General features: G+C 41.8%; 2 protein-coding genes across 2 annotated transcripts in view; one reads left to right on the top strand and one right to left on the bottom strand.

Moving 5' to 3' along the window:
- Positions 1–4,985, bottom strand: part of Ophn1 (oligophrenin 1) — a 347,400-nt gene extending 342,415 nt beyond the window's left edge. Inside the window, exons 1-2 of the mRNA XM_075958789.1 lie at positions 4,340–4,985; positions 4,046–4,218 (exon numbers count right to left, since the gene is read on the bottom strand). Coding sequence (XP_075814904.1) covers positions 4,046–4,199 — 154 coding nt within the window. The 5' untranslated portion in view covers positions 4,200–4,218; positions 4,340–4,985. The remainder of the gene's footprint in view (positions 1–4,045; positions 4,219–4,339) is intronic.
- A 39,660-nt stretch (positions 4,986–44,645) lies between these two features.
- On the top strand, positions 44,646–56,126 carry Yipf6 (Yip1 domain family member 6). Its single transcript, XM_075956673.1, has 7 exons — positions 44,646–44,999; positions 46,800–46,928; positions 47,151–47,229; positions 47,819–47,861; positions 49,889–50,014; positions 50,600–50,757; positions 51,981–56,126. The coding sequence occupies exons 1-7, from the start codon at positions 44,943–44,945 to the stop codon at positions 52,094–52,096; spliced, it is 708 nt and encodes a 235-aa protein (XP_075812788.1). The 5' UTR covers positions 44,646–44,942; the 3' UTR covers positions 52,097–56,126.
- The last annotated feature ends 15,963 nt before the right edge of the window (positions 56,127–72,089 follow it).

The raw sequence follows: 72,089 nt of genomic DNA, 5'->3' as shown, positions 1-72,089 counted from the left end.
AGAGGAAGGGAGGGAGGGAGAGAGGAAGCGAGCAAGGGAGGGGGAGAGGAAGAGAGCAAGGGAGGGGGAGAGGGAGAGAGAGTCAGCAAAGGACCACAGAAAAGCAGCCACAGTCTTTATATTTCAGAGGGATGGTGGTTTATTTTCTATTAGCTTAAGTTATAATCGTCATATGCTCCAAAAATTATAAATAAATCACATTTGTGGGGGATCAGGCATCCATCAGAGAAGGCAGCTATTGGAACATCAATTACCTCTGAGCAGCGAATTAAATAAACTTAAGTATTTGTGCCAGCTTGCTTTCTGTTGCTGGGATAAAAAACACTGGCCAGAGCAACTTGGGGAGGAAGCAATCTATTTCTGCTTATAATTCCCAGGTCACAGTACATCTCTGACGGCAGGAACCTGGAGGCAGGAAGCGAAGCAGAGGATAATGGAAATGACACTGCTTTCTGGCTTGCCTGTTTACATCACCCAGTCAGTACCAACTGCCCAGAGGTGGCACTGCCCACAGTGGGCTGGGACCTCCTATATAACAATCAAGAAAATCCCCCGACTGACTTGCTTTTGGACAATCTGATGGAGACAATCCCTCAAGTGAATTTCCCTCTTCCCAGACAACTCAGGCTGTGTCAAGTTGACAAAAACAAAAGAAAACAAAGAAAAAAAACTAATCAGCACACAATTCAAACAGGACCACATTTAACACACTAATAGTCACACATACATGTGGCTTAAAGTTTAGCCAAAGCTCTATGCAAAAATTACACAGTGAGATAAAGTACTGACATCAGGTTTCACCTGGGTTAACAACTAGAAGGAAAATTACAATTGAGTTTTGCAGCTCAGTGTGTCATGTTTCAAGGTTTGCAAGAAAGCTAGCCATTTGACTTAATATCCAAATTAGTTAAGTGTCAATCATTGTCCTGCCTTTTATTGCCTGGTTCCAGATGCTAAGATGGATCCATGCACATGAATACAAAACTAATCACTGAGCTGTGTCCAGATGAGTGAATTTTCCCATCAAGATAACAAGGAAAAAGTCTGTTTCCAACTACTTCTATTCATGTATTTTCTTTCTGAACTTTACTGAAAATTACACCACTCATCAACAGATGTATTAATAACCAAAAGATAGACTATCAACAATGTGCCTGTTTTAGTCATTCCATTTTACAAAACCTTTTAGAATTAATTCCCTTGAGCCCGGCGGTGGTGGTGCATGCCTTTAAGCTCAGCACTTGGAAGGCAGAGGCAAGCGGATCTCTGTGAGTTCGAGACCAGCCTGGTCTACAAACTGAGTTCTAGAACAGGCCCCAAAGCTACAGGGAAATCCTCTCTCTCAAAAAAAAAAGAATTAATTTCCTTGAGACTCACAACTACCCCGTGAGGTGGATATAATTACCACCATTATTATAGCATTTTTTAAAAAAATTTTCAGTACTATGGAAGGAATACAGGGTCTTGCACTTGACAGGTAAACATTCTAATACTGAGCTTCATGCCCAGCCCACCATCAATTTCATATTGTACAAATTTCCTGTTGTATATTACCATAAAGTTAACCAGTGTTTACTTAATTTGGGATAGTTTCACATTTTTTTCTCCTAACAGATTTTTTTCTTGATTTTTGAATTACATTTCACAATTGAAATGGTTTGTGCCAGATCCCAAAATGGGGAAGCCACAACTGTATCCGAGGTCTTCAAAATCTAATCCCAGTGGGATATTTTCCTCTTTCCTTCACTTAGGAGGAGCACACCCGTTTTGCATCCATCCTACGTACCAGGAAAAAGTGGCTGAGCAGTCACAGCCTGAAAAAGCAGAGTGTGGGGAACAAGGACTTCTATGATAAAGATGGTAGGAAACAATTCCATCTTTTCCTTTAGCTACTCAAGTATTTAAAAACTGTGGAGCTCAAAGAAAAGTAGTAAGGCACGAGTTAGTATCTGGGCTTTAATATCTCCCCATTCCATTTTGACTCTGAAATAGAAAAGCAGCACAAATAATAAAGAACCCCTATCCTAGAATAGCAAAGATTTGAGCCTGCATAGTTGCTATATCTTCCCACTCTTAGTCTCAGAAATAATAGAAAGGAGAAAACCCACTATTGCTTTTTAAGTTGCAAAACACTTGCATGCTTATAAACCAGCACTTGGGAAGCTAAGGCAGAAAGATGAGCAGTTAAAGGCAAGCCCAATCTACATTTTGAGAACCTATCCCCCCCAAACCAAGACCTACATATGAGCTAGTATATGCAAAGATCTGAATGCATTCCCCAGAACTGGAAAGAAAGAAAGAAAGAAAGAAAGAAAGAAAGGAAGGAAGGAAGGAAGGAAGGAAGGAAGGAAGGAAGGAAGGAAGGAAGGGACAAACATTTTGCCTTTCCCCGAAATGTTTTACTGAACTGATATTTTTTTTCTTACACAGCTTAATCACTTGGATATGACTTAGCTGTTCATTTTTAGCACAATTTCAGCTTGCCATACATGTCATTAAAAACTACCTCCTGCCTAGCACTTTTATATTGGGCTTTCTTTGATGGTGACTACTACACCAGGCAGTCCGCAATAAGAAGAAATCTGCAATCCAAACAGTCCCCTTTTCCTTTCACAGAGTCCTCCAGTTTCTATTTCTGTGGCACAACCTCCATACCCTCAACCTCTCAGTGAACTCTATTAAGAGGAGACACACCCAAAAAGCCTGGCCTACAAGTCTGCAAGGCTCAGCATTTCAAATATTCCATCTTTAAGGTGCTAACACAAGTTTGCTATTGGCCAGGTGACGCAACAACAAAACATTAAGTGATCAAACCCAATTAAGGAACTCGAAGGAACAGTTTACAGATTCTGACCAAGAGTGGCCAGACCACCACGAACCAGAACTGCTACAGAGAAATGCTGGCTTGCAACAGTTCTTGTGGCATCAAAGCTTCTAAGAGTCTCTCCATTGCTGCTTGGCTGTAACAGCTTGATACCAGGGTTCGCACAACCTTAACATGGGATGGGGTCGGGGTAAATCCACTCAAAACAAAGTTAAAGGCATAGAGGGACTCCTACGAAATGACTGTACCTTTCACAGTTATCTTTCAGCCAAGGAGAGAAAAAAATACTTAATCATCACTTCTTAATCATTACCCTCCATTCTTCTAGGTATATAATTTGACACAGAGGGTTGGCTTCCTTCGACTTTCTTTGGGGATGTTTATTATTCTTCCTTTTTCTCGGAGCCTCCTGACAACCAGCAGAAATAAAAGCCTACACAAAGAGGAGGAAAAAACAGTCCCACAGCTGAGGAAACTGTGACCACTGAAAAAGCAAAGCTAGGTAAGGTCCTTTCAATGTAGCAGCCCTACCCCCTACCCCTGTAGTTTACACCCAGGGGATCTGGGCCCCTTGGACCACGAACTTGACAGGGCTTTGTTCAACACTGAAGCAGAATTCAGTAGTATGTAAAGGCAACCAAGAATCCTGAACTTGGACTGACAATGACCTTAACAGTATATAAAAGAAGAAAATCTCGGGGGAGGGCAAAGGTGCTCTCCTTAGAAAATGATTTGGGAAGGGTAATTTCTTTAAAGCCCTACAATTTTCGGTAATAACTAGAGGCTAGAACAAAAGTCGTTATAACGGAGCTCTTAGCCTTAATTCCCAATTCTTTAGGGAGTGCTGGGGTAGTTCCTTGGTCAGCATGGAAGACACCTTGTACCAGACAGGGGTGCTGGGCATGTCTGACCGGCTGGCAGACTCTCATTTTCAATAAGGAGCTGGTAAGTAAGAGTAACTGCAAAATAAGAGGGTGCCTGTCCGGGCTGCATATTAAGTCTTAGAAGGTCGGGGCTACTAAAGGGAAAGGCCCAAAGTTCTGCTTGTCTTCACCACTTTCCACTTCTACTGACCCCACACCCAAAGGTTTGGAAACCCATCGGATTCAGAGACCTGGTTTGAGAGTCACTGCAGATCCTCCCATCCCCCTGTGGTATGGAAAGGTTTAAAGGCCAGAACCACCTACTCAGAGAAAAGGCTCATGGAAGCCTTCCACTTACTTCTCATAGCGCTGATAAGCGCGCTGCCGTCCTTGATCACGTCTTTGATGAATTTATTGGTCCTCTCCAGCTCCTGTTCATAACACTTGAGCCTCTCGCGGAAATCGGGGCTGTCGAGGTAGCAGTCGCTGAACTCCAGCGGGGGATGCCCCATGGTTACGGTAGCGGAGGGACTAGGGGTTAGAGACAAAGAGCGAGAGCATCAGTGGCACAATCAGCAGAATAGACCTAGTGGCTTACGTTCAGGCTCCACTTTTAGACGACTCAGCCCCACTCCCTTTGGAGGACAGGTACCTGTTCCAATGTAACTCTTGGGAGCGCCCGCTGGTGTGTAGCAGGAGCGCGTAGTCCGGTGGTGGCTGCGGGTGACCAGGAATGCTTACCAACGCCTTCTGACGCCGGCAGGGTGCAGCCTAGCGAGCAGCACGCCCCCTGGTCATCGCCTCCCCGAAGCAAAGCGCTGAGTCCTGGTCAGCCCAGGGTGGAGGCGGGGAGAGCGCGAATGCGGGGGGCCGCCTCTCTGCGCTCCCAAGCCAACCAGCCAAGGCTTCCTTCCCTGGCTCCCCGAGCGGCGGACCGCTCCTCCCCTCCCCCTTCTTAAAGCCAATGCCACTGCTTCACGCTGGCCGAGCCCCAAGCCCGAGACCGACCGGCAGCACAAGCTCCCTTCAGCTGTCTTCCTCAGGGTCTTCGGGGCTCGTCGCCCACAACTCGGCAACTGCAGAGACCGCCTACTCGTTCCTGGGAGCCGGCAGGCTGCCGGGTTTGGCGCTTAAAGGGTTAAACCCGGCGGCCAAGGAGACGTAGCTTTCCTCCAACAACAGGGCAGCAACAGCGGGAAGAGGAGGGCGACAGCGCTACGCACAATAGCTGTGGTAGCCTGGCGCTTCCCTACGGAAACTGGGGAGCAGTCAGCGCCCTAGGACTCCAGCTGGAAAGCGTGGCGGCCTGGGAGATGTAGTCTTTCCGTTTGCACGTCCCATGACTCCACCCTGCGGTCTCCCACCAACCCTCCAGGGTGGCCGCTCTCCCAGATCTGCTTCCCTAAGCCGGCTCCAGGCACAGAGATCCTAGAGGGGCAGGTGTACCGTCCCGGTCCCTGAGGGTGCATGCAAAGTTTCCCTAACTGCCACAAAAACTCAAAAGGATGATAGGAGGCAGTCTCTCTGCAGTATTTGGCTGGACTGTCCTGTCTTTTCGGTCCTCTTTCAACCTTCCTCTGATACACCAACTCTTTTCCTACTTTTCCTGTGTCTCATAGATCATACAGTACAGACACTAATTCTCATTGATGCCTACTGTAGGATCTGTGTTAGGCCCAGAACCCCTTGCTGAGGAGACAGAGGCCAACAAGTTTGGACTAAAGGGTATACTGTGTGACTCACTGAGCCACACTACAGCCTCCAAGCTGAGATTTTGTTTGTTTGTTTGTTTGTTTTTGTTGGTGGTGGTAGTGGTGGTTTGGTTTCTTGAGGTTTTTTGTTTTTGTTTTGTTTAGTTTTTAAATTTGGGGAGGTTTGCAAAGGCAGAGGGCAGAAGCAAGGGGACAGGGAGTCGAGTGCGTTCAGGATGCACGATGTGAAGTCCACCAAGAAAGTTAGCAAAAGGTAAAAAAAAAAAAAAAAAACAAAGGCCATAGCTAGTTTTGAACTTTTTCCTGAATAGGGCCTTAGAGACTGTTTTCTGTGACAAATCAATTCATAGGCTGATAATATCTGTTAATGGGGAACCTAAAAAGAGGTTACTATCAACTGTCTTGCAGTTTATCCAAAATGCCTTACATTTATTGTCTATTATAGGGAAAGCTGGGCTCTTTTTAAAGACAACTCTCTAAGAATAGCTACAATTAGGAAAACTGAGAAATAGTATGCACTAGGACAAAAAAAAGATCTATTTGATTTTGCAGCAGTGCTTACATTAAATTACATCAATAAAAGCCAGAATGCGGAGTTAAAAATACAGTAATAACAGCAAAGCTACCTGTATTAATGTCTGGCTGCTTCTGTAACAAATTACCACCAACTCGGTGGCTTCAATGAACATAAGTGTATTATTTTATAGTTATGGGAGTAAGAGTTGGAAATGAGCATCACTAAGCTAAAGTCCAAATGTCAGAATGGCTATGTTCTTCTGGACTCTAGGTCAGTATCCATTTATTTACCTTCTGCAGTTTCTAAAAATGGCCCTCAAACTGTCTGTCCTCAAAGCCAGCAATGGTTGCCAGAGTCTTTCTTTTCCTGTATTACTATGACCATTACTTTCTTGCCTTCTCTTTTCCTTTCCTTACACTAAGTTCATGGGATAAACCAGGATCATCATTTATCACATGATCCTTAGTTTAACCACATTTACACAGTCCTTTTTGTCATTTCAGATAACATATTCACAGGTTCTAAGGATTTCGAAATGGATATGCAGAAGGGCCATTTGTTGACACACCAATCAATTGGTTTATAATCCTATAAGCCACCTCGCAAGTGGTAGAAGGTGGTGGGGCACCCCTTTAATCCCAGCAGTCAAGAGGTAGAGGAGGTTGATCTTCAAGTTCAAAGTCAGCCTGCTCTACATATTGAGCTCTAGTCCAGCCAGGGATGCACAGCAAGACCCTGTCTCAAAGAAAAACGAAATGAAAGCAATGACAAAAAACATGCCACGAGTCTTCAAAACACCCCTGTGTGGTTGGCATTCAGTGGAAGGCTGTAGAAATTGCGTCAAAGAGCAGCTGATTTGCCCAAGGACAATGCTAATGGTAGGCAAGTGACCTACGAACTGATCTACACCCCCCAGCCCTATTTCCTACTCTTAATGTTTTGAAGGTTAATAAGTGCTGAGGGGTGGAACTTGGTTTGTAAAATCCCTCACCTCAAATGACCAAGACCCTGGTTTATTAGGTGTTTTGTTTTGTTGGATTCTTTTTTAGAGACTTAATGGCCTCAATCATAACAATCTTACTGCCTCTGTGTCCCTAGTGCTATATATTTGTGCCACCATGGCGTTTGATATCCAGTACAGCAGGGCAAAACAAAGCAAAGACAGAAAAGCAAAGGATTACATTTCATGAGAAAATACCCGAAGCAGACTTTAAATGCACTGTGGGTGGAGAAATGGAGGGATTAAAAGGTGTTCATTGAAGAGGGGTGATTTTTTTCACATTGTCACGTTTCTTTTGGGCAGTCATTCATTCATTCACTAAGCATTTTGATTGCATTTTGTTATGCTTCTTTGTTTTTTTGTTTGTTTTAAATAAATATTTTATTTTTATTTGTTTGCTAATTTGTTTGAGATCGGATTTAACCTCCAATGCTGTCCTAAGACGCATTTCACTTAGCCCAAGTTTGCCTTAAACTCCAAATCCTCCAGCCTTTGCCTCCTGAGTGCTGTGATTGCAGGTGTGCGCCAGCTATCCTATCCAAGTCTTACGATATGTGACACTGAGCTTCAAATATTCAAAGAACAACAAAATACAATTTCTCACCTAACCCTGGAAATGGTTACATTGCTCTGCCATATGATTTCCCTCTGACACTGTACATTGCATATTCCTCAAAGAATTTTGTCCTTTCAAAAAATATTTTTACCTAAAAGTCTGCTATTGATTACCATATTGAATTTCTTCCCAATAAAACCAAAAATAGAAATTAAATTATTTCCTTGTGATGGCTATAAGGCTCACATATATAAAAGTCTTTTGAATTGAGTTATGATTTGCAATTATGCATGTAAATTTCTAAAATATCATATTTTATTATTATTACTAAACAAAATGATCGGACATGTAAGTCGTATCAAAAGGATGGGGAAGGTATAGGCTACGGGACCTAGAGTTAAACAAGAGTCCTCTGAAAAGAAGGACAAAACAACACAAGGATTTCTCAACCTCAATGTTTTTAACCTCGGTATTTGGAATATTGATTAGTCTGTTTAACCCTAACACTTTTGCACATGGGCAATTTGTAAGACTTCTGACCTTTAGCCCAGCATGATGGCACATGCCTTTGATCCCAGCTGTTGGGAAGCAGAGGCAGGTGGATCTCTGTGAGTTCGAGGCCAGCCTGGTCTGCAGAGCAAGTTCCAGGACAGCCAGGACTGTTGCACAGAGAAACCCTGTCTTGAAAACAAAACAAACAAACAAACAAACAGAAAAGATTCCTGGCCTTTGAAGGCCATTCTTTCCATTAGAGGGACTGAGAAACGGGGGAGGGGAGAGAAGTTAAACTGGAGCAGTGATTTTTGTGAAGTCACTTCTAAAGGAATTCGAGAATTTGAAAATTGGTTCCCTTTCAGCTATGGTGACCCCATAGTCCTTGGAAAGTGTACGTTGCTGTGGAATGAGTAAGTGCAGCTCTCAACATTCAATTGTTAGCCACTAGATAAGTAAAATCACCTATATTTGTAAAATTAAAAGCTACTTCTCCTCTAATGATGAAACAGTCTGAAATTGTTTTCTGTTGCTAATAAGGCCCATCAGAGAAACTGGCCCAGAACCAGCCAAAATGGCTGGACTGACCTGCCCCTTCGCTCCTGGTTGTCTAGAGTAATTCTGTGTAGTTCATTTCAACATTAAGTCCAACCCCTAGGAGAGACACTTTCATCACCTTTCTCTAAAATGTGCCCTGTAGGAAGCATGAATTCAAACAGAGCATCGCAAGGATGTTCCCACCCCTACCTGTGACAACAAATATGGATAAACTTCTCTAACAAATGCCACTTGGATTTTTCAAACTCCTTTGAGACAAAGTCTAGTTATGCAGCCCATGCTGAACTTGAACTAGCAAAACTCCTGTCTTGGTGTCCCGCACGCTTCTCTTACTGGTGAGACTCCAGGCAATCTTCTTGCTTGGTTTGCTTCCAATGACACCGCTTTGATCGTTATCTCCAGTGCTCTTGTACTTGTTGCTGAAATAATAAACTGTTCTCCACTCAGTTACCTCCTGGTTTTCCTTATGCACTTTGCACTCACTAAGACATGAGCCCATGATGTTCCGTGATAATGTGTTGAAATGCTAACCTCCAAGTAGGGAGCCTGGGATATGAGTAGGTCATTAGACAAGATTCTTTATGAACAGGATGAATAAAGGTCCTTTTCCTTCCCACCATGTGAGAATACTGGGAGGGGAAAAAAACAAAAATAAGTAGTCTCTGAACCAGAAAGAAGGCCTACAGGAGAAATTATTTCTGCAATAATACTGGCTACTTGACCTCCACTACCACACAAAATACATTTCTGTTGGTTAGGAGTCACTCTGTACAGTGACATTTTATTTGTGTTTTAATAAACAAAGCTTGCCTGAAGATCAGTGTGCAAAGTAGTCACACTAGTCAGTCATACATGCCAGGCAGCAGTGGCACACACCCTTAATCCCAGCACCAGAGAGGAATATAAAATGGGAGGAGCCAGGAGCTCAGGGTCTCGGTCTGCAGTCTGAGGTTTGGTGGAGATCTTTGCAGTCTACAGTCATGTTGGGGACAGGATTGCCCCTTGGTTTGTCTGAGTCTTGGTAGAGTTAAGAAGTCTCTAATGGCTTGGCTGCTTTATTTCTCCCATCTTTCCGTTCGAATCCCAGTATCTGCCTCTGGGTTTTTATTATTCAGGCTACATCTCTGTCTATGATATTTTGTCATAGCCACCCACATGGACGGATACACATAGGCATACCCAGGATGAAGACAACACCCAAATAATTACATGAGGAACAGGATGCTCCAAAAGTCTCAACAATTGCTCAGTCTCTAGCAGCCAGTAAGGGCTTAACTAGCTCCACTAAGTCCAAGTGATATGAATCCGTGGCAACGCAATGAACACCAACGAGGACACACATAGGGAGAGGATTTGCCGCCATTTGACGAGGGACGCAAAATGAATCCTTCCCACCTTTTGTGGTTTGGAGTGTTTTGTTGTTTGTTTGATTTGATTTGATTTCTTGAGACAGGATCTCACTTTTGGTAGCCTCCAGCCTCCACTTGCCAAGGTGCCAAGTTTGTAGGTATATGCCACCAGGCACAGGTATGTTTTTACTTTAAAATGAATGAAAGATGTTAGAGAAATATATGAAGTAAAGTCTTTCAGTGTTGTTTATATGCCTACAATTTTTCATAATTAAACATTAGAGGAAAAAATTAACATGCACATCTACAATCCCAATCCCAATACTCAAAAGATGAGAGACCGAGGCAGGAGGCTGGATAATTTGACACTAGCCAGAGATGCATAGAGAAGCTAGTTTTAAAAAAAAATCTCATTTCCCCCATGTCAAGAAACACCATATGCATGGTCTTAATAGAAGTTAGTGTGTTTCCTAAGCCATTAGTCTATTGCAGCTGTGATAGTGCGGACAGAACACAGTTTGTAGCAATACAGACGTAAAATCAAGTGTGGCTCCAAACTTACATAGTTTTTTCACCTAATCACCTAATGATAGGGATCAATTCCTCCTTCATATTTTTTTCTATAGAATTTCATGCACAAAGCCCTCAATTTGATTCCTAGCACCATACAAAAAAAGATCTAAGAAAGACCTGAATAGATTGATCGGCATTTAAGAGCACATATTACTCTTGCACAGCACCAGACTGGCCCTCAGAACCCACATAGGGCAGTACACAACTGCCTGAAATGCCAAATTCTAGTGGGGGGGGTGATGCCTCTGGCCTCCTTGGGCACCTGTACTCATATATATATATATATATATATATATATATATATATATACTCACCCACACATATATACATAATTAAAAACAATAAAACTAAATTCTTTCTAATTCTAAAGATTAAATTACAGATAATATATACAGACATAGCCAGTACATAAACATTCCTTAATATGAGTTAAATCTAAGTATTCTTCCATGCTTCTGTTCTGATGAACAGTGCTAAAGGCAGAAATACATCAGATTAATCTCAATGGTAGTCTTAGGAAAACATTCCTAATAATTAAACATACGTGCACACGCACTCAAACAAACACACACACACACACACACACACACAAAGTGACACCTGTTCATTATCATTATAGCACAATTAAAAGTCATTCTTCTCCAGAAAGAAATTGATATTTTTACTCAAATAAATTCTAGCCTGGGAATAATTGATTACTGGTAGAGACTTGCTTGCCATGCCCTAGGAGATGGGTTCAACTCCCAGAAGGATTTGTGATCCCCTAACAAGTTTTCTACTGGATTTAATATGTTCTCTCCACTTCCTGGATGTTCTTCCTGGAGTGTGAAGTCACTATCCCCTCTGGGTTTCAAGAACCAGAACCTGAAACCCTGGAGTCATCCCTGGTAGCAGACCACTCGAATGTGGAATTGCAGGATGTCAGCAAGGCTTCATGGCCTTTGACCTGGTTTATCCAGCTGAGCCTTGATGTTTATCGGCTTGCTGTGTCCATCTGTGTGTCTGTCATTTATGCTGGAATCTGAACCAAGCCATTAGACTTAATGAAGCAGTCATCTGGGTCAGGACCAGCCTTTTGCCATTGCACAATACTGTGGCCACTTGAAACAGAGACAAGGAAAGCAGATGTTGAGCCTGCTATGCTGGCATATGAACATAAGCACACTTCTTTTTTCCTGTTAAAATTTTATATTATTGATTTTTCTTTCTTTTTTAGGGAAAACAGATTTTTTTTATATACAATGTATTCTGATCATGGATTCCAGTCCCTCATCTCCCAGGTCCTTTCCACTTCCCCGCCCATCTGACTCCACACCTTCCTTCTCTCTCTTTAGAAAACAAAACATAATAGAACAAAGCAAAGGAGGAAAAGAAAGGAAAACATCTGAACATGTAAGCACATACACACAGAGACAGAAAAATTGAGACAGGCAGAGAGAGAGAGAGTAAAAAAAAAAAACACAAAGTCAGAAGCCATAAGCCATAATATATAATTATGTAAGGTTTAAAAAAAATAAAAGCCCAGACAAGGCATTATGAGAAAAACATCTCCCAAAACACAACTGGGTTCATTTTTTTAATTGCCCATCTACAGATGGGCAAGAGGCCTGCCCTTAAATATGGTTTGTATAACTAATTAAACCCTGCTAAAGACAACTAATTTTTCCTTTGCTAGCGATTATCAATTGGTGATAGCTTGTGACTTAAGAATAGGCACTTGTGTCTACTTCTCAGAGCTGGGACCCCATCGGGCAGGCACAGACAAGAGCTGGCCCTGTTGTGTGTCCTGTGGTGTCTAGAAGGCCTTGTTTCCTTGGTGTCCTTCATCTCCACTGACTCTGACAATCTTCTGCCTCCTCTTTTGCAAAGTTCCCTGAACCCTGAGGGAAGAGGTTTAATGGAGACATTCCATTTAGAATTGGGTGTTCCAAGGCTTCTCACTCTCTGCATTGTTCCATTGTGGATCTCTGTATCTTTCACACTTACGGCAAGTGGAAGTTTCTCTGATGATGACTGAGCAATGCACTCATCTATGGGTATAGTAGAATGTTGTTCAGAGTCATTATATTGCTATATTTCTATAGCAGAATAATAGTTTTTATTTTTTGCCTAGGTCTTGGTCTATCTAGTCTCGGGTTCTTGGTCACCGAGCAGTGTCAGACATACTCCATCTCATGCAGTAGGCCTTAAATCCAATCAAACAGGGGTTGGCTTTTCCCATATGTTTTGTGCTACTATTGCACCAGCATATCATGAAGGCAGGTCACCATTGTAAATCAAAGGTATCATACTTGGTGTTTACCTTTCTCTTCCAGTTGTGTGCAGAGTATCTTCCCGTACGAAGAACACTAGCGAGTAGGGGAGAAGGCTCCAGTTAGGCACCAGCTCAGCTTCTCTGTGTTCAGTGAGTAGCGTACATGTTGCTTTTCAGCAATAGGGCCTTACATACCATTTCTGAAAAGCAATCAATGATCTTGGCAATATCCTGAGTTGTTTGGCGGTTCCCATGGGGCCCCTCTGGCCAACGACTTGATTAGATGTAACCTATTCCTAGCAATGGAAGTTTCATATGGTGGAGAGAGTTGTCTAGATGGGTTTCGTATCCCCCGTTATTTATTGATTGAATTTAGGTTTATTTCAATATATATACATAAATATGTGTATATATTTATATATATGTGTATATATATATATATATATATATAAAGAACCTTTTACAGTAGTAGGTTTCTATATGACCCCTCAGATGACCCTGAGTTTTAATTGTCCCTCCCTATACTCCCTCCCTTACTCCCCTCTTTCCTCCCCATCTCCTTTAATCCTCCTGTTCCAGCCTCCCCCCACCAACCTCCATCTCTCCATAACAATGCTCTTCTCTTTCCCCTTACTAAGGAAATCCTCCCCTTTCCTCCTTCACCTAGCCTTACTCCTCCTTACATGCACACTTCTAATCTCAGCACTCACTCAAGATGCTAAAGCAGGAAGGTCACAAACTCCAGGCCAGTTGAGTCTACCAAGACCATGTCTTTAAAAACACACAAACATGCTTATAGCAGCATTATTTGTCATAGCCAGAACCTGGAAAGAACCTAGAGGCCCCTCGACCGAAGAATGGATTAAAAAAAATGTGGTACATTTACACAATGGAGTACTGCTCAGTGGGAAAAAAGGCAATGGCATCTTGAAATTTGCATGCAAATGGATGGAGCTAGAAGAAACCATCCTGAGTGAGGTAACCCAGATCCAGAAATATGTGCATGGTAAGTACCCACTCATAGGTGAATACTAGCTGTAAAGCAAAGGATGAAGAGCCTTTGCTGTAGTCCACTACTGCAGAGAAGCTAAGTAACAAGGAGAATCCTAAGAGAAACATACATAGATCCCCTGGGGAAGTGGTAATAGACAAGATCTCCTGAGAAACTGGGAACATGGGGTGGGGGTGGGAGAAAAGAAGGCAGAAGTGGAGATGATGGGGAGGGGGGAGGAGAACTTGAGGGAACAGGATGGTCAAGATGGGGGAAGGACAGAGACAGAGAGCAAGGTAAGAGATACCTTGATTGAGGGAGCCATTATGGGGGTAGCAAGAAACCTGGCACTAGAGAAATTCCCAGAAATCCACAAGGATGATCCCAGCTAAGACCCTAAGCAATAGTGGAGAGGGGGCCTGAACTGACCTTGTCCTATAGTCAGATTGATGGCTATCTTAAATGTTACCATAAAACCTACATCCAGCAACTGATGGAAGAAGATGCAGAGAACCACAGCAGAGCATTGGGCTGAGCTCCCAAAGTCCAGTCGAAGAGGGGAGGAGTGAGAATATAAGCAAAGAGGTCAAGACCATGATGGGGACACTCACTGAAACAGTTTACCTGAGCTAATTTACCCACTGAAACAGTTTACGTTGCAACTCTGGCATGACAGCAAGGGAATCAGCATAAGACCAAACTAGGCCCTCTGAATGTGTGTGACAGTTGTATGGCTGGGGCAGACTGTGGGACCACTGGCAGTGAGACCAGGACTTATCCCTACTGCTTGTTCTGGCTTTTTGGAACCCATTCTCTCTGTAAGGATATCTTGCTCAATCTAGATATGGGGGGGGGGGGTCCTACCTCAAAGCAATGACCTTGACTTTGTTGAATTCCCACTGGAAGCCTTACCCTCTCTGAGAAGTGGAAGTCGGGGGTGATATGGAGGGTGAGAGGGGGGAATGTGGAGGGAGCAGGAGGAGGGGAGGGAGTGGGAAATGGATTTGGCATGTAAAATGAGAAAAGATAGCTTTTAAAAAATAAATTTTAAAAAAGAAAAAACAAACAACAAAAAAAAACAGATGCTATGGGCCTTACTAAGGAAATGCATTGTGCCTTACTAAGAAAGCCAAACCCTGTTAACTTACTATGTCAGCTTCTGTTTCTTTTCTCCATCTGCAACTGCAGTTAACTTCCCTAAATTTTTATTTACAACACTTGTTAGTTGTTTAGACTTCTCTGCATATAAAAAGTGGAAGGAACTTAAAAAAAAACTTTGCCTGGGACTCTGGGGAAAAAAAAGTAATTTTCCAAATCACATTTTTTCTGCTTCAGTAATAATGTTAGGTGTGGTTTTTTTGTTTCTTAAAAAATGTGTCCCGGACATATGAAATAATATTTTATAGTCTCTATACTTCAAGGATCTAAAGGTCTGTGTCCTGGAATCTTCAAGCCTTCCTTCACAAGCCAGTAAAGTAGCTAAGACTGTTATCTGGCCCGTGTCAAGTTTCTCTGTAGCACGAACTGGTGTGAAGATATCAGTGATGAGGGAAAAAAGAGGCCGACAAAGGCTGATGTCTCATGTCAAGTACTTTAGGAAAAATGTTCTAATTGTTTTTGCTCAACAATTCCACGAAGAAGGTCCTATTGTCAATTTCATTTTACATACAAACATCTGAAATTCCAGAGTTAAAGCAGTTGGCTCCAGTCACAGAGGATAATCTAGACTTGAATCTGAAGCCCTTTTCTTGCCATTGTAATGCAGGCTAATACATAAGCATCTAATCTCTATCCCTCCATGTTTGGGAGGATGGGCATAGGTGGAACTTTAACATGGAGAAGGGTAGGTTTTAGTCACGTGCTGGGAGCTATAGCAAATGATTCAAAACTATACAAGGTCGAGGATTAACAAAAGCCGAAGAACTGGCTGACAGACTGGCTCCCATGACCACGTGTTCAACTCTAGAATTTCCAGGCTTGCACACAGCAGACCATAAAACACTGTGCCTAACTGTTTGCAGCCCCACCACACTGCTAGCCTTGCCCTTGGTTCCAGCCTGGCCTAAAGCCTTTACTACCATTGGCGCCATTCCCAGTCTGGTCTTGGCGCTGGCCTCTTCTCTGCTTTGACTTGAGTTGGCCTAGTTTCTTTCCTTAGCTAAAGCCAAAACTTGAAAACCTTTAGGAGCCTAGGAACAGCAAATACTTCAAGGAGGGAAAACTTGTCTTCCACATTTTCTGCACATGTGAGTCTCCACTTACTACCTCACTTACCTCCACACTCCCCTCTGTGTTTCTTGGTGGAAAAAAAAGTCTCTACTTATAGCCTTTAAATGTATATAGTTTATAGGAGGCGGAGGCAGGAGAATCCCTTGAGCCCAGGCATTCAAGATCAACCTAGGCAGCATAATGAGACCCTGCATTTATTAATAACTACCAAAACTCTTGGGGATTTTTTCGTGTTGCTTTGTTCTTTGTGGTTTGAGGGACTAAACCTAGGCCCTTGCAAATGCCTATCACTGAACTACACCCTGGCCTTCTAGCAAATTTCTTTTTTATTTGTTGTTGTTGCTCTGCACATGCACACGCTCGCGGGCACGTGCACACACACACACAGCACACACACATGCATACACACACATACATGTGGCGGTCTGAGGATAACTTTGTGGAGTTGTTTCTTTCTTTCTGCCTTGATGTGGGTTCCAGAGACCAAACTCAGGTTGCCAAGCATGTGCAGCAAGCACCTTTACCCCTCTTCCCACCAAAACATTTTTTTAATTCTTTGGATTCCTCATTTTCTGTACCTTTCACTTCAGTGGGGCAGTGTCAAAACTACTTACTGGTAAAAACCTGGCTACTTTCTGTGTTCAATTTGATTCCCAGTTAGCAACAGTTGAGAGAGAGAGAGAGAGAGAGAGAGAGAGAGAGAGAGAGAGAGAGAGAGAGAGAGAGAGAGAACATAGGTTCTCAGGAGCTTATGGGGTAATAAAGGCACAGTTATATTACTTTTGAACTTTTTTTAACTTTCAAGAAAGTATCAACACGTTCCACTTCAACACAACCCAATGTGTCGCCCTGTTTATGCTATCTCAAAAGGTAGAGGCAGATGCAGGGCCACACGTCCACAAGTCCACTAGTAGGAAGGCTGAGACAAGAAAGTCAGAATTTTGAAGCTAGCCTGCGCTACACAGTAAGTCTCTCTCTCTCTCTCTCTCTCTCTCTCTCTCTCTCTCTCTCTCTCTCTCTCTCCCTCTCTCTCTAAATAGGAGTAGAGGGGGAGTGGAGAGATGACAGATCTATAGACTAACTACAAACTTTTCAACAGTTTCTAGGGGCTCCCACTGGGTAGTACAACCTACATTTTAATCTTCTACTAAAGGTCCTTGCACTCCACTTTGCGTCTGGTGTTTGCTGGAATACATACTGTGTGAGATATGGGCTTCGCTCTGAAAATAATGAAGAGCCATTAGTTACATGGGAGGCTACCGGAAGGTGGCTGGAACATCAAATTCTAGCTATGCCAAAGCACAACGCAGGAAGATCACAAATTACAGGCCAGTCTGGGCAATTTATAGAAGAGAGAGACAGAGAGAGAAGGAAGGGGAAGGGGAGGGGAGGAGAAATAGAGAAGCAAGCGCATGGACAGGGGGATTTCTGGGGAAAGCCTCCGAAAACCTAAATTGTTATTTCATTTACTTTTTTTTCTTGCAGTGCTAGGGATGAACGGATTCCAGAACTTCACACATGTCAAGCAAGTCCCCTACCACTGAGCTACATCCCCAAGCCCTAAACCACTATATTTTCACTAATTTCAAAAGATGCTTTTAGTAGAGGAACTCATGATACCAGCATCCAAGTTCATGTATTGATAGGCTTTTATCCACTAAAGACTTGTTGAGACATTACAGTCCTCGCCCAACAATAGTTTTCATTAATGACATGCGTGAAAATTTCCATTGCCCCTTTTGGCTTTCCTATTTTCATTCTGTCTTCATCTTTTGTCTGATTTAAGGCTAATAATGAAATAAATACAATTCAATAACTAGAGTTTACACAATGCTTTATGTGAGGTCGTCTTCATTCATGTCACATAACATGGCATGCATATGACTAACAGAACTACTAGAAAGATAACATCAGAAAAATAACTGGACTGTTTCCGAACGGCTAACTCTAATTCCCTTCCTTTTACAATAAAAAAGATAAATGCTCAGAATAGTAGGTCACTGACTGCAAACTAATGTGCAGTTATGCTAACAGTAAAATTCCAAGAGACAAAGTTTAAAAACTTGGCCTTGTGGTACAGACCCATATCCAGCTATTCAAGAGGCTGGGGTCGGAGGAGCCTAAGTTCAAGAGCAAACTGAGTAGCCTATTGAGATCCTATCTCAAAAGCTGGTAGGGTAGGAATGCATCTCAGTGTCGAGAAAGTTTGATCCTCAGAACCAGAATTTTTTTATATTTATTTATTTAGTCGTTTGTTTCTTTTGAGACAGAGTTTCTCTGTGTAGGCCTGTCTGTCCTGGAACTCACAGAGATCTGCCTGCCTCTGCCTCCCGAGTGCTGGGATTAAAGGCGTGTGCCATCACTGCCTGGCCAGAATGAAAATGTTTAAAATAAAATAAAATGCTGGGTATAATAGCTGATGACTGAAATCCCAACACATAGGAGGCTGAGGCAGAGCAGATGCAGAAAGTCCGAGGCATCATGGGATACACACTGAGTTTCAGACAGTTTTGAGCTACTAAGACAGATCCTGTTTCAAAAGAATCCTTTTAACATGAAGTTCTGAGGTAGTATAAACAGGTCATTTCCAAAAACTTACAGTAAATTTTATGCCAGAAATTTTACAGAATGACACTCTACCTAAGTCAGCAGAAACACACCACATAGAGAGTGGAAACACAACACACAGACAGTGGGCACACAACACAAACACAGGATAACCACAACACAGTCGGTTAACATACACCAAAAAGCGGCAGACTCACAACACACACAGTGGACTCATATCACTCAGTCAGTACACACATAACACACAAGAAGTGCACACACAGCACAAAGCAAGGGGACACATTCCACATAGGCAGTGTGCACACAGCCCAGACTGAACACACAATACACGGGCAGTAGACACACACCACACAGGTTCAGGACACTGGGATGATTGTCTAAAGAAGAGAAAGCCAAAAGCTGGGGAACTAACTCAGGGGCAGAGTGCCTGCTAACATTCATGAGATCTGGGGTACCTCGAAAGCACCACGGAGGGGGAAAACACACAGCAAGGTACGCTGGCAACGTCTCGATATATGCCAATCAAGCTTTCCCTATCACACTATGGTACCAACACTAACCACAGGAAGGAAATTGGCCTCACACAGCCTTGCTAAGAATGGTGCATGAATTTGCATTTCAACCATCAGAGAGCTTGATTAGGTCACTAAATTGCATTACTTATTTTTAGATATCTTCTGGACAGTTTTGAGCAGCAGAGGAGGGTTTCCACAAATTTGAGATTAGCTTGATCTACATAGTGACCTCCAGGCTGACCTGGGTTATACGTAGAGAGCCCGTCTCAAAACAAATTGCGCTTTAATACTGGCAAATACTACAAGGAAACCAAGGCCAAACATTAACATTTGCTGTGTCAGAGTCATCTTCTTGGTATCTGTCACTATCATCACCCTTCGAGGATGCATTTATATTATTCTTACTCTCCAGATCAGGAAATTTAAGCTCAGAAAGGTGAAATAGCTTATCCAAAGTATACTTAGAAACAACCCAATATCATCTTTTCTGCCCCCAGTGGTACAGGAGATAGAACCCAAGGCTTTGTATATGCTAAGCAAGCATCCTCTTGCTGATCTATACCACCAACCACTGTTTGATTTTCATTTTGAGAAAAGTGGTATAACGTTGCTTTGACTAACCTTAAACACATCCTGTAATCCAGGCAGGCCTCGGACTCATGGCCTGGGATTGGTGGAAATTTGTGGCCTGATCTTGGGCCTTTTTTTCTCTGTAGGGTGGAGCTTAGTCACCCCCCTCATCTCCAGGGGCTGAAGTAGTCTGGGGGAACTGGCCTGGCTGTTTGCACAGGGGCTTACAAGGAGAATCAAGAGTTCAAGGTCATCCTTAGGTACTATGGGATCTGAGGTCAGCGTGGGCTACATGAAATCCTGTTTCAAAGAGAAAAAGAAAAAAACTGAACCAAAAGAGAGAGAGGAAAGGATGGAAGGAGGAGAGACTGCTGCTAAATGGGTCAGTGGGTAAAGGTGAATGCCGCCATGCTTGATACCTGGAGCTCAGTGCCTGGGACTCCCATGGCGGAAGGACAGAATCAACATCCAAAGTTCTTCTCTATTTCCCCATGCCCACTGTGGTGACCTGAAGCTTCTGATTAACCTGCTCGCACCACTGAGATGCTGGAGCTACAGACTTGGGGCCTACCACCCGGCCTGGTTTAGGTGGTACTGGAGCCATGGTCTTCGGCATTCTAGGCCTATGCTCTCCCGACTGAGTTACATCTCCAGCTGTTTGAACCATTCTACTTGGTCAAGGTTTGTGTTCCTTTTTCAGGATCCAAATTGGAGAAAAACTTGTTGTGAGTGTTTGAGCAGAATCTTGGAGCCTTCATTTTTAGGCAAAGAGCTCCTTAATGGTTCTCCTTTGTCCTACCTCATCCTACTGATCCCCTGTCCCCTATTCTGGTGGTCTTGGTGTTCTCTCTTCCTCATACCTCTCGCTTCTGGGACTACCTTTAGGAAACAAACATTTTCTGTTACTAGAGGAAACCTGTATTCTAATCCCAAGGTAGCTGGGGAAAGACTACCCAAGTCCACAATCCCTTTCCATGTCTGACATTACCCAGCTAGACGCCAAACTTGAGTCTTTTATCCAAGAGCTCTACAGCTTTATTAAAGAATTTTGAAGCCAGGGTGGGGGATGGGGGTGGGGTTTAGTGACACATGCCTTTAATCGCAGCACCCAGGAGGCCAGAAGCAGACAGATCTCTGTGGCCAGCCGGATTTACAAAGCAAGTTCCAGGAGAGCCAGAGCTGTTACACAGAGAAATCCTGTCTTGGAAAAATAAAATAAATAATAATAGTGATAATAATAATTTTGATATACAAAGAGCTCAAGAAATTGGACACCAAAAGATCACATAATCCAATAAAAAAATGGAGTACAGACCTAAACAGAGAACTCTCAACAGAGGAATCTAAAATGGCTGAAAGACACTTAAGGAAATGTTCAACATCCTTAGTCATCAGAGAAATGCAAATCAAAACAACTCTGAGATTCCATCTTACACTTATAAGAATGGCCAAGATCAAAAACACTGATGACAACTTATGCTGGAGAGGATGTGGGGTAAAGGGAACACTCCTCCATTGCTGGTGGGAGTGCCAACTGGTACAACCCCTTTGGATGTCAGTGTGGCAATTTCTCAGAAAATTAGGAAACAACCTTTCTCAAGACCCAGCAATACCACTTTTGGATATATATCCAAAGGATACCCAATCGTGCCACAAGGACATGTGCTCAACTATGTTCATAGCAGCTTTGTTTGTCATAGCCAGAACCTGGAAACAACCTAAATGCCCCTCAACCGAAGAATGGATAAGAAAAATGTGGTACATTTATACAATGTGTACTACATAGCAGAAAAAAATAATAACAGCTTGAATTTTGCAAGAAAATGGATGGAGCTAGAAAACATCATTTTGAGTGAGGTAACCCAGACCCAGAAAGACAATTATCACATGTACTCACTCATAGGTGGTTTTTAAACATAAAGCAAAAAAAGCCAGCCTAAAAACCACAATCCCAGAGAACTTAGACAACAATGAGGACACTAAGAGAGACTTACATAGATCTAATCTACATTGGAAGTACAAAGTAGAAATAGACAAGATCTCCTGAGTAAATTGGGAGCATGGGGACCTTGGGGGAAGGTTGAAGGGGAGGAAGAGAAGCAGCGAGGGGAGCAGAGAAAAATGTAGAGCTCAATAAATATCAATAAAATAAAAAAGGAAAAAAAGAAAATAAATAAGCCTACTGGGAATATCTGGGCCATGGGAAAAAATAATAATTTTGAGCCATCATTATCTCCTTTTACCTAATTTGGCAGAAGATATATAACTACCTGCTACACCCTTGAGAAAAAGATCCATATTTGGTCATTGGCCAGGCAAACGGTCGATTAGGTCTATGCCTGTGATCCATGGAAGGCCCCTCCTAGGGAAGACGCAGGAGTAGTTGAGAATCTATCTCATTCTGGCTCCAGATTTACTGAAGCTGTGTGTAAATATATTAACTAGTAGCCAGAGCACCCCTAAAGGCTTCTCTATTATTTTAGTCCATCTCATTGGCCAGTATATAAGACAAAAATGTCAAAAAACTAGGTAAGGAACACCAAGGTCATTTTCCCACTTGACTCAATATGGTCTTCAAGGCATTTAATCACCTGGAGGGGGCCTCAAGGATTAAGAAGGACAGGGAATGTGGCAAGCTATGGACCCAATGCATGGCAGCACTGTTGACCCATGACTGTGTTGGGGTTACCCTGACTCTACCTAACGGGTATGCTAACCATCAATTGAGAGCTTCTCCCTGCCTCATGAGGACTTCATCAGGCTGTTAATAACTGGGAACAATAATTGTTATGCTTTATGGTGCGGGTGACCCCAGTAGGTCCCACGGTGGGTGGGAGACATCTGCAGCTAGGAGACAGATGGATACGCCATGCAGAGAGAGCTTGGGTATGGAGAGTTTATTTAGTGGGTATTGGGAGGGTATGGGAGGGTAAGGTACTATAGGGGGAAGAGAGGAAAGAGGAGGGGGGAAGGAAGGAGGCAGGGAGCTGCCTCTTCAGAAGTAGAACAGAGAGAGGAAAGAGGAAGGGGCAGAGGAGGAGGCAGGGACTGCCTCTTCAGAAGAACAGACAGAGAAAAAAGGAGAGAGAGTGAAGACTAGCTTATGGTGGGAAGGGGGAGATTGGGAATGGGTGGAGCTTGTCTCCTAAAAGGGACAGGGTACCCAGGTGATAGGGCAGGTCAGGATAATTATAATTATAACAATAATGACATTTGAAAATGTCAAAATCCACATACCTCCATCACCTGGTTCATGTCAACACTACAAATAAACAGGACGTTGAAAGAGAGACTATCCCTCTCTCACCAATAGCGAAAGTGTATCAATTGATGACATGCTCTTTGGCTTCTTTTGGAGGGCCCACCACTTGGCTCTCAAATGAATCACACGTGGAGGCTTATTCTTAGTTACAAACGTTCAGTCTTAGCTTGCTTATTTCTTGCCCGCTATTTTTAACTTAGTTTATCCCATGTACCTTTTGGTTCTGGGCTTTTCCCTTTCTCCTATTTCTGTAAATCTTATTCTTACTCTGTGGATTGCTGTGTAGCTGGTGGGCTGGTCGCTGATGCCCCCCCCCCCTTCTCGAGCCACTACTCAGAACCCCTTCTCCCAGTTTTCTCCTTCTAATTCTTCCCTCTGCCTGCCAGACCCACCTATCCTTTTTACTGCCTGGCTTTTGGCCGTTCAGCTCTTTATTAGATCATCAGGTGTTCTAGAGAGGCAAAGTCTCACCGTTTCACAGAATTAACCAAATGTAACATGAACAAAACGTAACACTTTAAAAATAATATCTTCAACACAAAAGTCCCAGGAACATTACGGCCCAAGGGAGCCATGGTTACATTTCACTCTGTTCCTGATTTTGAGGAACCCATGCAGGAAGAGTACCTCCTTTTGCTTGATTGAGCAGGCCCAGAAGCTGACCTTACGGATGAGTAGAAGGCGGCCCTGGGTGTGTCAAGAACTAGATTTAATTACATTTTGAAAAAATATTTGTAAAGCTTTCCTTTTGTAACTTTGATGAGTATGGGTGTTTTTGCCTGCATGTTTATTTCCATCACATCTGTGCAGTGCCCTCGGGAACCAGTGGGGGTTGACAGATGTCCTAGAACTGGAGCTATAGATGGTTGTTAGCTGCCATGTGAGTGCCGGGAATCCAAACCTGGTTCTTTGTAACAGCAGCCAAAGCTCTTAATCATGGAGCCATTTCGCCCGCCCCTAGACTCATTTTCTTTATATGTATGGGGCCACTTGCTCTGATCTGATTGCTGTTCCTAGAGCACTTCTCCATCCTTGATGTGCCTCTGTAGAATTGAAAGGCAACCTTACCAAGGCTGCTTCACATCGCCTCTGGTGTGCTCCATAGAACAACATGTCTTTACACACCCGTTCCTAGTATTAATAGCCAATGTAGCCCACTCCTGGGAAGTGGCATTGTGTCAAAATTCAGCTTGAACATTCATGACAAAACTACACTGCTGTCACTTGCTCAGGCTCTATACCCAGGCATCTCCTAGTATAGATCCCTCTAGTTTTCAGTAAGTTCCCCTGAGGTATGGATTGTCTCACTTCCTGGATGATCTCAAAGACCTCAGTTCCTTTCCTGGACACTCTTTGTATCCCCTGAAGTCTAAATACCAGAGCTGACCACAACCTCTCATTCATAAGTTTGAGGCCTGGGGCCTACTTACCCTGTTACTTCCCTTTCAACATATCTACGTTGGTAGCCAGGAACCTGGTGGCATTTACCAACCGGTACCATGCTTCTAGCCAATAATAAAGCCGTAATCACTTTGTTGTACAGAACCCCTGTATCATCCTAAGCCAGGTTTCCAGGAGACTGTCTGGTTTACAGTCCTCCTAGACTTAAAGGATACTTTGATCCACATCTTCGTGATGCTGACTCTCAGTTATTTTGCCTTGGATTACTGAGACCCTGACTTGCAGTTTGGTCAACAATTAACTTGGACTTTCCTGCCCCAGGGACTCCAAAACAGCCCCCACCTGTTTGGCCAGGTCTCAGATAAGGACCTTTCACCCTTACAGCTTCTTCCTAGTCTTTCTTCAATCCATAGATAACTTGCTTATCTGCTGCCCAGACAAAGAACCCTCCACGGAAATAACTCAGAGTTATGGAGGTTCAAATATCTTCTCACCTCAAGAGAAGTACTAACTCCAGGCACCCAGCATTTTTCAAGCCACCATGTGTACACACACATGCGCGCACACACACACACACACGTAATCATAGATGTAGGTATACCTGTCACAACTACATTCTGAATTTCTGAATTTAGATTCAGTTAAGCTTCTTTATTAGGGCCTCATGGGCACCAGAAAATGAGCCTTGAAATTACACACCTCCTATTGAGAAGGCCCTACAACAAACATTCAAGTACACTGTCACCATTATTCCCACATTGGCCCTACAAGAACAAACTCTTTTCTCTGCATGCTTGTGAAAGAAAGCGAATTTCACTGAGAGTCCTCACTCAAATGCTGGGGACAGTCACTAGTCCAGTTGCCTACTTGTCAAAAGTTTAGAGCTAGTCATTCAAGGATTGACCCCGTGACTCTGGGCTTGAGCTTTAGGTTCCCTCTTGATCAAAGAGCCAAGCTAAAATGGAAGCAAATAATCATGATATTTATAACATACTAGATTCTAGATATATTCAACTCTCAATTTTTCCCCTAGATTTCTAATAATCCCATTTACATATATCAGATTCCCCTCACCTAAGGCCCATTCAGGCATTCAAATTATTGACTTAGTTACAGGCCCAAGCTCCTCTCCCTTGCTCCAGCACTCCTGCTGAGAAATCTTAGGTCTAGACCTTAATGCCAGGCAGGAGCTTCTGAACACCCCCTCCCTGTTCCTGGGGTCACATGGTTAACTGGGGGCAGTGGTTATACCCTGGATGGAACCCAGGTTTCCAGGTATTCAATTAACATCTTTATATAAGTCATTAAATCTGACTCCTTGCCCAGGCAGCAGCATGTCAACACAAAAACCTAACTGATTTCCTTCACATATACCCTCCAACTAGAGGCAAACAAGTGGCTTAAGTAATATCTATACCAGCTCAATCTGTCTTCCACATGGCTCATGCCAATGCTGCTATTTGGGACAAATAATGTACTGTACTAATTAATATAGGACCTCAATAATAGAGAAAATAGGCATTGAGTATATGGGACTTGTCTGCACTATCTTAATTTTTCTATAACTCTAACATTGTTATAAAATAGATGTGTATTTTAAAAAATATCTGAGATTGATTCAAAATCATCCAGTAAAAAACAGTATAGGGAAAATAAGCAAAAGTGGCCATGAATTGTAATTGTTAAAACTGGTGCTAGGTGTAAGAAAGCTTGTTTTACCAGGAGTAAGGGCACAGGCACTGGGGAGGTGCAGGTGGATCTCTGAGTGCAAGGCCTGCCTGATCTACAGAGTGAGTTCCAGGACAACCAGAGTTGCATGAAGAAACCCTTTCTTGAAAAAACAAAATGAAAAACAAAAAGGAAAGAAAGAAAAAACATTTTACTAGTTTCTTTCTTTTTGTATGCTGGACGTTTTCCATAATAAATATTTAAAAGGAGACATGCAAAATTTGAAAGATAAAAGTCCAAATAGCGGAACAAAAAGCACACCAACTGAAATAAAGAATACAAAGAATTTGGATAGATACTTTGCTCAGCCTAGATATAGTTGGGAGGGCCTTGGACCTTCCCCAAAGCAATGTACCTTACCCTCTCTGTGGAGTTTATGGGGGATGGGGTGAGGGAAAGGTGGAGGGGATGAGAGGAAGGGAGGGAGTAGGAACTAGGATTGATATGTAAAATGAAAAAGATAGTTTGTTTTCTTTTTTCAAAAAATAAAATTAACAAAAAGAAACTAAAAAACCTGCAAAAAATTCCCCTCGTCTACTTCCTCTCTCTCTTCCATTTCCCCTTGCTATCTTATATATTCTTCCTTTGATTTTCATTCTCCTTCCCTACTCGAGATCCACATTTCATTTTCTACTTTTCCTTCCAGAATAGCTCACTCCAAAAGCGTTCAAACTGACAAAGAATGCTGGGTTCAGGGTGACAAATAAGGGGAACAGTGGTGAGCAGAGGCAGGGTTTCTGACCCTGCTCCGAGTGACTGGGCATGACGCATCCCTAGCACCCACTAAACTTAGAATCAAGGATGTGATAAAGAAAACTTCTCTAAACCACACATTCCCCATGTTGCTTAGTCCTCTTACCTAGGAATTTTGTAAAAACATTGATTTCTTTTCTGTGTACATTGAAGTTAATACAATATTTTTCATTTTGTAAGATGATATTCAATGTAATGCAAACCTATTTTCCTGGGCCATGGTCACATATTTGGAGCTCAGAATACACTGTTTTCTTATTTTCTTAAGGCAAAAGTTTTTGTGGTGCAGATGTGTTGCACAGGGACATGCTGAAAGAGTAAACTAAACTTTACTAAGTGGTGTGATATTTGTACAGGTTCAAAGCACCTCCTAACAAAAATCCCATTCTTTTTTTTTTTAAAGGGATCTCACTATGTAGCTTTGGCTGGCCTGGCACTTGCTACGTATACCAGGTTGGCCAAGAGTTCCACCCGCCTCTGCCTCCCAAGTACCAGGATTCAAGGCTTGTGCCACCACACCTGGCCTGTACTGCACTTTGAATGTTTACATAATCTTGTGAATATTTTGAACTAAAAATAAAGAGGATGAAGAAAATAACTTGCCAGCTATGCTCATGCATACCTGTAATTTCGGCCCTCAGGAGGCTGCGGTAGGAGTGCCCAGAAGTTGAGGTCAGCCTAAACTATACAGTAAGTACCAGACATGCCAGTGCTACATAGCGACAGTGAGTTTTAGAAGTCCGAAACACTAAATAGGAAAGAGAGAGAAAGAGTAAACAGAAAGAGTGTCTAGAAGAGAAATCAAAAAAGTGTCCCCAGAGCAGCAGAGAAATAACAAAGCAAGACGGGAAGACATGCTGTAGAAAAGAAAGGGGCTCTCCCTACACTGTTTAAAGGTTCAGTCTTGTGAAAAATGCAGACGATAGACAAATTAACAGGAGAAAAGCATACAAATTTAATCTATACGCATGCACACAGAAGTCTTACAAAACAGGAGACTTAAAAACAAACCGAATGTTTGAGGCTTAAGTAGCATTCTCAGCTACAAAATGAAAGAGGCAAGGAGTTTGAGGTGGACAGGTATCAGACAAATGCCAAGTGGGGAGGTAAGGGGAACATTGACCCAGGAAACAAAAGGTAAATTTGCTCTCAAGTAAGAGCAAATCCCAGTAAGGGGCTGCTTGTAGCCCCTGCCTCCCATGAGTGAATCGTCCCTATTTGGTGAGAAGGCAGCTCATAAAGAACTCAAGAACTCTAGACTGACAACTACGGAGCCTCCATGGGACCAAACTAGGCCCTCTGTATGTGGGGGGCAGTTGGGTAGCTTGGTCTGTTTGAGGGGCCCCTGGCAGTGGAACCAGGATCTAGCCCTGGTGCATGAGCTGGCTTTTTCAAGTCATCCCCTGTGGTGGGATGTCTTGCTCAGCTTGGATGCAGGGGGCAGGGGCTTGGTCCTCTCTCAGTGAATGTGCCAGGCTTTATTGACTCCCCATGGGAAGCCATACCCTTTGGGAGGAGTGGATGGGAGATGGGCTGGGAGGGGAGATGACAGGAAGCAGGGGGGAGGGAGAACTCTGGTTGGAATGTAAAATGAAATTAAAATAAATATATAAAAATTGTATTTCTCTTTTTTTCTTTAAATTCATCGTTTGAGTTAACATATAAAGCAATGAGTTTCGCTGTACCTTCTTTCCTCCTCCTCCTCCTCCTCCTCCTCCTCCTCCTCCTCCTCCTCCTCCTCCTCCCTTGAAATGCGTAAGCTTTTGTGCAAATACATTGCATGTTGAGCTCTCTTTCTTCCTTTTTGGTTTTTTTGAGACAGGTATAACAGTCCCAACTGTCCTGGAATTCTCTCTGTAGATGAGATTGGCCTCGAACTCAGAGATCCACCTGTCTGTGCCTCCAAAGTGCTGGGACTAAAGGCGGCTGCCACCACGGCCACTCAGCAAGCTCTCTTTCCTATCCTTCCTTCTTTCACCTCCCTTCCATTACCCCATCTGTCCTCAAAGTTTTATTTCTGTTTTCAATTCCTAAATACACACTTTATGCATCTGTATAAAATCTAGGAGCCACAAATAAGAGAAAATATGTGACATTTGTCTTTCTGAAAATGGCTTAATTTAATTAATTTCTTTATCTCCAGTTGTATCCATTTAATGCAAATGACAGGACTTTGTTCTTTATGGCTGAAAGAAAATTCCATTGTGTCTATATTTTCTTTAGTCATCCCTCTACTGATAGATACCATGATCGGTTCTCAAACTTAGTTATCGTAAAACGTGCAGCAGGAAACACTGACGTGCAATCATCTCTGTGATATGTTGACATATTGACATCTCTGTGATATGACTTTGGGTCAGTAACAGGGATTGTCTTTCTGGATCTAAGGAAAGATCTCCTTCGAACTTTTAAAGAAATCACCATGTTTCTATGAGCTGAGCTTTCAGAAGGTTCTTCTGGGTGCACCCGCCTTTGTGAGTCCTGACTCTCTTTTCTTCTCTTTTGTCTTTTTCTTTTGGATACTGGCCAGAGCTTCCACATGCTGTTAGCCTCCCTAACTAAATGCTTTGGACTTCCTTAAACTGAGTGATGGACTTAAAAGCTCATGGTCTCCATACTCCTCCTTCTGGCAGCTGTGAGATTACAGCTTGCCGGGCCTTTACATTCACGATAATCCTCCTGCCTCAGCCTCCTGAGTGGAGTTGTGGGTTTTACCGGGCTGAGTAAGCTTGACTTTCTCGAGCTTGAGTTCTTTGTATGTTATAGCTACATTATTCTTATCAGATGTTTGCTTTCTAAATACTTTCCCTCACGGTGTAAGTTGTCTTTTTCTTCTTCATAGACTCATTAAAAAAAACTTTTTATTTTTATTTAGTGGGGTTCATATATGTGGAGTTGGTCCTATCCTTCTAGCTTTGTGTGGTCTCCTGGGATGGAACTAAGGTCATGAGGTTAAGAAACAAGCAATTTTGCCCACTGAGCCAACTCGCATGTCCTACGGTATAGCTTGATGCACAAAATCTATTTGTGTTTAGAAATCTAAATTTCTAATTTGCAATATTATTAATTAATTTTTGCTAATTTTCAGTAAATAGTGCCACCAAAAACAGGTCTTTGAATCAAGTAGCTATTTTGTCTTTTAATTTGTTAATTTTCTCCTTAAGAACCACACTCCTTATCACATTGAAGTTTCACCAATGCTCATCTGAATCACCAATAGGTCAAAGAAGAAATAAAGGAAGAAATTAAAGACTTGCTAAAATTCAACAAAAATGACCATAGAACAAACCCAAATGTATGGAACACAATGAAAGTAGTATTAAGAGGAAAGTTCATAGCACTAAATGCGTATATAAAGAAGCTAGAAAAAAATCTCACACTAGCGAGGTAATAGAACACCTGAAAACTCTAGAACAAAAAGAAACAAACACACATAGGAGGACTAGAGGGCAGAAAATAATCAAATTGAGAGCTGAAATCAACAAACTAGAAACAAAGAAAACAATACAAAGAATCCTTCTTACATCTGTTAGAATGGCCAAGACCAAAAACTCCGATGACAGCTTATGCTGGAGAGCATGTGGGGTTAAGAGAACACTCCCCCATTGCTGGTGGGAATGCAAACTTGTACAGCTGCTTTGGATATCAGTATGGTGATTTATCAGAAAATTAGTAAACAACCTTCCTCAAGACCCAGCAATACCACTTTTGGGTATATACCCAAAGGATGTTCAATCATAGTACAAGGAAATGTGCTCAACTGTGTTTATAGCAGCATTATTTGTCATAGCCAGAACCTGGAAACAACCTAAATGCCCCTCGACTGAAGAGTGGATAAAGAAGATGTGGTAATTTACACAATGGAGTATTGCACAGCAGAAAAATAATGACATCTTGAAATCTGCAGGCAAATGAATGGTGAGTGAGGTAACCCAGACCCAGAAAGACAAATATCGTATGTACTCACTCATAAGTGGTCTTTAGATATAAAGTAAAGAAAAACCAACCTAAAATTCACAGTCCCAGAGAGCCTAGACAACAGAGGACCTTAAGAGAGGCATACATGGATCTAATGTACATTGGAAGTAGAAAAAGACAAGATCTCCCGGGTAAATTGGTAGCGTGGGCATCATGGGAAAGGATAGAAGGGAAGAGGGGGGGAAGAAATGGAGTGGAGAAAAATATATAACTCAATTAAAAAAAAGATAACATGTGTCACTCAACACGGTCCTGACCTCTGTCTGGAAAAAAATATATAGAAACCACTTCAGTATCCCTTTTTCACAACCCAAGTTCAGTTTCACTGGTATCACTATTATCATTTCTGAACAATTTAAAGTAAACCACTTATCTCTTTTGAACCTCATTTTCTTATGAAACTGAAATACAAATAGAACTAACAGAATCTGAAAGAAAACTAGATGCAGCAGTGTATGTGAAACTCGTTTGTAAAGTGATAGAGGACTTGGGATATAGCTCAACGGCAGAGCAATAGTCTAGCATGCACAAGACACTGGATTTGATCTCTGGCAGGGTAACATTTTTGAAGAAAATAAGAGAAACGGGGCTAGAGAGATGGTTCAGCACATATTGTTCTTGCAGAGGACCCTAGTTCTGTATCCAGATGTTTGTAGCTCACAAACATCTATAACTCCAGTCCCAAGGGCTCCAACATCCTAGTCTGACCTCCACAGACACCACGATACACATACCTACAGGCAGACAAATACACACAGAGAACAATTTTTAAATAAACATTTTATATACTTATGTATTTTTAAAGAAAAAGGTGTCAAATTTATTTCTGTATTTAGTTTTATTGTTAAATAAGATTATTTGATAGTTACTGTAATGTAAAATTCATTACCAGTGGAGCAGAAAATGTTACTAAGTGATTACATTCAGCAGTGAATAAAGTTGCTGGACCATGAATTTAGAAAAGCTGTGTTTAATGTCTGAAATCTATTTTACCACTGAAAGATCCTTAGGCCCTTCTAACTGTCATTTTACCCAGTTCCTGCAATCACACTGCCACTAAACCTTTATCAGTTATGAAGTGTGACTTCATAAATTTGAAATTTTAATTTTCACTTTGAGCCTATTTGAGTAAAAAGTAACAGAGCACCACCACCATATGAATTACAAACAGATGGAATAAAAAGCAAAATAATATTTATGTAATCAGCTAATGATCAGTACTATTTAACTGTTTCACAGTTCTAATGCCAGTGACTGGCCTTTTCACTACCAGCTGGCTATAAGGCACAGTGCTCTGCTCAGCAACTCCCCTAAGAAAGTGGCAGTGCTGGGCACAAACAGTATCCAGTCCAGTGGGTGACGTTTTAGATTGTCAGGATAATGAGAATCTTTTCTAAAATTACTTTTAAAAATGCAGATGGTCTTGGTAATTACCAGCTGTCACAAGGTTGAAGTTAGAAAATACAAACAGACACACTCATTAATTGTAATTTTCCCTTAAGAAAGTCAGCAATGCTTCCATCCCAAAAATTAAGCAATAGGAATTTTTAAATCACTATTAATATATTATACACTTTAGTCTTTAATTCTTGCACTTGGGAAGCAGAGACATTGTGAGTTCAAGGCCAACCTGATCTACATGGTGTGTTCCAGGATAGTCGAAAATATGTAGAGACACCATGTCTCAAATACAACAACAAAAATACTGTATATTTTAAGCCAAAGAAACCTTTCACCTCAGAAAGTAATTCTTTTACATTTCTAATATCCTCTGTCCAGAACTGATCCTTATTTTAAACCATTTGAATAGTTATACAATCTAGAGCCATTTTTCTTCACACAATGTTTTTCACTTAAGTACATAAGCTCCAAAATGACAAATGATTGTCACTATTAAAGAATTTTTGCCATAGGTTGAGAAAATATTTTTTTTTTGGTTTTTCATGGCAGGATTTCTCTGTGTAGCCTTGGCTGTCATGGAACTTGAACTCACAGAGCTCTACCTGCTTCTACCTCCCGAGTGCTGGAATTAAAGGCGGGCACCACCACCTCCCAGCAAGTAAATGATTTTTTTTTACTACTATTCTCATCGTCTTTATTTTTAGGGAAGAGAAAACAGGATCTGGCCCTTTAAGGAAATAGGTAGCTTTCTATGGAACCAAAACTTTGTCTTCTCACCACCTTCCACCTCAAGACAAGGCTTCAAATTATCTTTTAATTGAAATTTTTTTCATACAATACATTTTGATCATGATTTTCCCTCCCCTAGATCCTCCGTACTTCCCTCCCCATCAAACTTAATTCTCTCTCTCCCCATCTCTTTAAAGAACAGACAAAAACAAAAACAAGAAATACACACACACACACAAAATGAAAATCAAATTATACAATAAAAGAACCAATAAAACAAAATGAGACAAAAAACATCTACAAAAATACATTTCTTTTGGGTTGGCCATCTACTCCAGGAGATGGTGCCTACCACAAGGTGTGGTTAACATATCCAGTGAGACTCTCCCATAATGTTCCCTGAGCCTTGGTGGCTAATAACAGAATTAAGTATTGGATCAACTTTGAAAAGAAAGAAAACCGAAGATAGTAAAGTAGCGAGGAGGAGAAAGTTGAGATGCCATTAAGAGTTCACAGATGTATCATTTAAGGTATGAAAAGTTATAACTAGGAAGTAAAAAGAGGAGCCGGAAAGACAGGCCGCCTCAGTGGCTAAGGGCACTCAGCTCACAACCATCTGTGATTCTAATTCCAGGGGATCCAGTGCCCTCTTCTGGACTCTCTGTGCACCAGGCATGTATGTGGTGCAACAGACATACATGCAAGCAAAACAGTCATACACATCAACTAAAAATAAAGAAACCTTGTATAAAAATAGAAATGGAGGAAGAAGAGGAGAGGATAAGGATCTCAGAAGGCAAAATGACATAGGACTAAGAGAAGAAATACACGTGATGTTGCTGAAGAGTGTGGTATAGAATTCTTAGAGTAGACTGGGTGGAAGCAGCCCTAAAATCTAAATAACAATATACGAACAAAATAAAAATTATCGTAAGGTATATGTGCAACAGTGAATATCAAATAATAGAAAATAAGGAATAAAAAGAGTGCTGATAACGTGAATTGCCCGCAGAAATGCAGAGTTGAAAGGCGAAGTTCTCCAATCTCTCTGCCTCTAGCAGACTTCACTTGCTGTTGCGCTGTACATTAGTGTCTTCTGATGCTCCAGGTCCATTTTATGCGAGGAGCAGCACTTCCCTTGCAGTTTCTATTGCTCTTCCTTGGGCAGCTTGATTCAGCTAGCACAGTGCTGATTTCAGAGGATTTGTAGCCACCTCTGACTCCCAGCAATCCCACTCGCTCCCTCTAGAATTATTCTATCGTTGTAATTCATTTCTACTAGAACCCACTTCCTCGGTGTCGTACTCACCTCCCAGGAGTGCCACAGTTGGGCAAGGCTTCAGCACATGGGCCCTTGGCAATTAAAACAAACTACAGTAGGAGCAGAGGAACTTAAGTTTTCAAATACAGTGAAATGATAGGAAGATGGTATGCAGCCCAGCGAGCACATACTCATTTAATGGCTTCCCTTTTCCTGCTTGGCTTCTCCCTCTTCCCTACTTCTATTGCATGGGACCATGTCACAGTAGCAAATGAATATGAAATCCTTGTTTGGGGCTCTGCTCTGTACAGAAAGCCCAAGAATATACAGTGTTCCAGTGCAGCAAAAACATGTTCAACTATACTTTAGTGCTTTACTAAGTTCTCATACATTCATTTGAACTGTATTAATAATACTATATCCCCATTAAATTTCTTATATACAATAAGTATAATAACTATATACAATATATACAGGCAATAAATACATCAAATATGTTTAGTTCATTTGCATCTGACAAATTCAGAGAAAATACTCCATATCTTGTGTATAATTTACTTACTATTATAACTTGCATTACCATCCAAAACTATCTTTTAATATCTCTCAATTTTATATACTTTCAATTTCTTAATTTTTTATGACTTTCATAAATAATGAAAACTATAACTATCTAGTCTTCAACTACCTCGGAGATCCAAAAAGGAAATAACACTAACTGAGTAAACAGGAAGTGTGAGCAAACCACTTCTGAAAATTGTAAGAAATGACAGAAAAAGCTGGCTGCCTGGATAGTCACCCAAAGTTCCTCTGCAACATTAAGGCATCCTTCTTTGGCCTACAGGCCTAGAATATCTGACAGACTTTTCTATGAAGCAGGTTATTTATTTATTTATTTATGTGTATACAATATTCTGTCTGTGTATATGCCTGAAGACCAGAAGAGGGCGCCAGACCTCTTTACAGATGGTTGTGAGCCACCATGTGGTTGCTGGGAATTGAACTCAGGACCTTTGGAAGAGCAGGCAATGCTCTTAACCACTGAGCCATCTCTCCAGCCCCTGAAGCAGGGTTTTTGAAGGACTGATCCACTTTGTCTGGGCAAGGTTTGGCAGTTACTGTGTCCTGCTTGTCTAATTAGGATAACATACTGTCAGCAGTCTAGGCAAGGGTACTTTCTTACCTAGTGGCTTACATTTGCTATAAAGAAAGAAAACTCCATATTGAGTTTCTTTGATACCCATCATCTTCTCTGAAATAGATTGGTGCTGCCAGGAGCAGATATGTCTCATTGTCATAAAAAGATAAAAAAGAGTCTATGTTATTAAAACATCTTAAATGCCATATTCTATAGAACTCTGAAGTGTTTGAACATGACCTGTCTATTTAAAATATATCTGTTTGACCCTGAAAACATACTAATGCAACTACAAATTCAATTTTAATAGGTGACTAATTACTAACCTGCATTTTCTTATTCTAAACAATAATACTTTCAAGGACTAGAAATTTGCATTATGTTGTTAAATGAGCTGTATAGGTACAATATCTTGAACAAGATTAGAAACGTATGTACAGTCTGTTTAATGAAATTAATCTCAAATTTGTATCTATATATAAAATTTGTATATAATATATAAAAGTCCAATCCAATGTAAAACATTTAAAACTATAAGTTGCTTTCTATAAGTAAATTCAATAATCTACCTTTTTATCATATCTAAATCCATCCCTTTTTTCTTTTCAAAGTAGATTCTACCTTTTTATTCTATCATATCTGTACCTGCCTTTTTTCTTTTGGTGGCCCATACAGGACGAATAATAAAAACCAAGACATCAAGGCCAAATTGTGCTGCCCATATATACTTAGTTTCAGGGCCATTCACTTACAGGGTCAACCTACTGTGGGCCACACCCTTAAAGAAAATCGACTCTCCCTTTCCTAGCAGCTATCTACTGCCAATAGGTCCTCGCTAAAGATGTGACTTCAGGTTCACCCACCACCACACTGGGAACTTGTCTGTCTTGAGCTTGTACAGGTCTTGTGAATGCTGTTAAAACCATTGCAAGTTCTTATGTGCAACTGTCCTGTTGTGTCCCCCAAATACTCTTTCTTTAGAGATATCTACTGGCTCTGGCTCTTATAATCTTCTTGACTCCTCTTCCAAGTTGATCTCTGAGCCATGAGAGGATGGGTGTGGTAGGGATGCCCTATTTAGTGCTGAGCATAGTCTCTCATTCGCTGCCCCTTGACAGGTTTGGGGAAGTCTCTGTGTTAATTGCCATTTACTGCAAGGAGAAGCTTCTCTGATGGGGGTTGAGAGATGCAATCATCTATGAGTGAAGTGACGAATCATGAGAAATCAGTTTAATATTATGTCCAGTTAGCAGAATAGTAGAAGTGTTTTTTCCTCTAGGACCTATGACTTATCTATCCCCAGGTTCTTGGTCTTGATAATGGTGCCAGATCTAAATATTTTGCCTAGCTTTGTGCCTTCCAGTTACAAAGAACATGAAAAGAGTGTTTTTAAAGACAGGCTTTGTCCTTACCTTTGTCTTCTCTTGGTTGCAAAATGGTTGCTATATTATTCGCCACAAATGTTGGTATTCAAGACAAAAATTATGCAAACTGAGTTTGTCTCCTCTATTAGGCAAAAGGTTTCCCAGAAGCCTCCCTACATTAATTGTTTTATTCTCTTTAGCTGGAACTGAATTATATTTGATCATCCCTGTTGGAAAAGGAAGCTGAGAAACTGAACAAAATGATTGCTACATCTGACTTCAATCAGTTGTGAGTCCTTGTCTGGTTCTAAACTCATTGCCAAACTAGGAGTATAATTCTGTAAGGAAAATTAAAAGGAAATAGATATTGGCTAGGAAATTAAATTTCCATGGGATCATGAGTCCTTAAGTCTACACTGTGTTTTAAGAAGTTTATTTTTATTTTATGTGTATGAGTGTTTTGCCTGCATGTGTATGTACCACATGCATGTACTATCTATGAATTCTTTAGAATTGGAGTTATAATAGACGGTTGTTTGCCACCGTGTGGGTGCTGGGAATAGAACTCAGGTCCTAAGTGCAAAGTGCTCTTAACTGCTGAGTCATCTTTCCAGAGCACCCATAGTGTTTTTATAAGCTGGATTTCCCATTTAATATAAGTGTCTTTACATGCCAGTCTATGAATATGTGCTTTATATAATGTGTTAGTGTGTCTGCAATACTAGGGATTGAATCCAGGGCTCTCTCATGCCAGACAAGTGCTTTTCTATTGATCTATATCCTCATGGTCCCTTTTCCCTTATGAGACAGACCCAGGCTGGCCTTCACCTTGAGATCCTTCTGCCTTAGAATTTCTTCTGAAATTGTAGGTCTGCACCATGGGATCAGTCTTTTATATTTTGAAAATAATACATGCGGAAGTGCTTAGGAATAAAGTAGAGAAATTTCTGTAAACTACTTTGAAAAAGGAACAGAAAACAAACTTAGAGCTAGGTCAATGGACTGGAGGGTTGATAGATGGCTAGTAACTCATAAAAAGAAGCAGATGAATGCTAACTGTGAAATTTAAGTGTTGTAGACATGGGACTTATTTGCACTGACATATTTTATCTTCTCCCTTTTCACTTTTCCAGATATTTGAAGTTTTTTCATAGTAAGGCATTGCAATCAAATTAATGTTGGATGTCAGGTCTGGTGTGATAGGTCTGTAATTATAGCTTACTTTAGAGGCTAAGGCAGAGGATCCCAAATTCAAGGCCTTCCATGACTATGGAGTAGCTTCAATTCCAGCCTGGATAAATTAGTGACACCCTGTCTCAAAATAAGATATATAATAAAGGAAACTAACTTTGAAATAGAATTAAAGAAATTCAGTATGTATAAGTGTATAACAACATATATATATATATATGTGTGTGTAGTACAAATTTTAATTGGTATTAATAATAAAAACCCAGAATCAGATTTAGGGGTTAAGGCTAAAGATCAGAGAAGCAGAGCAGCCAGCCACTAGAGAGTTCTTTTAACTCCACCAATGCTCAGACTAAAGGGGTGATCCTGTCCTCAGACTGCATCTCCCGACTGTATCAGTCTCCATCAAACCAGACACAGTGAGTTTTTTTCTCCTTCCTCCTTATATTCCTCTCTCCACCCAGCCATATTCCTTCCTGTCTCTATCTTCCTAGTGCTGGAATTAAAGGTATGGGACTCCCAAGTACTGGGATTAAAGGTGTGAGCCACCACCACCTGACCTCTAGTGGCTAAACTTTGCAGTCTGATCTTCAGGCAAGCTTTATTTGTTGAAACAGAAACAAAATATCATTACACATATGTATATATGATTATGAAATATATCAGTATAAAAAACCTCATTTCAAGCATTTGAAAATGTTTTCTTTGCAATAAAATTAAACTAGGACACATGTCAAATTTATTAGTATATTTTTATGGATTTTAAAGCGCAAATATCAGCTACTCTATTGAGAATGTCCATGATTTTTATTATCGATTCTTCGGAAATTTCACAGCATGCACCCCAACCCCACTCATCTCCCAGTCCCTCTGTATCTGCTCCTCCCTCTTGTAGTGTCCCCCCAGAAAGGAAACCTAAGAAAGAATAAAAATAAGATAAAATTATTATTAATAATAATAAAAGAAAACCACTCTCTCCTCTGTCTTTCCCACTTCTCTGTTGTTTCTTCATTCATCTCAGCGGCATTGGGAGCTGTGGTGTATCTGTATCATACAGGTTACTCTTTTGTCCAAACAGCTTTACCTGCAAATGTTCATTGTGTAATGAACTGATGGTCAGGTTCAAGGCCTCTGGCTTTGGTACACCATCGGTAATGATCCCTTACCAATATCCCTTTCTGAAATCCTGATGTTGCCCCAAGTCACGGAGATCCTGAGGTGATGGTCCCACAGGACCAGTCCCTTCACACACTCCAGCAGGTCACAGATGGGGTAGATATTGGGATGTGCCTACTCCAAACCCTGGATGTGCGTCTAGGTGGAGGTTGAGTTGGTCAGTCCAGGCTGCTGGGCCCACCCCTCTCAGCTGGCTCAGGTGGAGCCAGCTCTCCCAGGCCCATGGTAAGGGGTGGGATGAGCTTTCCCAAGTGTGGGAGACAGCTCTCCTAGTAGGGGACAGGGCCAGCTTTCCCGTGCTGGGGCCATCAGGGTCCATTATCCCAGGACTGGGGAGGTTCAGGATCAGCTCTCCTGTGTGTGTGTGGGGGGGGACAGGTCACTCTTTACTAGTGAGGGGTGGGGCCTGCTAAGCAGGGTTCTCTTACTTTGCTACACAGTTCAACACATGGTTTGCATGGGCCCCTGTGGTAACACAAGCAACAGACATCCACACAGACTCCAGCTGCTGCAGGACTAGGACCCAGATGTGGTCAGGTGCAGTAACTTGGGACAGGTTGTCACCATGGCGGGTGTGACAGCACAGGCTTTTCAGATCTGGTTGGGCCCAGCAGCAGCTTGTTCCCTGGGCTCCAGCCTGGCCCCATGTGGTGGTTTAGACTCAGGGCAGTTGGTGACCCCTAATGGTAACAGGCAGCATGGAGCTCAACAGAGACTCCAACTGCTGCAGAGCCGCAGACCCAGAAGTGGACCTCATCCACAGGTTGGGCCAGGGAAGGTGGATCCCTGGAACGCCTTCACCAGGAAGCCAAACTGATTCCATGAACTCTAGGGTAACGAGATCATGCTTCTCAAATTGAGGTGGAGAGTGACTGAAGACAACACCTACACTCACTTCTTGCACTTGCATGTGCACAGACACTTGCATGTTTAATGTGTATCTGGATGCACGCACACACAAACTCCATCTGTTCATGGAGAATTATTGCTTGATATTTCTTTTTTTTTTGAGGCAGGGTTTCTCTGTAATGTTGGATCCTATCCTGGAACTAGCTCTTGTAGTCCAGGCTAGCCTCGAACTCACAGAGATTCACCTGCCTCTGCATCCTGAGTGCTGGGATTAAAGGTGTGCACTACCACCTCCTGACACTTGTTTTATATTTCTATCAGACTTTATTTGCTAATACTGTAAGGTATTTGGGCATATATTAAAATGGGAGACTGATAAACTTTTTTAATGATATTTTTGTCAGACTCGAGACCATAGTTATATTAGGTTCCTGAAACAAATTTGTAAACATTCTTTTTTCCCCTTTGGGAACATTTATAGAGTGTAGGAATTATCTTGTTTTGTAGGCTTGAATGAACAAATTGGAGAAACACTTGGGTCCAACACTTTAGGGACAGGAAGTTGTCTTTTGCTGCAACAAAACACCATGACCAAAAAGCAAGTTGGGGAAGAAAAGGTTTGTTTGGCTTACACTTCTATACCACTGTTCATCATTGAAAGAATTCAGGACGGGAACTAAAACAGGGTGGGATTCCGGAAGCAGACTGATGCAGAGGCCATAGAGGAGTGATACTTCTTGGCTTGCTCCTCATGTCTTGTTCAGCCTGCTTTCTTATAGAACCCGGGACCACCAGCCCAGGAATGGCCCTCCCCTATCAATCACTAATTAAGAAAATGTCCTACAGCTAGATTTTGTGAAGGCTTTTTCTCCATTTAGACGCCGTCTTCCCATTTAGACTCTAGCTTGTGTCAAGATGACATAAAGTCAACCAGAAAAACCAGAAAAAGAAGGAGATTATATTTTCATTAGTTTTCAAAAAATCTCATATGCATATATAGATTTTTATATAGATATAAACATTTCAAACTGGTTAAGTGCTGTGTTCTACCCCTGTAATTCTAGCATTCAGAAAGCTGAGGCAAGAGGATTGTGAGTTTCAGGTCAGGGTGTGCTGCATAGGGCCTTTGAGGCCAGTCTCTTGACACTACATGAAACAGAGAAAGAAAGAGAGGAAGGAAGGAAGGAAGGAAGGAAGGAAGGAAGGAAGGAAGGATTCAAATCCATTGAAGGTCATATAATGAATAGTTCTATAGGTCATACGCTAGACCAGTCCTCCAGGGAAAGTCTAACCATATCCAGTTCCTTTCCCCAAAGGTAGTTACTGGTTTAGCCAGTCTGCAAGTAGTTCATGAATTTTGAAATATATGGATACATAAAATATATATCTATAGCATGTAGTTTTTAATTCACATGATATACAGATTGTTGTATATATTGCCTTTTATATATTTACACTTTTTCTTAATTTTTTAAAAATATTTATTTATTATGTGATGTGGGAGTGATTTCTTATTAATAAAGAAACTGTCTAGGCCCATAATAAAGAAACTGATAGGCCAACCCTTAGGTAGGTGGAGAAAACAGAACAGAATGCTGGGAGAAAGAAGCTGAATCAGAGAGTCGCCATGGTTCTCCCACTCCAGACAGACGCAGGTTAAGATCTTCCCTGGTAAGCCACCTCGTGGGCTACACAGATTATTAGAAATGGGTTAGATCAATATGTAAGAGCTAGCCAATAAGAGGCTGGAACTACAGCACTTGGGAGGCAGAGGCAGGCGGATCTCTGTGAGTTCGAGACCAGCCTGGTCTACAGAGCAAGTTCCAGGACAGGCTCCAAAGCCACAGAGAAACCCTGTCTCGAAAAACCAAAAAAAAAAAAAAAAAAGAGGCTGAAACTAATGGGCCAAGCAGTGTTTAAAAGAATACAGTTTCCGTGTAATTATTTCGGGTATAAAGCTAGCCATGCAGGCGGCCGGGTGCCAGGAATGTAGCCAACTGCTCCAATTACAACAATTATGTATACAATATTCTGTCTGTGTGTATGCCTGCAGGCCAGAAGAGGGCACCAGACTCCATTACAGATGGTTGTGAGCCACCATGTGGTTGCTGGAAATTGAACTCAGGACCTTTGGAAGAGCAGACAATGCTCTTAACCTCTGAGCCATCTCTCCAGCCGCTTTCTTAAATTTTTTAAATGAAATTTCCTACTAACTTCCTGAGTCAATGTTATGCTTTTTTTTGAAACTATCTTATTATGCTGCCTACACTGGCTTCCTGTCTCAGTCTCGCAAGTGTTAGGCTTACAGAAATACATGCCCATGCCTGCCATGCCTGCCTTTGATTTGTATTTGAGACACGGTCTCTTGTAGATCAGGCTGGCCTCAAAGTTCCTATGTAGTCTCTATGGAGTTATGGATAGTCTTGAATGCCTACCTCAATGTTCTGAGTGTTGAAATTACAAGTGTGTGCCACCATGCCTGGCTTTCGGCTTCAATTATAACTATTATTTTCTAAGAAAATATTTCCTCAATGTTTTTCAAATTAATTTTATAGTTATATATTACATTGTCTTGAAATGAAGAACCAGTAAAATTCTGCATACTCAGATGAAATATCACCCGGCCTTCTAGCATTGACAAAGTTTCTAAGCAACTCTTACATGTCCTACAAATCCTGCTGCACCGCAGATCCCCATATCTGGACAGAAAGTAATGACTGGCAGCATGGCAAAGCACACCGAGTATTGGGGATGTAGCTTAATAGAATACTCGTCCAGAATGCATGAGACCTGGCTCTCTACATCTAGTCTGCAACACTGCAGAAGTAGCCCCCACTTGTTAGCATCCAGGAGATGGAGAAAGAAGGGTCAGAAGTTTGAGACCATCCCCACTTATATAAGGAGTTTAAGGACAGCCTGATTGAGATATTCTGTCTCAAAATAAATAGAAATAAAAATCAACGTAGAATCCAGGTTAATTTAGTACTTTACGGAGATAACATTTTGATGAGAAACAGAAAGCTTCTGTTATACCACCCTCTTCATTTACAACCTCCCTTTTGTCAGCTCAGAGCATCACACCAGCGCTGTACACACTTAGTTAATGGAGAAAAGGGAGCACCAATAGTCTGAAATAATCCTTAGGTATCCTGGAAGTTTATTGGCTTGTTTTATGAGCTTTCTTCCTCTTAACTCAACATTAGTGGCATCTTGAAAGAGCGGTAAAGAAGCTGAGGTGAGGTTAGAGAGAGAAACTGGATGCTAGCAGTGAGGGAGAACGAACTAATTTTGGAGGCTGGCAAGGAAATGAAATTATCAGTGGAAGTGGGAAGGGACTTGAGTGATGAGTGTAGGAGACAGGGTAAAACGATAGCAGGAGGAGGGGCAGGAGGGGAGGCCGAGGCTGACTTTGAGGCAGTTGTATATTTTGTTATGATTAGGTTTTTTTTTTTTTGAGACTGGTCTCTCTATGTACCCCAGAATGGTCTTTAATTCCTGATCTTCCTGCCTCTACCTGTTAGTGATGTGATTACTGGCTGGGTTGGGCTATCATGCCCTGCATATGATATTTTTGTTGCAATTAAAATAGGAGTTTGTATCAACTAGCCTAAAACATTTGTTAAGACAAGGTGCCAGCCCAAGGTCCAAATCAGGAGCAGAAGGAGAGAGAGCACGAAGGAACTCAGGACCGCAAGGGGTGCACCCACACACTGAGACATTGGGGATGTTCTATCGGGAACTCACCAAGACCAGCTGGCCTGGGTCTGAAAAAGCATGGGATAAAACAGGACTCGCTGAACATAGCGGACAATGAGGACTGCTGAGAAGTCAAGAACAATGGCACTGGGTTTTGATCCTACTGCACATACTGACTTTGTGGGAGCCTAGGCAGTTTGGATGCTCACCTTACTAGACCTGGAAGGAGATGGGAGGTGAGCCAGAGCAAGCGGGCGTCAGAAAAACCTTGAATTTACAGAGAGAGGTAGGGGGTCAAAGTTGGTCCGGGCAGGGGCTTTTTTTTTTTTCTTTTTGGGTTACAGTAGCTAACCTCCATTCATCCCCTGCCCACCACCCACCCAGGCGCCACTACTGAGCAAGGACGTTTTCAGTACTTGCCCCCAAATAGTTTTGCAACTTCAAAGTTGTAGTGAAATTGGAAAGTTGGGTCAGTGAATCTCTCCCATTCCACAAGTGATGGAGAAGATTTTGCAGGATCGGTGAGAAGACAGTACAGAGGTTTAAAGATTTGAAAGAGATGGAAGCTCGCTAAGAAGCTCAGGGAACTAGTAGGGCAGGGGCAGCAGTAGAGGGAGCCCCGGGTCAGGAGGATCAGGTTCTTCAACTTGAAGTTGAAGGCCTTTTTCTTTGCCCCCTAGAAGAGAACCCGGTTGGGGGTACACGGAGACTGGCACTTCAGAGCCAAAGGCTGCTAGTCGCTGGTCCTAGCCGGGCGTGTCTTGGCTCAGCTCTGTTTCTCTAGGGCTGACTGGGCGCTGGTGGGGGTCGGCAGGAGGCTGCTGCGTTCGACTGCGATCGCCTGTGCTCCGCTGTGCTCGGCTGTGTTCGGCTAGGTTCGGCTATGCTCGGCTGTGCTCGGCAGCGCTCGGCAGGAGGCTGCTGCGTTCAACTGCTATCGCCTGTGCTCCGCTGGGTTCGGCTGTGCGCCTTTGGGCTCGATTGTGCCCGCCTGCATTCGACTGTGAGCAACTGGGCTGGACTGTGTTCGGCCGTGAGTTTTCTGTGCTCGTCTAGGTTCGGCTGGGAGCCTCTCGGCTCGGCTGTGCGCCGCTAAGTTCGGCTGTGCTCGGCCAAGTTCGGCTGAGAGCCTCTGGGCTCGAGTTTGGCTGCTTTCGGCTGAACTCCTCTGGGCACCCTCTGGCCGCTTTGGGGAGACGAGCCTGTGCTCATAGAGGGCATGAAAGCCGGAGCGCCATCTAGCGGTACCGGCCCCCAAAAGTGAGGAAGGAGGAGCCCAGAGGTACCCGGACCACAAGGGCGGGCCCTGCGCTGCAGCAGCGAGCCTCGGGCGGGCGCCTGCAATGACGCCATCTCCACGTGACAGCGCGCTGACCAGCCGCGTTCTCCACGTCTCAGGTTTTGCAAAGACTCATGGGAGCAACCCGGACGAAGGTGTGTCGAGATGGCGGAAGCCGAGGAATCGCCTGGAGAACATGAGACAGCGACGTCTAAGCCTTTGGTGAGCTAGGGTACTGTGACAGAAGGGGCCCAGGGTGAGGCAGAACTCCCCTAATGGAAGTAGGGCACTGGTCGTGGCTTAAGAGAGCTAGAGCTCCTTCGCCTTGCAGGCCTCTGCTGCTCCAGTCAGTCATTAGCAAAGCACCTGTTCTTTGAGTTAATTGCTTTCCTCTCCTTCCGCGGTCCTGCACTTTTTCGTGTATCTCCTCTGCCCTTCCACACTAGGGGTTCCTTGTCCCCTACGTTGTGTCAAATGCTGAGCCTTGAGTGCTTTCTGAATTAACCTGCTCTCACTGTCATTTTATCAGGACATGTCACCAGCCATTGTGAAGTATTCCAGAAGTAATGAGAAACAGCTTCCCATAGGACGTTGTCATTTTATTGCTTGTAACTTGAATCTTTACTTGTTCAGTGACCCTAGTAGGCTAAATATTATTTCCAGGTCGTTGTCATCCTCTTCGGGACACTGAGAGTAAAAGCCACAGTGCGTACAACTTAAGAACACAGGCTTTACAGTTAAACTTACATGGGCTGGAATCCATTCAAACTGAAGCTTGTGTGAGTGTAAGCAATTAATTTCAGTAGAAGGTCTTTATCTCTTAAACTAAAATAGAAGTATCTGCCTTTAACAATTTCCAGGAAGACAAAATAACATAACTCATACGAAGTGCCTAATACAATCGAGACCATGATCAGAGGACTATAAGGAAGTCATTGTTATACCCTGCTGTTCTTCCTTCCAAACAGTATTTGCTTATATAGTGTTTGCTCAATAAATGATTTCATTTCTTTTCTTTTAAATTGGCAACTTAACAGTAGAGAACCGAAGTGAGAGGCAAGTGAACTTGGTTCTCGTCCCAGCTCTGCTCATTAGTGGCTCTCTTTGTTCATGTCTTCATTCAGCAAATATTGATTGAGCATCTCCTGTGTTCCAGACAGTATTGTAGGTACCAGGAATGAAACTGGCAAAGATTGTGTTGGGTCTGGGGTTGTAGCTCAGTGGTAAAATGCTTGATTTGCGTGTGCAAAGCCCTATAGGTCTTATCCCCATCACTGAAGGGACAAGGTAATTGGGTCACCTTATGGATCAGTTGTGACCTTGAGTAAAACTACTCTAAACCCCAGTTTACTCGTTGGGAAAATGATTTCACAGAATAGTGAAAAGCACGTAAGCTAATGCAGACATTGTTTACTGTGACATAGTTAGTGACAGGTAACCTAGCTGTTTTTAGTTTCTCTTTCCTCCAGACTGCTCCCCTTCAGTGAAGCCCAGTATGCATGTATGTAAGTATGCATGTACGTATGTATGTATATATAGACAGGGTCTTAACTGTGTTCACCAGACTGGCCTGGAACTCATGCTTGAAAAAACTGAATAGTTGAGGGCAAGCTTCTAGCATTTACTCATTATATTCTGTCACCTTTAATTAAAAGGAATGTTTGAGAATTAACTGTATTGTTTAATGTCTGTTGCGTTAACATTTACTTTTGACTACTATGCAAAACCCAAATAATTGCTGGGCGGTGGTGATGCACACCTTGAATCCCAGCACTAGGGAGGCAGATGCTAGCCCCTGTGAGTTCAAGGCCAGCCTGGTCTACAAGAGCTAGTTCCAGGGCAGGCTCCAAAGCTACAGAGAAACCCTGCCTCGAAAAACCAAAAAAAAAAAAAAAGAAGAAGAAGAACAAGAAAGAAAAATCCAAATGAAATATACAGTCCTATCTCTAGAAAATGGTGATGGTTTGGGGATATTTTGCAGTCTGTTATAAACTGAATTTTCTTTCCCCAATCTTTTCTCAGTTCGCGGGCCTTTCTGATATATCAATCTCACAAGACATTCCAGTGGAAGGGGAGATCACTATTCCCATGAAAGCTCGTGCTCGAGAACTTGACAACTCCACACTAAATGAGTCCGTTCGCCATACCATCGTAAGTTAGACTAGTCGAGAACCCCCCTCGGTGTTGCAGGTATAAATACTACTAATGTTTTGAAAGATTTTTGTTTGGTTCTTTGATTTTTTTTAATATATTTTACCTATTGAAATTTAAGATTCTCTCTTTGAGAGTGAGTTGTTAGTCTTTTTAGCAAGTGGAGGAGACTGCCTGGTAACTTTACTCATTACAGTACATCAAGTTATTTTTGTCTTTCAGATGCGTGATCTAAAAGCTGTGGGAAAGAAATTTATGCACGTTTTATATCCAAGGAAAAGTAATGCTCTGTTAAGAGACTGTGAGTATAGAGGTTTTGAGGATTTGCTTCATATCATTGGTACCTTATCATTTACTGCTTTATAAAAGGCAAGTGTAATAAAGCTGACATTTCACAGGATGAGACACTTATATAAATGAAATTTTTGAAAGAAATTTGGAATAGAATTTCAGCAGTTGAAAGACTTAGCTCATTGTATTAAGTTCATCCGTAAATATGAGCTTACAAATGCTCACAGGTGAGCTTAAATGCGATTGGCTGTCGTTGGGAATGTAGGGGATGTCATCTAAGTCCTTTGATGAGCTTCAGATTCCATCCGTATCCTGAAGCCTGAAGTCACGGGCAGAATTTTGGATTTGAATATTTTGTACATTTAAGGGACAGATTGTTCATGGTTCTTCATGTGTTGGAATGGGGATTAGGAAGTGAAGAAAGGGTAATTCATGACTCATAGAGGGAAACGGTGAAGACAGATATGGGGACAGAAAGGTTGGGGAGGCTTAGGTAAAACTTGCTCTTTGGATTCTAAGTGAGAGAGGTAAGTATTAGGATAAATACAGGAAATATGGCATATTTGTTTCTTAGCATCCTGTCTTTTCTTTCCTTGTAGGGGATTTGTGGGGCCCATTAATACTGTGCGTGACACTTGCATTGTAAGTATTTACTTTCATTTTCACTAGACATTTTGATGGAGTTCCAGAATTAAGGAAAAAGTTGACTAGGCCTTTAAGACCTCTTAAAAAAGACAAGATTGTACTGTATAGCCCACACTATCCCAGAATTTTCCATGTAGCTCATGCTTGCCTCAAATTTGTGCTTTTCCTGCCTCTGCTCTGAGTGCTAGGTTTACAAGTATGCACCACCACACCATAACTATTAATATTTAAATTTATGATATGCTCATTTAGATTGTAATGCAGTATTATTTTCTTGTACCTTTAGTAATCATATCAAGGGAACCAGTTCGGTGCCTTGAAAGGATGTATGTTAAGAGCTCTTGGAAAATAAATATATATATGAATAAATGTATGAATGTTGTTGGATCCATGCATGTAAATTAGAGATCCTTTTCTAGATTCGGTGTGCTTTTGTTACAAGTATAGAACTGACAGGGACAATAATTTTATGATTATTAATAGCTAACACTTATTGGGCACATGTATATATATATATATATCAGTTTACTATTCTACTTTTAAAAGAATTTTTGTAATATATTTATTCAAGAACACTTTACCATGAAATCATTTTTTCAAAGTGTACAATTCAGCAATTCTTACTATATATTCATTAGTTTTAAAAGATTAACCTCAGAGCTTATGTATTTCACTTCACTTATTTGCAGAGAAAACTATAATCCTAAGATGGAATTGAGTGACATGTTTAGTGACAGAACTAGGATCAGTGTCTGAGTCACCTGCCTCCCAGATTAGTTAGTGTTGTTTTCAACCTACCATGCTCAAGTCATAGGGGTTCCAGACAACTGAGAGTGCTAACACATTCTTTGCACCTGATGGTCAAGATTTGGCATGGAATACACATAGCCATACAATACAAAGTTCTCCACCTATTGGCAAGCAGCAGAACCACACAAGACTTAATATGTAACTTTTCTATCCTATATAATAGGAAGAGGTTATTAATTTTTTATTACTTTTTAGGGAAATATAATTTCTCTAAGTCCAGAATTTGAAACATTTTACATCTATTAAATTCTTAGACACAGAATATTTAGGTGACAGTTCAATATTTACTCAGTTTCAAAGCAAAGTCCTTTAGTAATATTTATCTTCTGATTTTTTTAAAAGTCAGGAACTAAATACTATTAAATACTACTAAATACTATCAAAGACTATTTCTGTTACTGAGCATGTGCCTCAAGCCTTAATGTAAGAATTACAAATTGATGACGGGCGGTGGTGGCGCACGTCTTTAATCCCAGCACTTGGGCGGCAGAGGCAGGCGGATCTCTGTGAGTTCGAGGCCAGCATGGTCTACAAGAGCTAGTTCCAGGACAGGAACCAAAAAAGCTACGGAGAAACCCTGTCTCGAAAATTTAAAAAAAAAAAAAAGGAATTACAAATTGATAGCTGAGCATGTTGTTTATAATCCTGGCGCTGAGGCGGGAAGATAACAAGTTAAAGTCCAGCCTAGGCCACACAAGCAGACCTTGTTTAAAAGACAAGCAAGCAAACAAGCATTCAGATTTACTAACAGCTAGGAAAGCAATCCAAACACACAGAGTACTGATCTGATGACTGGAAGGCCCTTTTTGTTATGCCAGCTACACCTGATACTATGTTGTAATCTTAGAGGCCCAGTGTGAAAAAAAATCTCACTTTTCACCTAAACTCTTAAATAAAGATTCCTTTTTGGTTTGCTTGGGAATGTGACCCAGGGCCTCCTGCATGCTAGGTAGATACTCTACCACTGAGTAATCTTCACTAAAAAGGTACATTCTTTTCTTTTAATTCGCCAGCCTTCTGCCTTAATCTTTTTATAGTCCTTAGGCATTTGGATTTTAAATAAGAAAGCCTTACCAGATTCTATTGATGTTTCTCTTACAATGCAAAGTACACATTACAGATGTTCAGATGCCCTATGCCCTAGCAATCTGGTGAGAAGCATGCTTTTGTAGCTTTGTATAAAAGATTATGTAGTTTTTCGTGCTGTTTCTTAGAATGCTACAAAAGGGTTCTGTGGATGGAGAAAAAGATGGAGGACCACAATTTGCAGAAGTTTTTGTTGTTGTCTGGTTTGGAGCAGTCACAATTACACTCAATTCAAAACTTCTTGGCGGAAACATGTAAGTATCATTATATGTACCCTTTTCCTCTTTGCTAGGTAGCGTATCGTACATTTTAGGGAAACATTGCTATTTTGATATTTTTCTTTAAAGAAAATTTGACTTAATGACCAAATAAAAAGTTCTCTTAATACCATTAAAATGGAGCAGCAACTCAATTGAAATAAATTTTAGAGTTCAGTGATGAACTTCAGATTTTCTCTGTAAACCTTGAAGTTGTAAGCAAATTTACTTAAGATACATGCGTTTTGGGGAAACCTATGGTAAACATATCCTCAAATTTGTCTCTAACTAAAGTAGATTAAGAACTACACTAGAGAATTAATGGGAGATCTCTAGTAATTTGAGCAGATCATCTGATATTAGAAAATTGACTACTAAGGGACCTAAGAGGGGAACAGGAAGAGTATAGAGAATATGAAAGTATATGATACAGGAAACTAGTCTTATTAAATTACCATCAGGGTAAAGATATAGATAGGATAGCCAGAAGGAGGCAATAGTCCATCAAATCTATGAGACATCTGTGCAATAAGATGTGTCTTGTACCATTCGATGATACTTATGATCTGTGGATGCGTGTAGTTCTTTCTTTCAGAGCCTATGTGTGCTGGGATACTGCGTACTTCCTTTGACTGTTGCAATGCTGATTTGCCGGCTGGTGCTTTTGGCAGGGCAGGGCCCAATAAATTTTATGATTCGGCTTTTTGTGGTAGTGGTAATGTTTGCTTGGTCTGTGATCGGTGAGTATGTACTTATATGTATAGTACCAGAATTGATAAAACCATGGGTTAAAAATGAAGAGCCGATTATGAACAATTAAATTCTGCTGTGAAATGAACATAGCAGCCATAGAACCTGCTGTTCTAAGAAAATTTTGAAGGTGATGGTGTCCGTGTGATGTGAGCTGGACATCTGAACTTAGAAGATGTGGGCAGTCTCTGGGCATGGTAGTGTGCACTTACAATTCCAGCTACTTTAGAGATTGAGGCAAGAAGATTGCCATTCAAAACCAGATTGGACAGTTAGCAATACCCTGTCTCAGAATAAAACTTTTCAAATGAGACTGGGAATTATAGTAGTACTTATAGTAGAGTGCTTCTTTAGCACTTTCGGGCCCGAGTTCAAGCCTCTGTCCCAGAGAACAGAACAAAAAGCTGTACATAACCACATTTTCTTTTAGACAGGATCTCAATCTGCTATCTCACTCAGGCTGGCCTTAAACTCATAATCCTCCTGCATTTGCCTCCCAAATTGTTGGGATTACAGACCTGCACCACTCTGCCTAACCTGTAGGGGTTGTTCCTGTTGAGTAAGAGGATGAGTAAGCTTTTCTTAGATGAACAGAATGGCACTTTAAAGAGAGCTGGTAACTTGCAGGCCTATAGTCCCAGCACTTGAGAGGTAGCAGCAAGAGGATTATGAGTTCAACGTCAACTTCAGCTACCTAGTGTGTTCAAGACTAGCCTGGGTTATGTAAGACTTTGTTTGAAAAAAGAATGGTAATGGCAACAGTAACAAAACAGACCCACCCAAATTAACTCACAAAAATGAAGGAAGCAATATGAGACCATTTAGTATAGGAGCAAATAACCTTACACATATTTAAATCTGCTAAACATAGTTCAGTAACTTTCCACAAAAGGCCAAGAACCCTGCATAAGAAGGATTTCTATCCAGAATAGTTAAAAACTTTTGAAGCTTTAGTATTTGAAAGAAGCTGCCCTGGGCTATTGGAAGATGACAGATATGTGATCTCTGCTTGTGTGTGTTATTATGAATGGAACCTAGGGCCAAGTGCTCTGCCACTGAGCCATACATTCCTGCCCTATAACTGAACTTATTGTTCTCTAAGGGGCCACAAATGAAACTGAACTTTTAGTGTACTTCTATGTTCACATTGGAGTTTGGTATTAGTAGTTCTGATAACATGATAATATTAAATATTCCTTTTGGTTTTCTTTAGCATCTACAGCTTTTCTTGCTGACAGCCAGCCACCCAATCGGAAAGCTCTCGCTGTGTATCCAGTCTTCTTATTCTATTTCGTGATCAGTTGGATGATACTCACGTTCACTCCATAGTGGATCTGGATACAGACATTGAAAACCAGTGAACTGAAGGCTCACCCGAAAGAACAGTTTACCACGACCAACTTCCCCACTCTCTTATTCAATTCTCGAGGTATTAAAAGGGAGCCACATAGTACTGTTGTCATTTATATAAGGAACTGATATTTGCAAGGCTGTCCTTTTCCTCTTAATGTTACTTCTTTCAAATACATGTGCATACCACACATAGCAAAATGCCTCCTTAAGGCATGATGAAGTTACTATGATCCATTAGGGTGACAACCAGTGACCCGAAGAGCAAGTGGATCCACTCTGCAAATTAAAAAGGGTTTAGTGACCATCTTCAGCTTGGAGAATATTTGTTCAGGTGCAACTCTTAAACACATTGCCTTATGACTATTAGAATATGCCTCTTTTCATAAATAGTAATAGTCTGTATCCATTTTCTTTTTCTTTTCTCCCCCAAACTTAAGAGGGCAAAGATAGAGGTTAGGTAGGAGATTTATAGATGTGGGAGGAGAAAATATGTATTAACTAATTTTCAGATTTTGATCAGAGGTAGTGCTATACTTGGTTTGTTTGTTTTTAAGCAAATGACATTTAAGAATGAGCTTTTAAAAAGTATTTTTGTATAGTTACTTTTTTGTCATGTGTAACAGTACCTCGGTTAAGACTAGTTTTTAATCTTCCATATCCTGAATATACAGTGCTAGCAGTCATACATGCAACTTTCCTTCGAAGTTCTCAGTGGTTCAATGTTTGGGCTTTTCTAAGTAGAAGAAGATAGAAATTCGTAGTTTGTAATACATATTGTCATGTGGGCACCTTCTTTTAAGGCATAGTTATATATTACGTAGCTAAACGGACCTATTCATTATTTTGTTTGGTCCAGCCTCAGACTAGAAAGAAAGGCTACAACAGAGGTGTGCATTTATCCAATGGACACCAAATCTAGTGTTCTGAGGCCTAGGTAACAGAAGGATGTCTATGTAATGTGGCAAAGGTTGAGTTGAGTTTACAGCTGATGCCTTTCCTGTAGTGGGCTCAGCAGTTTTTTTCATTATATATATATATATACATAGAGAGTTTTGTTTTATTTGTTTGTTTTGGCTGGGGAATAGCAATTGATTTTGTAGTTTAGACATTATTTGTAAACCTAATTAGCTCCTCCTTAGATATGTACATTTTGCACATGTGCACCTACCTGTACTCTAATATTTATGCACACAAATGTGAAGGCTTTTCAGGGAACAGAGCATCTGAGACAGGCTGATCTCAACTAAACAGGACTCCTGTAAGGTAGTAAGAACGGTTGCCTTCTATGTTTCAGTTGAAAAACTCTAATAGACAAAGATTAGGAGTCAGAGACCATTCATTGTAAATATGCAGTTGCTTATAGTGATAGCAATTCTTATTAGTGTGTTTTCTTTATCATAGTTTAAATATTTATTGATTTTTGTATTTAAAGACTACCTTCATATAAATATATGATTATAAAAATATAATTTTCCCCATTCTCAGAGTAACCAAATGAGCAACACTAGGCCAAATGGGTTCATATGGGATGAGTTACCAAGCATTACTGGGCTTATCTTCTCTGTTCCAGCCTTGTCTAAAGGTTTGGGGGTAGATATTTGAATTCATTATAATTTATCTTTTAAATTATAAACCCTGTGAGGATAAATCGAGTGTTTTACTCTTGAGCTACTAAAGGAAAAATTTTTGAGATTTGTCATAAACTATCTCTTTCCACTCTCTGAAAAATTTTAAGCTTCCCACTCAAATATCTTTCATAAGTTGTTGTTTGTAATCTGCCCAAATAATTATAATATTGAAGAGGTAACTATACTTCTCAAAGGAGATTTAGTCTCTACTGGATTTTACTCAGGTGAAACATTTACTCTGAAATTCCGAAGGCCACGATTTAAGGGGATTTGGAGGGTTAAGCACATTGGCTCTAAGGCAGCGTGGTCTTATTGGTCTGTTGCTCTTGGGTGACTTGAGAATGGTTTTGTGTAGTTGAAATGTAGGGCTGGGGGTGTAGTTCCATGGAGAGCATTGCCAGGCATGCACAGTACTCTTGCACAGTACTCTTAGCCAACAAAAGTGGCTAAGCTGTAGGATTGATTACTCTTTTCTAGAATTGAATGATTAAAGAATATAATTATTTTTAATATATGCAAAAGGTCTTGCTTTCTGTGGCAAGTGAAGTCCTGAGTCTGGAAGCTGTAATATAGCTTTTCCTGGTTTGCTGCAAAGGTTGATTTTAGAAATGAAGACTGGAAGGGCAGAAGCCTCCAACAGAGGAACTCCTGTTCTAGGTTGTTGACATTTCATGCTTCTGATGAATTTCAAGCTTTTGAGTATCCCTACAGAATGTGCGTGGGTATCATAGCCAGCTTGGATGATCACCTGCTGCTTCTACATCTGAGACCATGATACTCTTGTTACATAGCAAAAGGAAGGGTGAAAACTTGATTTAATTAGTGTTCAGATTACAAAAACTCTATCGATGACAACATATTTAAATGTTCTGAATGGTCTTGAAAGTCATCATCAAATATTGATTTTTTTTTTGGTGTGTGTGTATGTTTTGTTTGGATTTTGGCCTCAAAGATATGTAAGTTAAATTTGATCTTTTCATTGTGTTGTAGGAATTTTTTTGTTGGGCAAAGTAAAATAGCATGAGACTGGTAATCTTTTCTGTTGACTATGTCTTTTATAAATAGTACCCCCAGAAATGTGATTAGAAGGCTAGTGAGTCTGAACTTGGGGATATAGTCTGTTGATTTACTACATTTGAGATGCCTGCTTATTTCTGGAGATGAGAATGAAAATTTGTCAGTTGATATTTTCGGGTACCATCAAGTTATCCTTTGCATGCTGATGTTTTAGTCCGGTTTGAGCACTAAAGTGATCCTTAACTAGGCTGTCAGTTTCTGAGATGGTTGGGTGGAAATAAATGTATGAATGTTGTTGGATCCATGTATGTAAATTAGAGATCTTTTTCTAGATTTGGTGTGCTTTTGTTACGAGTATAGAACTGACAGGGACAATAATTTTATGATTATTAATAGCTAACACTTATTGGGCACTTATATATGTATATATATATATATATATCAGTTTACTATTCTACTTTTAAAAGACTTTTTGTAATAGCTTTATTCAAGTACACTTTACCATGAAACCCATTTTTTCAAAGTGTACAATTCAGTGATTGTTACTATATTTAGAGTTCCACAACCATGTCTTCTATCTAACTTGAGAAAGTCTGTCTTTATCACTGCAGAGAAACCAATCACTCCTGTTCTCTAGTCACCTTCAGTCCTTGCAACTACTAGTCTACTTTCTGGCCATTCTTCTGGCCAGGTACTATTTGTAGTGCTTGCTCTGTTTCCTCCACTCCTCAACAGAATATACTATAATTCTTATTTTACAGTAGAAAATTGAGGCACAGAAATTTAAGTAATTGTCCGAGGTCCTGCAGGAACTGAAGTTATAGTAAGAACACATTAGATGAGATGCAGTTTGAATTGCACTGTTAGGCACATGAAATGAATGCATTCCTTCCTGGGGTGTGTCTTCTGTTACTAACCTTTGCACCCTAGAACTGACTGGAGACAGATGTGTCTTGTTCTTTTTACTACTTTACAATTTCCTGTTTCACATATACATAGTCTGTTTTTTCCTCAAAGTTTGAAGACACAACTTCTTTTCCTTTTCCTAGAGAGATGGTTAATGCCTCAAAATGTAACATCTCTTCAGGTGTTTATAGTATAGGGATGTATCTGGTCACATCGGGTACTGGGTATGTTTCTAAGATTTAAGATTAAAGTCATTCGAGAACTGAATGCCTTTCTATTTGGGTAAATGTGAAGAGAAAGAAGACTTTGCCTTAATGAAGCTTGTTCATTTCTGGTCTTCTTTGGTATTCTACTTTAATCCTGGTCTTTCCTATAAACAATAAACCTGTGCAAAGAAACCTGTAAAATGGTTTGTGAATGTTATATGTGTCAATAAAAACACTGGAAAGGGGCAATTTGTGCCTTTTTTTTACTGAAGGTACAGAAATACTTGTACTGTATTGATGGAAGATGATACCTATATTCTAAAGAGACAAATGTAGAATTGTGTGAAACAAGTTTGAAAAGGGAAATCACACTTATTGAGCAAACATGGTATGCCAAACTCTGTATTAATCCTTAATACATTGTGTCTTCTCTCTTCACACCAGCCTTTTTGTAATCAAATGCAGTTGTCAAGCCCATAAGCACAACTAAGACATCAATGAGTGAAGAAAAGTTTCTTGCAGCAAACAGCAATTGAAAACTTGTACTATGAAGGTAGAGCTTATTGTGCTGGGAAGTACAATGCCTTTAGTAGACTTTCTCGCTGAAAATGGCTTCAAAGCAATATCTGAGGATATTGGAGAACAATTAGATTACGAGACAGGACAGTGTGGGTAGAAGGACATCCCTGTGTCTCATTTGGAAGGCTGAAACCTAGAAGAGTGCATGTTTCTGAGAACAGCTGAGAAGGTTCTGACTCTGGCTATCAATGTGCTATTTTTTGGATGACTGTCAATTCAAGCCTGCAGGGTAGTAGTCATAGGTATCATTAATGTTGAAGGAACATGGTATCTTAGACAGTCTTGTTGAGAACAATTGCTTATGGGCAAGAGTGAAGAATAACTTAGAAGTATAAATAGTAAATGAAGTTGAAACTTAATCTGCTGCGGATTTTCATGTATTATCATCTAACACTTTAACCCCATAAGGATGTCACCATCTTATAGTGCTGAGGGTCAAACCCAGGGCCTTTCACATGCTAGCCAAGTGTTCTGCCACTAAGCTATATCCCCGTTCCTTGGTTTTTTTGAGGCACATTACAGGCTAGCATTCTTTGCCTTGGCCTCCTGAATATTAGGATTACAAGACATGTACCTCAAAGGTTCAACTCATAAGGAAAATGTTTTGATTCACATCTTTGCCCATAGTAAAAGACAGGAAAATGCGAAGACAGGTAAACAGGTTGGGGGTGGTGGTGTATACCTTTAATCCCAGCACTCAGCAGGCAGATCTGTGAGTTTGACGCCAGCCTGGTCTACAGAGTGAATTCCAGGACAGCAAGGGCTACGCAGAGAAACCCTATCTCAAAAAAGCAAGAGGGAGAGGTAAACATACATTTAAATAGACACTTAAAAGTCATGAATGAAGGCTGTGGGAGCCCACAGTAGAGACAGTTTCATTCTCAAGTATGGAAGTGGCCCATAAAACTGGCTACTCTCCAGTCTTCTCTAGAAGAAAGTCATTCTCTGCTCACAGTGGAGAGACTGTGGATTGCACGTTTCATATATGCTCTCCTGGAGTATTTCATGTTAGTCCAAGACCTGCATAAGCAGCAACTCGACACACCCAAGGCCACACAAATATTAAATGACAAAGCTGTTACTTGAACCCAAGCATCTCTAGCCGTAGAGACAGGCTAGGAAATACACTCTTGACTGTGTGCATCACTGCCCGAAATAGACTTGGGACCGGATATTGAGTGCAGCAGGTACCCTTCATCACAACGCTTCACTCGAATCAGTTGTAAAGGTAAACTTTCTGGGGGACTGGGGCTGCCAAGAATTGAACTGAGGTCATCACACGTGGTAGGCAAGCATTCCACCACTGGAGCGACCTTTCCACCCTTATAAATGCACTCAGTGTTTGAAAGAGGATTATCTATTTTTATAAATGCACTCAGTGTTTGAAAGAGGATTATCTATTTTTAAACCGTTCACAGTTGCATACACATAATACATATTGATCATGACCCTACATTATCCTCTCTTACTGACCTCTCTGGTGTCTTCCTTCCACCAGCTTTTTTTCTTCCCAACAAGTCCTCTTCTTACCTCCCTGTCTTTCTGTATTTAATTGGGGTTGCTTCCATGAGCATGTGTGGATGGTTACTTGAACAAGGGCAATTTACCCTTGGCTCCACCAGAGGATGACACTCCTCTGGGGGGGGGCGGTAGAGCCTAATGATACCCCCCAATCCATGATGAAATGTTGATGGAACCAGGCTTGTGCATGAACCCACTGCGGCTGTGAGTTGAGACAGGGTTTTCTAAAACTTTTCTTCCTTTCTCCAGTTTTCTCTGACCACAGAACACTAGGATGTTTGTTTCACTTCTGCTGTTTCCTTGCTTTTTTCCCTTTTGTGAAACAGTCTCATTCTTTAGCCCGGGATCTCCTCAAATGTGCCACCACACTTTGCTGGACATAGAACACGTGTCTTAGGTAAGTATGCACCTCCCAATCTTTCATTTTTGGTCCGTGTTTCTAACACTTCACTTCCATGTGAAGATTGCCCCTCATTACAGAGTGTATCTGCTGGCAATGGATTTTTTGAGTTTCAGTTTTAGAATATAGATGAGAATATTTTTACTTAATTTCTTTTATTTTATTTTTAGTTGTTGCAAAAAAAAATTCCGCCTCCTCCCCGTTTCCCATTTCCCTCCCCCTCCTTGCACACATCGCCTCCTCTCCCCACTCCCCTACCCCTCTCCCCCTCCCCCCCACTCCATTCCCCTTCCTCTTGAGAATGAAGAGCAGTCCAGATTCCCTGCCCTGCGGGAAGTCCAAGGTCCTCCCCCCTCCATCCAGGACCAGGAAGGTGAGCATCCAACCAGGCTAGGCCCCCACAAAGCCAGTTCATGTATTAGGATCGAAACCTAGTGCCATTGTCCTTGGCTTCTCATCAGCCTTCATTGTCCGCCACGTTCAGAAAGTCCGGTTTCATCCCATGCTTATTCAGTCCCAGTCCCGCTGGCCTTGGTGAGCTCCCAATAGATCCGTTCCTCTGTCACAGTGGGTGGGTGCACCCCTCGTGGTCCTGACTTTCTTGCTCATGTTCTCCCTCCTTCTGCTCCTCATTTGGATCTTAAGAGCTCAGTCCAGTGCTCCAATTTGGGTCTCTGTCTCTATCTCGATCCATCGCCAGATGAAGGTTCTAAGGTGATATGCAAGATATTCATCAGTATGGCTATAGATACAGGTTCCCTCTCAGTTGCTCAAGGTACTAGCTGGGGGATGTACTCACTCATAATTGGTTTCTAGCCATAAATAAAGGACATTGAGCATATAATTTGTGATCCTAGATAAGCTAAATAAGAAGGTGAACCCAAAGAAAAGCATATAGTCATCCGCCTGGATATGAGAAGTAGACAAGATTGCAGGGCAAAACCTGGGAACTTGGGGGTGAGGTGCCATGGGGCTAAGGGGAAATGGGGTGAGAAACGTGAGAAGGGGAGAATGGGGGGAGCTTGGGGGAATGGGATGGTTGGGATAAAGGAAGGGTGGACACGGGAGCAGAGAAATATATATCCTAATTAAGGGAGCCATCTTAGGGTTGGCAAGAGACTTGACTCTAGAGGGGCTCGTAGGTTTTTACTTAATCTCTAAAGCACATTCTACCTAATTTCATACTCCAAGATGACAGTTACCTTGTTTCAGCACTTTGGATTTTCTGCCCTTATTTTCTGATGAGAAACTGAGCTGTGTGTTCATTATTCATAATGCACCCTACTCTCTGGTTAATTTCAGATATCTTTTTCTCATTGATGGAGCTCAGTAGTTTTATATGTTTAGGAATGGATGCTTGTTAAGGTTTGAAGAGTTTTACAGCAAAGAAGTCAAGATTGGCCTTGAACTTGAAAACCCTCTTCTCCAGTGAAACACTACACATCCTTCAGAAGGCTCTGGGAGGGTGGTGGCATTTTGTTTTCAGTTCTGAAAATCAATCAAAGCCAGGACTTTGTACATGCTAGACAAACACTCCACCACTGAAGCATACCCTAAGCCCCTTTTTGTTCTGTTTTGTTTGAGACAAGGTCTCTAGGCTGGCCTCCAATTCCTGATCACCCTGCTTCAGCCTCCCAAGTGCTGGGAAACCTATACATACATTTCAGACTTTCACCAAATTTTGAAATTATTTTTAGCTATTTTTTTTTTCAAAAAATTTCCTTCATTTTACTCTTCCTTTCTTCTGGGAGACTAAAGATAAAAATGTTGGGTTTTCTGTCATTGTCCCACTATTGTTTGAGCCTCCGTTAATTTCCTTCCGTTTTTTTCTCTGCATGTTTTAGATAGCATGACTATTGATTTGTCCTTGTTATGTGCATCAATACTGCTCAATGTAGCACTTTTGCTAATTTAAAGTGTGGTGCGTTATTCATTCTGGAGATACTTAGTAGCTTGTGTTAAACTTGTGTCACATGACCCAGCCTCTAAGGAAATAAGTATGGAGGTTATTTTTTTAAAAAGCACCAAAAATAGAATTACTATATGGCTTAGCTGTACTCCTTCTGAGTATATACCCGAAGTCATATCGCAGATGTAGGTACACACCCATGTTTCTAGCACTGCCATCCAGATGCCCCAGGCAATAAAATCAGCCTAGCTATCCACCAATGGATGAGTGTCTAAAGAAAACATAAATACACAAAAAGGAATAGGTACAATTGGAGATCATATTCAACAAATTTAGGTGAAAAAAATATCCCTTGTTTTCTCTCATGTATGAACCCTAGAATTCTTTATAGATACATAAAACCATGTATGTATATAAAAAATATGAAATCAGAAAGGATACGAGACTAGAGGAAGGGAGGAGACCAGCAGGAAGAGAAAAGAGGGTGAAGAGGAGTTAAAAGGAAAGAATAGGAGTGGGTATACATGGTATACTTGAAAGAAATTGTCTTTATGAACCCCAACACTATGTACAATGAATATATGCCAATAACATATTGAAGAAAAACCATGTCATAAAGGAAGTGCGGGACAGTACACCTGGTGTATTGCTAGGTACTGGGGAAGCTGAGGTAGAAGGATTCCAGTAGTTAGAGGCTAGCTTGGGCTACAAAGCAAGACACTATCAACAAAAAATAAATAAACCATTGAATTTCACACTATAAACATTTATTAAAGCAAAGTATTTCACCTTTATTGCTCATATATTAAAATAATTATTTTTGAGACAGGGTTTCTCTGTAGCTTTGGAGCCTGTCCTGGAACTAACTCTTGTGGGTCAGGCTGGCCTCAAACTCAACAGAGACCTCCTGTCTGTCTCCCAGGCATGAGATATTAGAGGCATGCACCATTACTGCCTCGCTTAGTTAAAATACTTTTTAAAGGATTTATAATAACAGTTTTTGTCAGATTTCCAAGACTTGGCCTGTCACGGTGTTGATGTCTTTGGATTTTTTCCCCCTTGTAAGCTAAGATTCTTCATACATCTGGTAATTTTGGAAAGTATCCTGGGCATTTTAAATAATATTTCCTATTTAAACTTTAAAGAGAATGTAATCCTCATTTTTGCAAGCAATTGAGCAGGTAGTTGGGCTGCAGTTACAGGGTCCATAGTTTTAAAGAAAATAGCAGTGCAACTCAAAAGCTCGCCAGGCTGATGCCATCTAGTGGCCAATGTGAGACTGTGGCGATCTTTCCCTTCCAATCTCTTGCCAGACAGTAAAAGGCCAAGTGCCACATATTTTTTCATATGTCAAAACTCAAAAAGTTGACTTGAAATATTACTAAGGACTAGAACGGTACAGGAAGAGGTAAAGGTAGAAAAATGAACGTTGAATTTGATTAGCACATGCTGTATGCATGCATGGCAATATCACACTAAATACCATAGTACTAACTTTATTATTAGTATTAGTAGGTATTAATTATTAAAATACGTCTTCTTTCGAATCAGATCTCTGCATATTCTGCTTGAAGTCTAAATGTAAGGCTCTGCTCCGTGATCTCCTTTAAGGATCTCTCAGAGGGATTCCTGACACTTTGTTTTCAGTTTTCTGTTTGGGTGCTTCTGCCAGAAAGCAGGGACCTCAGAAGTCTGCTCGGCCATCTACTTCACGAAACTCTTCACATTTTAGCTAAGTTGCATGAGATCAAAACGAGGTAAAATGCCAAGGGGGATTTGTGGGGCCGTGGCAGTTCCAATTGGGGGAGGAATTGTTTCTTTAGTGTTTTCCTTCCTTTTGCATCCTAAGGGATAAGGGTGCTTCCGCTGCCACTGCTGCACAGCACAGGGCTGCATGGGATTTAGGGTGCCAAGGGGTGAGAAAACAAAAATGAGACAAGAGAAGTCACGGAGAACTTTCACACTCTCTCCAGCATTAAGAGACCTCTTTCCACTAGTGGTGGTGGCATACACATTAAATCCCAACACTTGGGGGGCAGAGGGAAGCAGATCTCTGAGTTTGAGGTCAGCCTGGTCTACAGAACAAGTCCCATGACACACACACACACACACACGCAGAAAGAGAGAGAGAGAGAGAGAGAGAGAGAGAGAGAGAGAGAGAGAGAGAGAGAGAGAGAGAGAGAGAGAGAGAGAGAGAGAGAGAGAGGAGAGAGAGAGGAGAGAGAGAGAGGAGAATCCAAGCTGGGGAGCACTGCCCAAAAGAGAGTAGACTCACCAATGGTGAGTACTTTGCACTCCAGCCTTTCCTAGTCCACTATTCTGCTTTTCCATAATCTTCAAATAGGTCAGATTTCAGAGCTGCACTCAGTGAGACAGCATAAAATCTGTTCACCCAGAACTGGAATCCCTGACTGTTATTGTTACATTTATTGATTGAATGGTTTGCTGGAAATACCAGGGATTGATCCGAGACCTTGTGCATACTATCTACACAAGCTGAGTACCAGTAAGTTATGCCTCCCAAACCCTAGTACTGTCATTTTAAAAAAGAATTGCTAAGGTATGGGCATGAAACTCAGTGATAGAGTCCATATAAGTCTCTGGGTTCCGTGCCCAACATCCTAAGGAAATAAAAATAATTACTACTTAAGATGATTGGCAGTCATCTGAGAAACAAACACGGCGATGGTCTCCCTGTCACAAATGCAACTGATTCTTCCCATAGCCCCTTGGAAATCTCTAGGACAGTTTGATGTGGAGATGATGGTAGAACAGAGGGGATGAACTACAAAAACAAGGTTGTCAGAAGTCTGTGATGGAGTTTTCTTCTAATCAGAGCTTTGTGGGAGTCTTTTTTCTCTTTTGGGAGCCAAGCTATTGATACGAGTGAAATACTGTGAACGAACTCATTAGATCCTCAAGATGCATAGAGAAGCAGCCCTGGCTAAGGGAGCTAAACAACTTCCAATGCCCTATCAGTCACCAGGTCTCTTTGAAGCTTATGAAAACTCACTGGTGTGGGCCCCAGTTTTCAGAATCATCGAGTTTTGAGCAAGTCACATCACCTCTCTGTGCTTCTGCATCTTGAAAATGTGTTTCTGAGGATGAGGTTGGTGAGATGGTCTGGTGGGTAAAGGTGCCCGATGTCAAGCCTGAAGACCTGAATTTAATCCCTGGGTATCACATGGTGGAGGAAAACAACTGACTCCCAAAAGTTGTCCTCTGACTTCCATGTACATGCCATAGCAACACCTCCGCACATACATGTACACACCAACAAAAAACAATGTTAAAAAAAATTTTAGAACTAGGGAGGGAAAAGTAGGGGGGAATAGAAGAGGAATTGGAAGAGTAGGAATGGGGGTTATTTGATCAAAATGGATTACATGCCTATGAAATTCTCCAACAACAAAAAGATAAATGTAAAAAATTTAAAAAATCTATTTTTTGTCTATATTTATCTGAAGTGTCTGCTGGGGAGAGCAAATTCATAAGTGTGAAGGAAATAGCAAGGGTTCAGTAAACGGTAATGTTCATACTTTTAATTTTCCAGGTGTTTATTTTTAAATTTTACTTTATTTATATGTGTATGTGCAATTGTATGTATGTTTCTAAATGACTACATGCATGCACTTGTATGTGTGAGTGTCCCAAGAGGCCAAAAGGGGGTGTTAGATTCCCTGGAGCTAGAGTTATGGACAGTTGTAAGCTGCCCAAAGTGGTTCTGGGACCTCTGAATTTCGGTCATTAGAAGGACCTTGAGAGCACTCTTAACCCTGAATCACTTTTCCAGTTCCTATTCTTTTATTTTTAATTTTTGCTGTACTGGGGTGTCTCAAGGTTTCTGTTGCTGTGAAGAGACACCATGACCACAGCAACTCTTATAGAGGAAAACCTTTAATTGGGGTGGCTTGTTTATAGTTCCGAGATTCCCCCATTATAATCATGGCAGGGAGCATGGCAGTGTACAGGCATATATGGGGCTGGCTACATCTTGATCAGGAGGCAACAGGAAGTGGATTGTGACACTGAGCAGTAATTTGAACATAGGAGACTGCAAAGCCTGCCCTGACAGTGACACACTTCCTCTAATAAGGCCACACCTACTCCAACAAAGTCACATCTCCTAATAGTGTTACTCACTTTGCGGGCCATTTTTTTTTTCAAACCACTACATGGGGATAGAACCCAGACATCTTAGTTATTTTTCTATTGCCCTGACAAAACAGCATGACCAAAGCCATTTATAAAAGAGAGTAGTTAATTGAGGATCACAGTTCCAGAAGGTAGTAGAGTCCATGACCATCATGGTGGGGACCGTGGCAGCAAGCAGACAGGCGTGGCACTGGAGCAGTAACTAAGAGCCAGCTAAGATCCGCAAGCATGAGACAGAGAGAAAGAGCAAGGTAACTGGGAGTGGCAAGGGCTTCTGAAACCGCAAGACTCACCCACGATGATACACCTCCTCCAGCAAGGCCGTGCCTTCTAATTTTTTCCCAAACAGTTCCAACTTCAGACCAAGCATTCAAATATATGAGACTATGGGGACCGCTCTCATTCAAACCACCAGACCGGGGCTTTTAGAATTTAGTAAGTGTTCAGCCACTGTGCTGTACCCCATTGCTTGGTGCTTTTTCTTTCAAACTTACATTGTCTTATGACACACTGATAATATTAATGAGTTAGCAGTGAGTTAACGTGACCAATAGACATTCTAGATTTACTCAGATTTCTCTTGGATCTTCAAGATGGGAACTTTCATCCTGTGGTGTGTAAACTAGTCTAATTTCAGAAAAATCTGAGTTCGAATCCTGCCTTTTCTTCCATTGTTTGGCGATCATATTATTTCCTTCCTTTGAGACAGAGATTCCATATGAAAGGGAGAAGCTGCAAACCTTCACTGCACAGTTGTGTGAGTTGGAACTAGGCTGATGTTTGTAAAGTGTTTGGCGAAGAGGCCCATATAGTGAAATTGCACTTGGTATAAGTGAGTTCTTTTCTGGATGAGAGGACAAGAGATGTTACAGAGAATTATTCTTTATTTTAAAATTTTTAAACATAATTTTTATTAATGCTTTATGAATTTCTCATCAAACACCCCTATCCCACTCATTTCACAGTTCCTTTGTATCAATCCTTTATCCTTTTAGCATTTGCTACCAAAAGGAAAACCTAAAAAAATAAATAAAAATACAAAATAAAAAGGAGAATATTAATTCAAACAAGCAAAAAGCAACAACCAAAAAGCAAAAACTAAAAAATGCAAATAAGCAAAAATAGACACAAAGATAAAACCAAAAGCAATTCATTTCTCTCCCACATCTTTCCCACCTCTCCACCGTTTCTTCATCCATCTTAGGGCCATTGGGAGCTGTGGGGTATCATGCAGTAGACTCTTTTTCCCAACAGTTTCACTTGCAAATGGTCATTGTGTAATGTGTTGTTGGTCAGGTTCAAGGCCTCTGGCTTCTGGTACGCCCTCAATGCTGGACCCTCCCTGATATCCTCTCAGACATCCTGCTGTTGCCCCGAGTCATGGAGATGCTGCAGCCATGGTTCTGCAGTCTCTTCACAGACTCGTGAGCCATGAGACTACGACTCAGCAGGTCATAGATGGGGTAGATGTTGGGGAGTACCCTCTCAAAGCCCCGAATGTGGATGTCTCAGTGGTAGCTGAGTTGATCAGTCAGGGCTACTAGGACCACCCTGCTCAGGTGAGGGGAGGAGTCAGCTCATCCACACCCGCGAGTGAGGACTTCATCCATGTGGTAACATGGACAACGAACATTAACCAAGACCCCAGCTGCATCATGGTCTGTGGCCCCCAGTGGCAGTGTAGGGCACAGAAAACCATTTTTCAAGGATGTGGCATCATCTGAGTCTTGCCTCCTCAGCTCTGTTCTGGAACCTTCGGTCAGACCTGAGTTGAGCTCTGATCACTTTGTCTGTGTTTGGGTGTTGTTGTTTGCTTGTTTCTGCTGTTGTTACGGCCTGCACTCCCGCCTAAGGCTCCTGAACACTGAGGTCATAGGCATAAGCCACCACACCCGACTCTACATAAAGATGATGGCGTCGCAGTCGAAACAATTTCTCTGAGCCTTTCTTTTTCCCTGGTTAGATATGAGAACTCTGCAGACGTGCTGCAGTTATAACATGCTGGGAGGAGAGGAGACCATGATGGTTTAAAATTTCCAGCACTGTGAAAAAAATAGAAGCATCGAAGAGATGGATCAGGGGTTAAGAACATTTTCTGTTCTTTCAGAGGATCTAGGTTCAGTTCCCAGCACCTACGTGGCAACTCACAATGTTCCATGATTCTAGTTCCAGGGGATCTGATGCTCTCATCTGGCCTCTGTGGGCACCAGGCCATGCACAGGGTGCCCATACATGCAGGTAAAACACTCATACACATAAATATTTAAAAAAATACCATGAAACAAATACCTGTTTGTTGTTCACAGCCACTGAGTTTTGGAGTCGTCTGTTACACAGTAATAGCAGTGTGGTGCTACCTGGAAGTGGGATGCTAGAATAATAAATATCTAAAATTTTGAGAAAAACTTGAGAATTAAGCAGTTGGCAGACATTGGAAGGCTTCTCAGGAGAGAGTTAGTGAAAGACTAAAATTTCTTGAACATATTGTTAGTAACAGTCTGAGCTTTGAGAATGCTGCCAATGAGGGTATAAATATAAGCAAAAGCTATTTGTGGAAAACAAAGGAATGCTGTGTTGTTTAGTGGCAGAAAGTTTAACAATACTGTTTCCCGAAACTATTTGGAAAGTAGGCAATGTGTCTAATGAGATGGGTGATCAGCTTGAGAAGCTTCTCACCAGCTGTTGCCTGGTTTCTTCTTGCTGCGGGTAGCAGAATGTGCAAGGACAGCGATGCGTGAATGGAGGGTTGTTAATGTGAGTCTGAAGAGTCATCCCTAGATCCTCCAGACGGTGGTCAGTGCTAAAATAAGAAATGGCTTTGAAACAAACCTCAAATCCAGGGCACTCTCAGGAAGGCAAGGTCTAAAACTAAAGCTAAAGGTCTGCCTGGAAAATCCTTCCCACGAAGACCATAAGAGGATCCAAGGTTGTGCCTCTAAGACTCAGTCAGTTGGGTGCTTAAGAAGCTTAAGGGCATTTACTCCTCGGGTATCAGCCAAAGCCTCAGGTGAGGAAGGGCTCAGCTCAAAGATATGTTTTGGATGAAGCCTTGATGTAGTCGAATAAACCTTAATGAGATTCACAGAGTTTTAAACACAACATGAACCAAAGTGATGGAGACAGTATAAAGCAAGAATCGACCTTGGGACCTTCAAACGCCTGCTAGTGAGAAGAGAGCTGAAATAAGCCCATGCTGTTGCAAGCACTGCTACTCTTCATTTGGAAAGGAAAGATGAGCCAGAGGGTGTGCCCAAGAGCCCAGGGGCCAGCATCAGGACCTATGGCTGATTATTCCCAGGCGGGAGGCGAAAGTGTATCCTTAACGAGAAAGTCAAAGGCAGGCCATGAGTCCTGTCTTTGGGGCACCCCCTACAGTCTCTAAGGTAACTTGTGGTCTTAGCTGAAATGGGATCAAAGGGACATCCCAGCACCCTGCTGCATCGCTGCTGGCAGATATCTCCTGCCCCAAGTGCCTGTGGTGCCTCTGTTGCCACTGCCCGGATGCTTCTGCATGAAGCACTTTTGTCACACAGTTGAAAAGCTCTATGAACATTAGGCTTTGCAGTTCTTAGAGAGGGTGAAGAAGTGGAAGATTTGCTAGGTAAGACTTCCCTTTAGGTAGACTGAGCCTCCTTTCCTTCTCTTTCTTTCTCTCTTTTAAATTTTTCAAGACATGGTTTCTCTATCAAGCCCTGGCTGTCCTGGAACTCACTCTGTAGATCAGGGTGGATTCGAACTCAGAGATCTGCCTTCCCCTTCCTACAAAATGCTGGGACTAAGGGCATGCACCACTGCCACCCCGCTTGCCCCTCCTTTTCTAAAATAATTCTGTGTGGTCTCTGTGAGCTCTGCGCATGTGAAGGGGCTGGAGCGTCAAATTTCTGCTGCCGGGGGGGGGGGGGGGGGGGGGGAGCAGCTCAGCTGCTTTCTACCCTTTCCAAGGGAAGGGTAAAATAAGCAACAGACACAAGGCAAGGAGAATCCCCGGCATTTCTAAGGTCCCACACGTCATTAACGTGACTAAAAGCCTGACTAAGCTAGTGGGGCCCCAGCGCATCTTCTGACATACACTACATAAGTCACTCCCGAAGCTCATGATGAGCTCACGGGACTAGAAGGGTGCTGTTTCTCTAACTCTTCTTCTAGGAGCACATGCCACCAGCATGTACTGTCATCTCTCTCCTAGGGGCAGCGGCAGTTCCTCATGAGGTACCTGTTATTAATGAGAAAGTGAGCTCACCCGTTCCTAGCTTCACTGTCTTCTGTTCTCTCTCTTGAGGTGACAGGGCCGAGACTAATGCTATGGTCGAGCTGGATGGCACCAACCCACAAGCACTGGGTGCTAAACTGTAAAAAGCTGATGCTTGCTAATTATTAATCACAGCCATTGTTAAAATATTAATTGTCTAAATTCGCCCTTATTAAATTAAAGGTAATTTTAAATTTCCAATATAATGAACATTAATGAATAAAAATAAATAAATTAACCCTTACATATATGGTATTAAAACATGGGTAGTAACCACAATCACTTCCAGGTCATTCTTCTTGGAGGTAGAGAGGTTGAAACAAGGCCTTATACTGCAGTCCAGAGTAGCCTAGGCTCTAGCTAGACCAGGCTGAGCTTGAATTTGCAGCAAGTCCCCTGCTTCTGGGTCCTGAGTACTGGAATTGCAGGCATCAATCACCAGGCTTCTATTCATCTTTCTGCTTTTGAAGTTATGAGCATTTTATCAGTGCAGTAGAAGCCCTGAGGCTTTATAACAGTATCTTCTGTTCTGTAGCAGTGTAGCTTGAAATCATTCTCAGGCAGAGTATTTGCACCTTAAAAATCAACAGGCGCTAGAGAGAGCAAGGATTTGTTTATAGTCCTTAGATCTGGTTGTTATGTATTCCCCCCTTCCCCCCCCACACACATACACTAGGATCTACCTGCAGATCCATATGAAGGAAAACTTCATGCCATTTTACAACTTGAGTGTATAGGAAAATTGCTCTACTACTAAGCTATACGCCCCCCCCCCCCACTCCATCTCCTTGGTTATCGAGACAGAATCTTGCTATGTAGCTCAGGTTGGCTTCAAACCCATGATCCTCCTGTCATTCTTCTAAATGCTATTAAGCTTTCTTGCTGCAGAAAGGTTTATAGCTAGTAACTAGCCGCCTATTGGGGCGTGGCCTCAGACTTTTTACCCGGATGCGGAAGCGCGCGGGGGGGGGGGGGGGGGGGGGGCTTCTCTTGTCCCCCTGGTTCCGGCTTGGCTAGTTCAGATTGTTTTGGATCTCATCTCCATCCGCCATTCAAGCAGAGAATCCTGGTTTGTAAGTTTTTCCCCCTAAGTAAATAACTATTTCTTTTAAACGCCCAGTATCTCCGCCCATCACTTTCTTTCTTTCTTTCTTTCTTTCCTTTCTTTCTTTCTTTCTTTCTTTCTTTCTTTCTTTCTTTCTTTCTTTCTTTCTTTCGAGTTATCATTTTTTTTTTACTTATGTGTATGCCTTTACGTGTTGTGCTAATAACTGTGGTGGCCAGAACGGATGTCAGCTTCCCTGGGGCTAGATTTACAGGTGGGTTGTAAGCCTCCAGACATAGGTGCTGGGAACCCAACCCTTGTCTTCCTGGAAGAGCAGTAGGTGTTCTTAACTGCTGAGCTATCTCTCTAGCCCCATCGGAAAGCCTTTTAAAACTTACGTAAGTTGAACTGGATGAGCTTAGCAGATGTTTATTCCTGGAAAGAACCCATGAAATTCTTCCTACCTTTGTAGTTTAGGGTATCAACTACACAAAACCATAGATGCTGTCAATCATAGATACGTCCATGACTCAGAAGAGCTGTCATGTTCTTTACCTAGTGCATCTTGTAGGTAATATCAATGTCTACACATTTTGCCTTACTAGGAAAAGAGGAATCACAAGAAAGAATTATCTGAGAATAATAGTGTCACTGTCTTGCCAAGAATGAAGATATTCCTAAAGCTTCGGTTCTCAACCTGTGGATCATGGCTCCTTTGGGTGTTGAATGACCCTTTTACAGGGGTTGCCTAAGATTTTTGGAAAACATAGATATTTACATTATGATTCATGACAGTATCAAAATTACAGTTATGAAGTAGCAACGGAAATGATTTTATGGTTGGGGGTCATCATAGCATGAGGAGCTGTATTAGAGGGTTGCAGTATTAAAAAGGTTGAGAACCACTGCTCTAGAGAGATCCTTGGGCCTTCCCATTTGTCTACCAGACTGCTGAGATAATGGACTCCAAGGATTTGGAATTTCTTCGGGAATCTCATATGAGAAGTGGGAAGAGGCTGAAGCCTGGTGGCAGCCATAGGAGGAGCTTATGAAAGAGACCTCACACTCTGTCAGTCACCTGTTAGACCACCTTGCAGGAGAGACTAGAGCCCTGCCAGGTAATGACGGTAGAACACCTTAACAGGATTGCTTAGCTATGTGTACTTTGCACCTCTTATTTATTTTTATCACAATTCTTTATTGATTCCTTAGGAATTTCACATCATGCACCCCAATTCCACTCACCTCCTAGTCCCTCCATATCCTTCTCTCATCGCTTCAGCATGCCCCCCCAAATCAATTAAGAACAAAATGAAACAAACAAACAATCACCTCACTCCTCCACCTTGCCAATACCTCTTCATTCGTCCTAGTGGCCCTGGGTACTACTGGGGGTCGCACAGTACACACTTTTGTCCAGTCGGCCCCACCGTTGCAGTGAGTCACTGGTCTGGTTCAAGGTCTCTGGCATAGCATCATCACTGGGCCCTCACTGAAACTCCTCTTAGATATCCTGCTATTGTCCTGAGTCATGGAGATCCTGCAGCTATCATTCTGCAAGAACAGTTCCTTCATGTACTCCAGCAGGTCAGAGATGGGGTAGATGTTAGGGGAGGCAACTCAAGGCCTGTGATGTGGGTCTGGGTGGTAGGTAAACTGGTTGGTCTGGGCCACTCACATGATCCCCCTCAGGCGTGGGACAGAGTCACCTCTCCTAGGCCTACGCCATCGGGTCAGTTCTCCCATGCCCAGAGTGAGTGGTAGGGTCATCTCTCCTGAGCATGGTGGCCAGCTCTCCCATGGGGGAGGCAGAGCAGTGGCCAGTGAAGGGAAGGGCCAGCTCTCTGTGGATCAGTGAAAGACAGGGCCAGCTCAGCAGAGCCCCCAGATTTCAGTACACATGATCAGTACACATGATTCCTATGATTTTCTGTGGCAACACAGGCCATGGACATCATCACATTCCTCAGTTGTAGCAGGACCACAGAGCCAGACATGGCTCTTGGCAGCAGCTGTCACCATAAGCCCAGATGTCACCAAGAGCCCATCAGGCAGCAAAGGCTGACCAGATCAGCATGGCCCCCACGGCAGCAAGACTCTTAGACACCAACATGGTCTCAGGTGACTGTTCAGACCCCCCAACATCCACATGACCCTCAGTGGTAACAGGAGCCATGGACATCAATTCCGACATCAGCTGCTCCAGGGCCACAGAAAAGACATGGCCCTTAGCAGCAGCCTGGGCCCAGACGACACCGTGGTTCCAGGTGGCACCGTGTGGGGACACGGACCCCACAGCAGTGTAACCTTCAGACACCAACATGGTACCAGGTTTATTGCCTTTTATTTAAACC

This window comes from Microtus pennsylvanicus, chromosome X (assembly GCF_037038515.1).
Source record: "Microtus pennsylvanicus isolate mMicPen1 chromosome X, mMicPen1.hap1, whole genome shotgun sequence".
NCBI classification, from domain to species: domain Eukaryota; kingdom Metazoa; phylum Chordata; class Mammalia; order Rodentia; family Cricetidae; genus Microtus; species Microtus pennsylvanicus.
The sequence above is the reverse complement of the archived record's forward strand: the minus strand, read 5'-3'. Positions and strand labels throughout refer to the sequence as shown.

What these genes read in the sequence shown, in the direction of transcription:
- Yipf6 (XM_075956673.1), top strand. Translation starts at nt 44,943, where the DNA reads ATGGCGGAAGCCGAGGAATCGCCTGGAGAACATGAGACAGCGACGTCT. An exon ending in CAGCGACGTCTAAGCCTTTG is followed by an intron (nt 45,000 to 46,799) that starts GTGAGCTAGGGT and finishes ATCTTTTCTCAG; the next exon opens with TTCGCGGGCCTTTCTGATAT. An exon ending in GTTTGCTTGGTCTGTGATCG is followed by an intron (nt 50,758 to 51,980) that starts GTGAGTATGTAC and finishes GGTTTTCTTTAG; the next exon opens with CATCTACAGCTTTTCTTGCT.